This window comes from Oncorhynchus masou, chromosome 15, assembly GCF_036934945.1.
Source record: "Oncorhynchus masou masou isolate Uvic2021 chromosome 15, UVic_Omas_1.1, whole genome shotgun sequence".
Taxonomy (NCBI): Eukaryota; Metazoa; Chordata; class Actinopteri; order Salmoniformes; family Salmonidae; genus Oncorhynchus; species Oncorhynchus masou.
Genome location: NC_088226.1, coordinates 38,020,653 through 38,092,741, shown reverse-complemented (window position 1 = coordinate 38,092,741; position 72,089 = coordinate 38,020,653). Strand labels below are relative to the sequence as shown.

Sequence of the window (72,089 nt, the reverse complement as noted above, 5' to 3'; positions counted from 1 at the left end):
TTTATTCCTGTGGCTGTGGTGTTTGACCCTGTCTGTTACTGTAACCCTGCAGTGCCCGTGTGTGAGTGTGTGTGTGTGTGTGTGTGCGTTTGTGTGTGTGCAGTCAGTGGGGTTAGGCGGTAGGATATTGATGTGCCATCCTGTAGGTCTGTGCCAACACCACAATCAATAGTGGCACCACTGGGCAGCTCCTGTAGCAAACCAGTCTACAGAGTGAGCTTTTTCATTGAACAGGAGTAAACTGTATTCCTCTTTCCACTATTGTGTCTGTGTTGTGCATGCCAGTCTGCACTGGGTTTAAGAACTACACAACGCACCTGTATTGAACTTTGACCAATAAAAGGCGTTTTCTGGTCGGAAGCATCAGTACTTCACGTTTCCAGAAAGATGACATCACTGTGCGATGTTAAGCTCTGAGCTGCCATCCACTGCCATCTTCCCCCAGGGCTGTGTAAAACAGACCAAGTACTTCCTTTCATCTCCTCCATGCCATAAATCAGGCCAAAGAGATTAATCTTCTTACCGTCTAACTTGGTGTGGCTAATTTAGGCTTTAAGATGAGAACATGAGTCTAGCTGAGGGTGGTAGGCAGAGGTTAAGATTGTAAAGCTTGTTCTGCATCAGAGAGAGAGAGAGAGAGAGGGAGAGAGTGTGTGAGTGAGTGAGTGAGTGAGTGAGTGAGTGAGTGAGTGAGTGAGTGAGTGAGAGGGAGAGAGAACTGTTTGAGGTTTACCCTCTACTTTTTAGGGATGGGCACAGTTAATTGAAAATCCGGATACCAACTGAAAATTAACCACCTCATTGACACAACTCTGGTATAAAGGACTCTGAAGTGTAATGCCCAGGTCCAGCTTTCATTTGAAATGCATGGAAGCGTTTGAGTGCTATGGTAAGAATGGGAGGTTGAAATAAAATAAAAATGTTTACACAGGTAAATAATTTCACGTGCATTTGACCTGGAAAGCAACAGTAACTAAGGAGGGCAGGTCTTGACAATGTATACTTAATTAGTCATTCAGTGCATGCCAAATTGTGAGCCTATAAGCTTGGTTGAATAGTAGTTCTTAAATGCACTAAAATGGTCATAAGACAATCTCTTATTTCATCATGTAACCTTGCAAGGGTTTCACGGTTGAAGAACATTCTCACTTTTAGGATGTATTGGTGCACTTATTTATTCATCCCAGGAATTAAGGCATCACTTCAAGATATGCCCATCTGCGCAACAAGCTTGAAATAACAACGACCTCGAATGTGCCCACAATTTGTGTTGACACTGACTCATAGTGACAGTACGCAAAGAACCGGGATCAAGAAGGTGGTTGTGTGGAACATCCAGACATAAGAGATTGCTGAAAAATAAGTGTTGTAGAGGAGACACTTTGTTTTGCTTTTTGGATGCAGTAATTGTGCTGGTCTATTTAGCATAGGTAGTTATCTAGCTAGCTAGAGTTTGCCAGCTAACGTAAACTCACTCAATTTTGTACATCGCCTTGATCTGTACAATTGACCTTATTTTAGCTCCCCAAAAAACGTAATACTTCCAGATCAACTGTAATGTCAATACCATTGTAAAGCACAATTTCTCCCATTTCTAACAGAATCAATTACATGACCCCCATGCTGCCCGTTTGTGCATAATTCAAGAAGGCAATGAGCCCCGTCTGGTCTTTTTAAAAAGGGCTGGTGGGGAAGCGAAATCTCGATCTGTCCAACTTATCACCTTACCGCCTCTAAAATGTAAATAAAACACTATAAAGAGTTTATATAATGTGTCATTACATACCTATTTGAAGGTTTGTGTCGAATTTGAATCAGGTTTTTAGGGCGGTGCTAAAGTGATCTTAGAAGTAAACAGTGGCTTTGAGAATGACGATCGCATGCAGTGATGACGCAAAAATGACTAGGTATCCCCCCTGACCCCAGTCACTGTCCATTTCTTGTTTTTAAAGGATGAGAGAAGTGCTACACCTGGTGGAGAGAGATTGTAAGACAGAAATAGTTGCTTTTTGCGTGCTGTACATTACGGCATGACACGTCACAATGTAATGGAGGGTCAGTTTTTTCAACGTCTCTCCAATACTATAGAGCCATTACCATGTCAATCAACGCTTGAATATAAACGTTGTTCACACCCCAGATCTTGAAGTCAACACAGTCGCTACAGTCCCATTAGTTTTCTTTGTAGCCTCGTTTAAATGTTGCAGTTACGCACATTTGTACGGAATGGGGTGAGTTTACGTTAGCTATCTTAGTGTTGGCTAACTAGCAAACGATAGCTTGCTAGCTGGAAAACATGAGCTAGCCAACTCCCTATTCTAAATCATAGCTAGCAAAGGTTAGCTGCCATTTATGGTAGCTAGCTAACTAATTAACATCTACAGAATAAACTTTCCTTGCCTTAAAAGCTAATGTTAACTAGCTAGCTACCTAAATATGGAAAATAGTTAGCTAGCCGGGCTCGATGGTCTTATCTTATATGAACCTCAGGATATCCAAGGGTATTAAGCGAGACACACCCAGTATGTTAACATTAGCTATCTATCTATCTATGTCACGGCTGTTGAAGGATGAGGACCAAGGTGCAGCGTGATGAGAGTAGCGGGCCCGGACTGGGCGACCGTCGTCGCTGGAGGCTCCAGAATGGCGACCGTCGTCGCTGGAGGCCCCGGACTGGCGGTCGTCAACTCTGGAGGGACCGGGCTGGGGGCCGTCTCTGGAGGCTCCGTGCTGGAGGCCGTCTCTGAAGGCTCCGGCCTGGAGGCCGTCTCTGGAGGCCGTCTCTGGAGGCTCCGGGCTGGACGCCGTCTCTGGAGGCTCCGAGCTGGGCGCAGGCACAGGACTCACCAGGCTGGGGAGACATATAGCAGGCCTCTTCCATGGCCGAGGCACCGGATACACTGGGCGTGGAGGCGCACTGGCGGGCTCGAGCGCAGAGCTGGCACCACCTGTTCTGGCTGGATGCCCGCTTCCACCCGGCAAATGCGGGAAGCTGACACCGAACACATCAGCCTGTGAATGGTCAGCCCATAGCACATGCTCGCCACGGTAAGCACGGGGAGTCTCCAACCTGATTCAGCCACATTCCCCGTGTGCCTCCTCCCAAACAATTTTTGGGGCTGCCTCTCGGGCTTCCTTGCACCCGTGTTCCCTCATAATGTTGCCGCTCCGCCTTAGCTGCCTCCAGTTCCTCCCGTGGACGGCGATACTCCCTAGCCTGCCTCCAGGGTCCCTTACCATCCAGGATCTCCTCCCATGTCCAGGAGTCCTCTTTACCACACTGCTTGGTCCTTTGGTTGTGGGAAGTTCTGTCATGGCTGTTGAAGGATGAGAACCAAGGTGCAGCTTACACATTACTTAATTAAAGAATGACGCCTACAAAAAACAATAAACCATACAAAACAAACCGTGAAGCTTAAGGCAATAGGGCCCGCAAACAAAGACAACTTCCCACAAACACATGTGGGAAAAAGAGTACCTAAGTATGGTTCCCAATCAGAGACAACGATAGACAGCTGTCCCTGATTGAGAACCATACCTGGTCAAAACATAGAAATAGAAAATCATAGAAACACAAAACATAGAATGCCCACCCCAACTCACGCCCTGACCAAACCAAAATAGAGATATAAAAAGGATCTCTAAGGTCAGGGCGTGACCTTAGACCTTCTATTTGTGTCAACACATCTATGAGTAGTTCCTTTTCAATGTTAACAGATAGTTTATTAGTATTAGCAAGCACCATTATTATATAGAATGAATGCTGGATAACACAACTAGGTAGCTAGGTCTAAATCCTAAATGATAGCTAGAAATCATGATAATGATGATAACAGACATATTGGAGGAAGGTTTCTATACCTTCTCTGATGATAGCTAGCTACTATAGTTGGCTAATTGTAGAGTGTCTATGCTACAATGTCATACATATTTTTTCTCTACCACAGATTCCCACAAGGTCTCAGACTCCAGGATGGGAAAGGCTTACAAGAAATAAACAGATGAATACACAGATGTTGTCAACTTCCAATGTTACTTGTAATGTTAAAAAAGGTAGAACAAGACACTCCCGTTTTCACTAGCTAGCTAATTAGGCTACTCCCCATATTATAGGCTGCAGATTTTAGTCACACCTATTAACTTCTTATGGCTGGGGGGCAGTATTGAGTAGCTTGGATGAATAAGTTACCCAAAGTAAATGGCCTGCTCCTCTCAGTTGCTAATATATGCATATTATTAATAGTATTGGATAGAAAACACTCTAAAGTGTCTAAAACGGTTTGAATGATGTCTGTGTGTATAACAGAACTCATATGGCAGGCAAAATCCTGAGGAGAAATCAAAACAGGAAGAGAGAAATCTGAGCTTGGTATGTATTCACCACAGTTCCCATTGAAGTCCCCTTGAGATATTAATGATGTTGCACTTCCTAGGGCTTCCACTAGATGTCAACCGTCTATAGAAATTTGAATGAGACTTCTACTGTGTTGTGGGACTGAATGAGAGCAGAATGTATTAGGTGTCTGGCAGTCAGCCATTTTCTGATCATGCGCATTCCTCATGGTATCCACTTGGGTTCCATTGCTCATCAAGACACAAAGGAATACTCCGGTTGGAACCTTTTTGAAGCTATATGTTAAGAATATCCTAATGATTGATTCTGTACTTAGTTTGAAATGTTTCATCGACCTGTAATATAACTTTTTGAAGTTTTTGTCCGACGTAACGCTGACCAGAATTAGCGTTTGGATATGTATGCCAAACGCGCTAACAAAAGGAGGTATTTGGACATAAATAACGGACATTATCGAACAAAACAAACATTTATTGTGGACCTGGGATTCCTGGGAGTGCTTTATGATGAAGATCATCAAGGGTAAGGGAATATATATCATGTATCATCTTGTTTATGTTGACGCCAACTTGGCGGCTATTTTGACTATTTTTCTGAGCGCCGTCTCAGATTATTGCATGGTTTGCTTATTACGTAAAGTTTTTTTTAAACTCAGACACAGTGGTTGTATTAAGGAGAGGTATATCTATAATTCAATGTGTATAACTTGTATTATCATCTACATTTATGATGAGTATTTCTGTTGAATGATGTGGCTATGCAAAATCACTGGATGTTTTTGGAACTAGTGAATGTAACGCGCCCATGTAAACTCATATATTGATATATATATGAACTTTATCAAACAAAACGTACATGTATTGTGTAACATTAACTTGATACTCCCCATCCCGGATCCGGGATCGTGAATAAAGCCTCAGGCTCATTAGCATAACGCAATGTTAACGATTTCTGAAAATCGCAATAAAATGAAAATAATGCGCCTGGTCTCAAGCTTAGCCTTTTCTTAACAACACTGTCATCTCAGATTTTCAAAATATGCTTTTGAACCATAGCAAATCAATCATTTGTGTAAGAGTATTGCAAGCTAGCTTAGCATTTTGAGTAGCATTTAGCACGCAACATTTTCACAAAAACCAGATAACCAAATAAATAAAATAATTTACCTTTGAAGAGCTTCGGATGTTTTCAATGAGGAGACTCTCAGTTACATAGCAAATGTTCAGTTTTTCCTGAAAGAATCTTTGTGTAGGAGAAATCGCTCCGTTTTGTACATCTACCGGCTACCGAAACGAACCGAAAATTCAGTCACCAAAACGTCAAACTTTTTCCGAATTAACTCCATAATATCGACCGAAACATGGCAAACATTGTTTAGAATCAATCCTCAAGGTGTTTTTTCACATATCTCTTCATTGATATGCAGTTCGTGGAAGCCTGCTTTCCCCTCAGAATCGCATGGAAAAATACCAGCAGCTGAAAAAGACGCACCAATTTCGACGGAGGACACCGGGCGGACACCTGGAAAATGTAGTCTCTTATGGTAAATCTTCCAATGATATGCCTACAAATATGTCACAATGCTGCAGACACCTTGGGGAAACGACAGAAAGGGCAGGCTCATTCCTCTCGCATTCACAGCCATATAAGGAGACAATGGAAAACGGAGCCTCAAAAATCCTGCTGATTTCCTGGTTGCCGTTTCATCTTGGTTTTGCCTGTAGCTCACGTTCTAGGGCACCCACAGACAATATCTTTGCAGTTCTGGAAAATGCAGAGTGTTTTCTTTCCAAAGCTATCAATTCTATGCATAGTCGAGCATCTTTTTGTGACAAAATATCTTGTTTAAAACGGGAACGTTTTTCATCCAAAAATGAAATTGCGCCCCCAGAGTTTCAAGAGGTTAAGTCCTATGAGTGTCATCTGATGAAGATCATCAAAGGTTAGTGAATCATTTATCTCTATTTGTGGTTTTTGTGACTGCTATCTTTGGCTGAAAAAAATGGCTGTGTTTATTGTCGTTTGGTGGTGACCTAACAATCATTTGTGGTGCTTTTGCTGTAAAGCATATTTGAAATCAGACACTGTGGTGGGATTAACAACAGGATTACCTTTAAAATGGTATGATATACATGTATGTTTGAGGAATTTTAATTATGAGATTTTTGATGTTTTGAATTTGCACTTTCACTGGCTGTTGTAATATCGGAATGTCAGCCCAAAGAGGTAATAGTTATTTTATGTTATTGTGTAAGCCTATATCTTTGTTTATTCTAATTAACCCAACAGCAAACATACTTATTCTTTGTAAGAAATGAAAGGTATTTTTACATGTTGCAATAAAGTTGACTGAACTATAAGCTCATCTTTTGTTTGTTTTCACTTGGTAATGAGTAGTAAGTAAGTATATGGTAATTGCTAATATGTAACGATATATCTAGGTAACGTACTATGTAGGTACACATAATAATTACACGTAAGTAACGCTCAAGATACACTTAATTTCAACTAACTAAATCCTGCATAACACCTAGTAATTACATTGCACAATACATTTATTGCATGTACTCTGTGGTGTACTAGTGTGTTTATCCTCCCACTCAGATAGCACTTTCCTTAAAATGAGGGCCAGGTTGTCAGGATGTGTAATGTACAATATAAGTAGACATTAAATACAAGTAAGTACCCCTCAAGATACACTTCATTTTAATTAGCTAAATCCTGTGTAACACATAGTAATTACATTGTACTTATGCAGATAGTACATGTACTTTGTGGTGTACTAGTGGGTTTATACTCCCACTTGGATGGCTAGTAGGTTCAGGTTGTCCTAATGGGTAACATACACATTAATTATAAGTAATTTGTTAAACTATAATCTGTGATGACACCCGTATAGTAGACCTCAGTCAGTGAGGTTGACCAATATTTGATTTGTTTTTGTAAAGTCAACCAAGTAAACCCAGATGATACACTTTTAGGGGGCAACTGCTAGAAACAACATTGAGTGGAGATGTTGAAGAGTGCACATCCACGGTAGGTAATTAGAGCCTATTGAACCTCCAATCTCTTTAATCTTTGTTTTCTCACATAATTAGCTCATAACATTTTTTGCATTATTACATACGGACGGAAATAAATTTTGGATATCAGAACAGTGGTAACTCACCAGCATTTCGACCAGAAATATGACTTTTTTGAATGGATCCTTTGTTCGTAACCCACAATGCGATTACACTTCCAGTATTCAGAGTGGACTTTTAGTCCGACTCAGGAGGCGTGTAAACCACCCACCGCTTCTGAGTATATTACCCGCTAATGTTCAGTCCCTCAATAAAGTAGATGAGCTCAGGGCGAGGATCCCCTTCCAGAGAGGCATCATGGACTGTAATGTACTCTGTTTCATGGAATCATGGCTCTCTCTGGATATACTGTCCCCGTCCATACAGCCAGCTGGGTTCTCAGTACACCACACAGACAGGAATAGACAGGAATAAAGAACTCTCCGGGAAAAATAAATATGGAGGTGTGTGTTTCATGGTGTGATTGTGGTAACGTACAGGAACTCAAGTCCTTTTGTTCACCCAACCTAGAATACCTCAAAATCAAATGTTGACCGCATTACTTCCCAAAATAATTAACTTTAGCCATCGTCACAGACGGATATATTCCCCCTCAAGCCGATACCAAGACGACTCTCAAGAAACTACACTGGACTTTGTGCAAACTGGAAACCGCATATCCTGAGGCCGCATTTTTTGTAGCTGGGGACTTCAATAAAGCGAATCCCCAAAACTCTTGACCATTGCTTCTTTCCCTTTTGGGATGGCTACAAGACCCACCCCCGCCCTCCTTTCGGCAAATCAGATCATGCCTCCATTCTGCGCCTCCCTTCCTATATTAAGAAACTCAAACAGGAAGTATCCGTGGTATGGACTGTTCAATGCTGGTCTGCCAAATCGTAATCTATGCTTCAAAATAGTTTTGATCACTCGGACTGGGATATGTTCCAGGTTGCCTCTGAGAATATCATTGGCGTATACATTGACACGGTGACTGAGTTCATCAGGAAGTGTATAGGGGATGTGGTTCCCACTGAGACAATTAATGCCTATCCAAACCAAAAACCGTGGCTAGATGGCAGCATTCGCACAAAATTGAAAGTGCGAACAACGCATTTAACCACGGCAAGGTGACTGGGAATATGGTCAAGTACAAACCGTCCAGTTATGCCCTCCGTAAGGCAATAAAACAGGCAAAACTTCAGTACAGAGACAAAGTGGAGTCGTAATTCAATGGCTCAGACACAATATGTATGTGGCAGGGACTCCAGACAGTCATGGATTTTAAAGGGAAAACCAGCCACGTCACAGACACAGACATCTTGCTACCTGACAAGCTAAACACCTTCTTCGCCTGCTCCGAGGAAAGCACAGTGCCACCAACGCGGACCAACGCCACTTCCGAGGATGGTGAGCTCTCGTTGTCCATGGTTGGCGTGAGTAAGACATTTAAGTGTGTTAACCCTCGCAAGGCTGCCAGCCCAGATGGCACCCCCAGCCACGTCCTCAGAGCATGTGCAGCTGGCTGGAGTGTTTATGTATTCAATCTCTCCCTATAACAGTCTGCTGTCCCTACTTGCTTCAAGATGTCCATTGTTCCTGTACCCAAGAAAGCGAAGGTAACTGAACTAAATGACTATCACCCCATAGCACTCACTTCTGTCCTCATGAAGTGCTTTGAGAGGCTAGTTAAGGATCATATCACCTCCACCTTACCCGACACCGAGATCCATGGATGACGCAATCGCCATCGCACTGCACACTTCCCTATCCCACCTGGACAAAAGGAATACCTATGTAAGAATGCTGTTCATTGACTACAGCTCAGCCTTCAACACCATAGTACCCTCCAAGCTCATCATTAAGCTCACCCACAAGCATTTCACTGCACCCGCAATAACATCTGCTAAAAATGTGTGACCAACATTATTATTTCTTTTGATGGTACAGCCGTAGGGTACTCCCGTCACTCCCATGTAACTTTGGCATCATCCTACCGACACTTTTTTTTGTCATTTCAATAAACATTCTCAGCAGTCTCACTTGTCATTATTAAACATACTTGCTTGTCACAACAACAAATCATTTTCATGATACTTATTCTGCCAATCTAATGTGTTACCCGACCTGCTAACACTGACAGTTAAGCTAGTAAAGCTGTCACATTATACTTACATCACTGTTTATTTAAAACCTAGCCTTTTTCGCCGGATAGCTGAGGTTAGCTGGCTGGCTAGCGAGAGAAGTTCATCACAATCTAATTCACTAGTCTGAGAAATGTTGCGTAACTACTTCCAGGTTTTGCCTACTCTTGAACGGTCTAGTAATTTAGAAAAGTTTAATCTTGTTGGCTTGCTTTTATGTCCTTTCAACTTGCTGGAGACCATCTGGGAATACAACCCTACCAAATGGACCAAACCAAAGTAGCCTATTGCAGTATCTACACCTACTTGGTGGAATCTCCAGGTTTGTATAAATATCAAAATGCAGAATAATTTTATAGCTGTTATTTGGATGGATGCAGCTCACTAGCCCTTACTACAAGCTAACTAGCAAGTTTTATGCAAAGCGAATTACCGATGATGAAGTGCTTGAACACACATAAATGTGTAACCGGAGCCCACAGCTTTCGATCATCATCACCGCATAATAGCCTGAAACCATGAGGTTTGTTTAACCTGGTCCTTGATTTTCTGGTCTTTTCCCCTACTATTGTTCAAACAAAACGGTACGCAACAGCTTGTTGGCATCTTTAAAGCAGGGTTAGTTAGCTTATTGAAGAAAGTGAGCACCACTCTTGACAGGTTGATCAGAATCAATTTCTGCCTCAGCTTGATCAGATCGCTAGCAGCCTCAGAGGCTGATGAGTCAGGATCTGCCTTGTAAGCTGTTTCATAGGTAAAGCTCCTTGTAGGCAGATTATCAGTCAATGCATTATGTATATGATCAAGAGTGGGTGCGCGCTGTTCCTGACAGGCTGATCAAATCACATTTTGCTGTAGACCTTACAGTGAAACGCTTACTTACAAGCCCTTAAACAACAATGCAGTTAAGAAACATACTACAAAAAGTAAGAAATAAAAGTAAGAATGAATTAAAAAGCAGCAGTAAAATAACAACAGCGAGGCTATATACAGGGGGTACAGGTACAGAGTCAATGTGCGGAGGCACTGGTTAGTCGATGTAATTGAGGTAATATGTACATGTAGGTAGAGTTATTGAAGTGACTATGCATAGATAATAACAGAGTGTAGCAGCAGTGTAAAAGAGGGGGGGGCAATGCAAATATTCTGGGGTAGCCATTTGACTAGATGTTCAGGAGTCTTATGGCTTTGGGGTAGAACCTGTTTAGAAGCCTTTTGGACCTAGACTTGGCGCTCCGGTATCGCTTGCCGTTAGGGTAGCGGGAGTCTTTGACAATTTTTAGGGCCTTCCTCTGACACCGTCTGGTATAGAGGTCCTGGATGGCAGGAAGCTTGGACCTGGTGATGTACTTGGCCGTATGCACTACCCTCTGTAGTACCTTACGGTCGGAGGCAGAAAAGTGGCGGATGCGTTGTTACCTACCCTTACCACAAGAGGGCATCCCGTCAGGAAATCCAGGATCCAGTTGCAGAGGAAGGTGTTTAGTCCCAGGGTCCTGAGCTTAGTGATGAGCTTTAAGGGAACTTTGGTGTTGAACGCTGAGCTGTAGTCAATGAATAGCATTCTCACATAGGTGTTGCTTTTGTCCAGGTGTGAAAGGACTGTGTGGAGTGCAATAGAGTGGCTCTGTTGGGGCGGTATGCAAATTGGATTGGGTCTAGAGTTTCTGGGGTAATGGTGTTGATGTGAGCCATGACCAGCCTTTCAAAGCACTTCATGGCTACAGACGTGAGTGCTACTGGTCGGAAGTCATTTAGGCAGGTAGCCTTAGTGTTCTTGGGCACAGGGATTATGGTGGTCTGCTTGAAACATGTTGGTATTACAGACTAAACACAGGGAGAGGTGGAAAATGTCAGTGAAGACACTTGCCAGTTGGTCAGCGCATGCTCGGTGTACACGTCCTGGTAATCCGTCTGGCCCTGCGGCCTTGTGAATGTTGACCTGTTTAAAGGTCTCACATCGGCTGCGGAGAGCGTGATCACACAGTCAGCTGATGCTCATATGCATGTTTCAGCGTTACTTGCCTCGAAGCGGGCATAGAAGTAATTTAGCACGTCTGGTAGGCTCGTGTCACTGGCCAGCTCTCGGCTGTGCTTCCCTTTGTAGTCTGTAATGGTTTGCAAGCCCTTCCACATCCGACGAGCGTTGGAACCGGTGTAGTACAATTTGACCTTGGTCCTGTATTGACGCTGCCTGTTTGATGGTTTGTCAGAGGGCATAGCGGGATTTCTTATAAGCTTCCGGGTTAGAGTCCTGCTCCTTGAAAGTGGCAACTCTACCCTTTAGCTTGGTGCGGATGTTGCCTGTAATCCATGGCTTCTGGTTGGGGTATGTACGTACGGTTACTGTGGGGATGACATCATCGATGCACTTATTGATGAAGCCAGTGACTGATGTGGTGTACTCCTCAATGCCATCGGAAGAATCTCGACACATATTCCAGTCTGCTAGCAAAACAGTCCTGTAGCTTAGAATCTGCTCCATCTGACCACTTGTTTTATTGATTGAGTCATTGGTGCTTATTGCTTTAATTTTTTGCTGTTAAGCAGGAATCAGGGGAAAAGAATTATGGTCAGATTTGCCAAATGGAGGGCGAGGGAGAGCTTTGTACGTGTCTCTGTGTGTGGAGTAAAGGTGGTCTTGAGTTTTTGTCCTTCTTGTTGCACATTTAAGATGCTGATAGAAATTAGGTGAAATGGATTTAAGTTTCCCTGCATTAAAGCCCCTGGCCACAAGGAGCGCCGCCTCTGGATGAGCGTTTTCCTGTTTGCTTATGGCGCTATACAGCTCATTGAGTGCGGTCTTAGTGCATCAGTCTATGGTGATGTAGACAACTACAAAAAATACAGATGAAAACTCTTTAGGTAGATAGTGTGCTCTACAACTTATCATGAGATACTCTATCTCAGGCAAGCAAAACCTTGAGACTTCCTTAGATATCGTGCACCAGCTGTTGTTTACAAATATACATAGACGGTCACCCCTTGTCTTACCAGAGGCTGCTGTTCTATCCTGCCGATACAGTGTATAACCTGCCAGCTGTATGTTATTCATGTCGTCGTTCAGCCACAACTCGTTGAAACATAAGATATTACAGTTTTTAATGTCCCATTGGTAGGATATACGTCCTTTTAGTTAATACAATATATTATTCAGCGATTGTACGTTGGCCAATAGGATGGCAAAGGCAGATTAGCCACTCGTCACCTGATCCCGAGAAGGCACCCGATCTACTTCCGCAAAATCTCTGTCTCTTTCTCCTGTGAATGAGAGGGATGGGGGCCTGTTCGGGTGTTTGGAGTAAATCCCTCTCGTCCGACTCATTCAAGAAAAATGATTTGTCTAATTCAAGGTGAGTAATCGCTGTTCTGATGTCCAGAAGCTCTTTTCAGTCATAAGAGATGGTAACAGCAACATTATGTACAAAATAAGTTAGAACAAACAAATAACAAACAAAATAGCACTGCCAATAAAACGGCAGCCATCCTCTCAAGCACCATTGAAAATAATAATAATAAAGGATAGTGAAGGAAAATATATATATATGGGGGATTGGAAGAAGGGGGATACAGTGGGGCAAAAAAGTATTTAGTCAGCCACCAATTGCGCAAGTTCTCCCACTTAAAAAGATGAGAGAGGCCGTAATTTTCATCATAGGTACACTTCAACTATGACAGACAAAATGAGAAGAAAATAAATCCAGAAAATCACATTGTAGGATTTTTTATGAATTTATTTGCAAATTATGGTGGAAAATAAGTATTTGGTCAATAACAAAAGTTTATCTCAATACTTTGTTATATACCCTTTGTTGGCAATGACAGAGTTCAAACGTTTTCTGTAAGTCTTCACAACGTTTTCACACACTGTTGCTGGTATTTTTGCCCATTCCTAAATGCAGATCTCCTCTAGAGCAGTGATGCTTTGGGGCTGTTGCTGGGCAACACAGACTTTCAACTCCCTCCAAAGATGTTCTATGGGGTTGAGATCTGAAGACTGGATAGGCCACTCCAGACCTTGAAATGCTTCTTACGAAGCCACTCCTTGCTCCTCGTTGCCTGGGTGGTGGGTTTGGGATCATTGTCATGCTGAAAGACCCAGCCATGTTTCATCTTCAATGCCCTTGCTGATGGAAGGAGGTTTTCACTCAAAATCTCACAATACATGGCCGATTTCATTCTTTCCTTTACACGGATCAGTCGTCCTGGTCCCTTTGCAGAAAAACAGCCCCAAAGCATGATGTTTCCACCCCCATGCTTCACAGTAGGTATGGTGTTCTTTGGATGCAACTCAGCATTCTTTGTCCTCCAAACACGACGAGTTGAGTTTTTACCAACGGGCCTGGACATGTACTGGCTTAAGCAGGGGGACACGTCTGGCACCGCAGGATTTGAGTCCATGGTGTGTTACTGATGGTAGGCTTTGTTACTCTGGTCCCGGTTCTCTGCAGGTCATTCACTAGGTCCCCCCGTGTGGTTCTGGGATTTCCGCTCACCGTTCTTGTGATCATTTTGACCCCACGGGGTGAGATCTTGCGTGGAGCCCCAGATCGAGGGAGATTATCAGTGGTCTTGTATGTCTTCCATTTCCTAATAATTGCTCCCACAGTTGATTTCTTCAAACCAAGCTGCTTACCTATTGCAGATTCAGTCTTCCCAGCCTGGTGCAGGTCTACAATTTTGTTTCTGGTGTCCTTTGACAGCTCTTTGGTCTTGGCCATAGTAGTGTTTGGAGTGTGACTGTTTGAGTTTGTGGACATGTGTCTTTTATACTGATAACAAGTTCAAACAGGTGACATTAATACAGATAACGAGTGGAGGACAGAGGAGCCTCTTAAAGAAGAAGTTACAGGTCTGTGAGATCCAGAAATCTTGCTTGTTTGTAGGTGACCAAATACTTATTTTCCACCATAATTTGCAAATAAATTCATTAAAAATCCTTCAATGTGATTTTCTGGATTTTCTTTCTCATTTTTTCTGTCATAGTTAAAGTGTACCTATGATGAAAATTACAGGCCTCTCTCATCTTTTTAAGTGGGAGAACTTGCACAATTGGTGGCTGACTAAATACTTTTTTGCCCCACTGTATATGGGGGATTGATCAGATTCAATAGCAGCCTCAGAGGCCTTACATATGAAACAGCCTACAAGGCAGCATCCTGACATGAGCCTATGAGGCTGCTAATTGAATCTGATCAGCCTGCTAGGAATAGAGCTCACCCACTTTGGATTATATGCATCAACCTATAAAGCGCTGACAGATAATTTGCCTGCAAGGAGCCTTACATATGAAACAGCCTACAAAGCAGCATCCTGACATCAGGCCTCCGAGGGCTTAGCTCCCCCACAAGCTCTTAGCTCACAGTAAGGGACATTTAGCTTGCTAACATTCTAACTTATATACTGACAATGAGCTCCAAACACAAATGAAAGCATGATGTTAGGATGAAATGTACCATCCCTAACTGTAGCAATCAATTAAAACGTATGCACGGATCCACCGGGGGCTTAGCCATTACTGTCAATCTATCATCAATACGTCCACTCCTATTTATAGAGTTTATCTCATGATCTCGACAAAACCCCTTTTGTTATCTCCTGATCATCAGATAAATAAGTTGTGATCTCGAAATAAGGAGGGAATCATTTTTTTATTCATATATCATCTATGGATTTTTTTTTTAGGTATGATGTAGTTTTAATGTATTTATTTATTTAGGGGTAGATAAGCTTTAATATTGCAGATAGATTGTGGGTTCTATCAATGTAATTGTTTGCATAATTTCCAATCCCCTGTATATATATTTTTCCTTTATTATTTTCCCCTAACCCTACCTCTCCCCCTCCCCCTAATTGGAGTAAACTAATGGACAACAATACTTAGGCTTCTACTTCCAGCTCATACATAGACAAGGTACACAGACACAATACAGTTTACATTAGTTATCCCTTTATAATTTTTCAAAAATCCTACTCTTCAGTTTGTTGATTAGGACGACATGGAAGTATGTTATATTTGACCAACCAAGCGTGTCCAAAATGTTTATAGAATGATACAAAAAAAGAATACAGCCGCTGTCCGGTTGTCCGTAAAGTAGGCAATTTTACATGGGAGTAACGGGACTACCTTATGGCTGTACCCTACTCGGGGCGTGGTCAGGTTAATCCATAACACACCGTGTGTATCTACGGCATGGCATGATGACACACCAGGAAATGATCACTAAGTCATGTAGAGAACACACACACACACAGTGTAGCTGAGTAAAATATGCAAATGTTCTCCCATGCCACCTTATTTACTGCAGACTATAAATTGGTTTAGAAGTGTCTAATTGGGTCAGTATCAGGGACATGGTCCTCTACTCTCCAAACCTCTCCTCTACTACACTGCTCTCCTCCTGATTTGTTGACAGTGTTAACACTCCTCTTCTATAGGAGACAGCCAGCAGTAGCTAAGGGAAGGAAATAATTCAAAACATCAAGATCTGAGAACTAGCCGAGTTGCTCTGTGGCCTCAATACTATCCCAACCGGGTAATGCATTGTGTATTAGGCATGTCTACCAGTATTCAAAGACAAAAACACATGCACCAACACAAATGTACACACACTAAACTCGTCATTAAGCTCGAGACCCTGGGTCTCGACACCGCCCTGTGCAACTGGGTCCTGGACTTTCTGACAGGCCGCCCCCATGTGGTGAAAGTAGGAAACAATAACTACACCCTGCTGATCCTCAACACTGGGGCCCCACAAGGGTGTGTTCTCAGCCCTCTCCTGTACTCCCTGTTCACCCATGACTTCGTGGCCATGAATGCTTCCAATTCAATCATTACCAACAATGACGAGACGGCCTACAGGGAGGAGGTGAGGGCACTCAAAGTGTGATGTCAGGAAAAATAACCTCTCACTCAACGTCAACAAAACAAAGAAGATGATCGTGGACCTCCGGAAACAGCAGAGGAAGCACCCCCCCCCCATCCACATCGATGGGACAGTACAGGAGAAGGTGGAAAGTTTTAAGTTCCTTGGTGTACACATCACCGACATACTGAAATGGTCCACCCACACAGACAGCGTGGTGAAGAAGGAGCAACAGCGCCTCTTCAACCTCAGGAGGCTGAAGAAATTTGGCTTGTCACCGAAAACACTCAAACTTTTACAAATGCACAATCGAGAGCATCCTTTCAGGCTGTATCACCACCTGGTACGGCGACTGCACCGCCCTCAACCGCAAGGCTTTCCAGAGGATAGTGTGGTCTGCACAACGCATCACCGGGGGCAAACTACCTGACCTCAAGGACACCTACAGCCCCCGATGTCACAGGAAGGCCAAAAAGATCATCAAGGACAACAACCACACGAGCCACTGCCTGTTCACCATGCCATCAGCCAGAAGGCGCGGTCAGTACAGGTGCATCAAAGCTGGGACCGAGAGACTGAAAAACAGCTTCTATCTCAAGGCCACTTTAATAATGTTTACATATCTTACATTACTCCTCTCATATGTATATACTGTATTCTATACCATCTACTGCATCTTGCCTATGCCGTTCAGCCATTGCTCATCCATATATTTATATGTACATATTCTTATTCATCCATTTACATCTGTGTGTATAAGGTAGTCATTGTGAATTTGTTAGATAATACTGCATTGTCGGAACTAGAAGCACAAGCATTTCACTACACTCGCAAAAGCTAACCATGTGTATGTGACCAATAACATTTGATTCTCTCTCTCTCTCTCTCTCTCTCTCTCTGAGCTGTACGTGTGATGCTGCTAGAAGTGAAAATGCAAATGAATGGAAGAGGGAGAGAATGTAAAATCATCATCAAAATCCCCTCTCACTTCACTGGCCTCAGTTCTCAATCTCTCTTCTTCCTAGTCCCTCTATCTCTCTCGTTGTGCTGAAGTAAATACAAAGTGGCAGGACAACACAGCGCTGGGATGTGTGTGTTTGCGTGTGTCAATGTGATTGGCCATGTCACTATTCCATGGCGATGAGCAACACCATCTCTTTCTTGTCGCCTTTACAGACAGACTTTACGGTAAATTAGATCTGGGTATATGCGGGTGGACGTATATTTTAATAAATCCATTGAATATACACCATTATTAATTTGTTTTAGGAAGGTCTTAAGAAACATAAGTCTAATAAAATGCATTTTCAAAAAAACAGAATGTCATATTTGGAGTTTAATTATGTTACTGTCTGTGCAGCCAATAGGCTACATGGCTGCGCCATGCACATGAAATCAATAAACAGGCAAGACACACTTAGGCCCTGATCAAAGTCCACACACATATTTTATAGTAAGCTAAGAATTTAATTGAAGTAACAGAATAAAATACAAATAATATTTTACCCACACAACTTGGGTCACGGTAATGTGTGAAATCGCTGTCATCATTTTTTAAAACATTTTGAAACAGAGCCCAAGGCAAGCCCATGCTTACATTTATGTTGTCCCACTACACCAAACACGATCACGACACGCAGGTTAAAATATCAAAACAAACTCTGAACCAGTGACATTAATTTGGGGATAGGTTGAAAAGTGTTAACCATTTATGGCAATTTAGCTAGCTAGCTTGCACTTTCTAGCTAATTTGTCTATTTAGCTAGCTTGCTGTTGCTAGCTAATTTGTCCTGGGATATAAACAGTGAGTTGTTATTTTACCTGAAATGCACAAGGTCTTCTACTCCGACAATTAATCCACACATAAACGACCAACCAAATCATTTCTAGTCATCTCTCCTCCTTCCAGGCTTTTTCATCTTTGAACTTATATGGTGATCGCATCTAATCTTTCATAGTATTACCACGACGACTGGCAAAACAGTTCATCTTTCAATCACACACGTGGGTATAACCAATGAGGAGATGGCATGTGGGTACCTGCTTCTATAAACCAATGACGAGATGGGAGAGGCAGGACTTTCAGCGCGATCTGGGTCAGAAATAGAAAGGAGTTCTATTTTAGCTCTTGGCATCGCAGATGCTCGTTGGCGTGTGCGAGCAGTGTGGGTGCAATAATTGAATAACATGGATTTCAAAATGTATATTCCGACGCACGCGCACGCGACTTGTCCAGTCTGGTCAGCATGTTAGGCTTCATTATTGCATGCTAAATGTTTCTGATCAGTGATAGATGAGAAAATTAGCTATACCACTTCCACTTATTTGGCTTCCAGATACTTTATCAAACGAATAGACAGAGATTCAGTGAAACAAAATGTCTTTGATTGATTAAGTCACAGGCTTTTGATCGAGAATAGGCTTAGGCTACTAAGCGACTATGAGGGAAGAGCAAAATAATCCCCTTGTTAAGCTAACATGCTGGCAAAAATGTTCTGATCAGTGCTAATAAATAACCTAACTAAACAAGATGATCATGAGCATCACTCACCTGAATGTACAGTCCATTCTGAAAGTATTCAGATCCCTTGAATTTTTCCACATTTTGTTACGTTACAGCCTTATTCTAAAATGGATAACATTTTTGCAAATGTATTAAAAAAACTAAAAAAATATCATAAGTATTCAGACCCTTTACTTTGTCGGCGATTACAGCCTCAAGTCTTCTTGGGTATGACGCTACAACCTTGGCACCCCTCTATTTGGGGAGTTTCTCCCATTCTTCTCTGCAGATCCTCTCAAGCTCTGTCAGGTTGGATGCGGAGCATCGCTGCACAGCTATTTTCAGGTCTCTCCAGAGATGTTAGAACAGGTCAAGTCCGGTCTCTGGCAGGGCCACTCAAGGATATTCAGAGAGTTGTCCCGAAGTCACCCCTGCGTTCTCTTGGCTGTGTGCTTAGGGTTGTTGTCCTGTTGGAAGGTGAACCTTCACCCCAGTCTGAGGTCCTGAGGGCTCTGGAGCAGGTTTTCCTCAATGATCTCCCTGTACTTTGCTGCGTTCATCTTTCCCTCGATCCTGACTAGTCTCCCAGTCCCTGCCGCTGAAAAACATCCCCACAGCATAATGCTGCCACCACCATGCTTCATCATAGGGATGGTGCAAGGTTTCCTCCAGATGTGACGTTTGACATTCAGGCCAAAGAGTTCAATCTTGGTTTCATCAGACCAGAGAATCTTGTTTCTCATGGTCTGAGAGTCCTTTAGGTGCCTTTTGGCAAACTCCAAGCGGGCTGTTATGTGCCTTTTACTGAGGACTGGCTTCCATCTGGCCACTCTACCAGAAAAGCCTGATTGGTGGAGTGCTGCAGAGATGGTTGTCCTTCTGGAAGGTTCTCCCAACTCCACGTATGAACTCTGGAGCTCTGTCAGAGTGACCATTGGGTTCATGGTCACCTCCCTGACCAAGGCCCTCTCAGTTTGGCCAGGCGGCATGCTCTAGGAAGAGTCTTGGTGGTTCCAAATTCCTTATATTTAAGAATGATGGAGGCCACTGTGTTCTTGGGGACCGTCAATGCTGCAGAATTGTTTTGGTACCCTTCCCCAGATCTGTGCCTCAATACAATCGTGTCTTCGTGTCATCTGTATGGACAATTCCTTTAACCTCATGGATTGGTTTTTGCTCTGACATGCACTGTCAACTGTGGGACCTTATGTACCTTTCCAAATCATGTCCAATCAATTGAATTTATCACAGGTGGACTCCAATCAAGTTGTAGAAACATCTCAAGGATGATCAATGGAAACAGGATGCACCAGAGCTCAATTTCGAGTCTCATAGCAAAGGGTCTGAATACTTATGTAAATAAGGTATTTCCATTTTTTTCTATATTTGCTAAAATTTCTAAAAACCTGTTTTCACCTTGTCATTTTGGGGTATTGTGTGTAGATTGAGGATGAAAACAATTAATTTAATCAATTTTAGAATAAGGCTGTAACAAAACAAAATGTGGAAAAAGTCAAGGGGTCTGAATACATTTACATTTACATTTAAGTCATTTAGTAGACGCTCTTATCCAGACTTACAAATTGAATACTTTCCGAATGCACTGTAGATAACATTTATTTGTGAAGAGATGGATAAAGTGAAATGCTCTTGATGGTGCTACCTAGTAACCATCAAGAGATTAGGAGCGTAGCGCGTGCCAATGCAGCCTCAGCATTACGGCTACATTTCATACTAAGCTGTAAGCAAAACTTTACCGCAATCATGACTAGGTCGGTTTGCGGAAATAGAAGAACACTCTAAAAAATACTGTGTTAAAAACAACCCAATTTGGGTAGATATTGGACAGAACACACATTGCGTTATTTTGACCCAGCAAGTTGGGTCACAAACAACCAATTGTTTTCTTTAAGTTGGGTTGTTGATGCTGGGTTATTGAGCTATAATGCACCGGGTCAGCTAGCATGGATGAACACTTCTCCCTCTCTGTCACGGACGCCATGGTTGCCCTTCGTTTGAAGATGTAAACCAGAGACAGGTGTATTATACAACAGCATTCTGTGTGTTATTTTTTCGCATATTTGCAATCAAACGCCAGAATTTTCTCCATCTCCTATCGTACTTTAATTCCACTGATTTCAAATTTCGGTCCTCCAGAAAGTGGAGAGCAACACTTATGCAGTTCGACCAAGTGATATCTTTAAAAAAAAACGCATTAGAAAGGATTACCTACACATACTGACTAGCTCATGTTATTGACAGAAGCGGTCTACATGGCAGACCAATCCGAATTCATCTCTCGGCATGTCCAGTCCACTCATTATCTCAGCCAATCATGGCTAGTAGGAAGGTTTGCTTTCTTTTTCTGTGGCTAAACCAACTGGGCTAGTAATTTAACCATTTTATTCGTATTTACAGATGGCATACAAGATGTTCCAGAAGGCATTTCTGCCAAAAAATGCATTTTGATAAAAAAGGTTTACGTTCAAATGGCTCTCCTGTGAAGTAGACGCACGACATGCACCTAGTTTCCTGAAACGAGTCACATTTTTCCTCCTGAACTTATTTAGGCTTGCCATAACAACAGGGTTGAATACTTATTGACTGAAGACAATTCAGGTTTTTAGTTTTGATTAATTTGTAAACATTTCTAAAAACATAATTCCACATTATGGCGTGGTGTCTGTAGATCAGTGACACAAAACTACGCTTATGAAAAAAACATGATTTCACGTGAAATTTCACATATTTTGTTCATAGAACATCAGTTTGCAAATAACCATTGATTTATGCTTTTGTGTCAAAAATAACTGTAAAATTTAGTCATGGTGTGATGCTCAATATCTGGATGTGCAAACTACAAGCACAGGCTGCTGGGGTAACATTTAATTGGTTACCTTACTAAGAAGTCGAGCAGAGGTAACATAGCTCACTAAGTTAGCTAATGTAACTAGCTAGCGAACAACATTTGTTTCCCTAAACCAAAATCTAGCTAGCTAGGTTTCATAATACGCTTGGCTAGACATTCCTAAGCAAATCAATGCAATAAAGCTAGCTGCTATCTTGTGATGTGATTTGTAACTTTGCAAACTGACGTTAGCTAACGGTTAGATACGGTCTATCTAAATCAAATCAAATTGTTTTGGTCACATACACATGGTTAGCAGATGTTCATGTAAGTGTAGCAAAATGCTTGTGCTTCTAGTTCCGACCATGCAGTAATATCAAACAAGTAATCTAACAATTTCACAACAACTACCTTATACACAAAAGAGTAAAGGAATGAATAAGAACATCTACATATAAATGAGTGATGGCTGAACGGCATAGGCAAGATGCAGTAGATAGTATAGAGTACAGTATATACATATGAGATGAGTAATGTAGGGTATGTAAACATTATATAAAGTTGCATTGTTTAAAGTGACTAGTGATACATTTATTACATCCAATTTTTTATTATTAAGTGGCTAGAGATTTGAGTCAGTATGTTGGCAGCAGCCACTCAATGTTAGTGATGGCTGTTTAACAGTCTGATGGCCTTGAGATAGAAGCTGCACCTGTACTGACCTCGCCATCTGTATGATAGCAGGGTGAACAGGCAAAGGCTGGGGGGTTGTTGTCCTTGATGATCTTTTTGGCCTTCTTGTGACATCAGGTGGTGCAGGTGTCCTGGAGGGCAGGTATTTTGCCCCCGGTGATGCGTTGTGCAGACCACACTACCCTCTGGAGAGCCTTACGGTTGTGGGCGGAGCATTTGCCGTACCAGGCGGTGATGCAGCCTGACTGGATGCTCTCGATTGTGCATCTGTAAAAGTGTTTTTGGTGACAAGCCAAATTTCTTCAGCCTCCTGAGGTTTCCGTTTTTATAATAAAAATGGTCCACCCACGCTGCATCCAGGAATTATGTACAGATCCTTGCGACATGGGGACGTGCATTACTATGCTGAAACATGAGGCAATGGCGGCAGATGAATGGCACGACAATAGGCCTCAGGTTCTCATCATTCAAATTGCCATCGATAAAAGGCAATTGTGTTCATTGTCCGCCGAGGAACTTAAAACTTTCCACCTTCTCCACTACTGTCCCATCGATGTGGATAGGGGGGTGCTACCTCTGCTGTTTCCTGAAGTCCACGATCATCTCCTTTGTTTTGTTGACGTTGAGTGTGAGGTTGTTTTCCTTACACCACACTCCAAGGGCCCTCACCTCCCTGTAGGCTGTCTCGTCGTTGTTGGTAATCAAGCCTACCACTGTAGTGTCATCTGCAAACTTGATGATTGAGTTGGAGGCGTGCATGGACACGAAGTCATAGGGCAACAGGGAGCACAGGAGAGGGCTGAGAACACACCCTTGTGGGGACCCAGTGTTGAGGATCAGTGGGGTGGAGATGTTGTTTCTTACCCTCACCACCTCAAGGTGTCCTGTCAGAAAGTCCAGGACCCAGGTGCACAGGGCGGGATCGAGACCCAGGGTTTCGAGATTAATGACGAGTTTGAAGGGTACTATGGTTTTAAATGCTGAGCTATAGTCGATGAACAGCACTCTTACATAGTTATTCCTCTTATCCAGATGGGTTAGAGCAGTGTGCAGTGTGATTACGATTGCGTCGTCTGTGGACCTATTGGGGCGGTAAGCAAATTGGAGTGGGCCTAGGGTGTCAGGTTGGATGGAAATTATATGATCCTTGACTAGTCTCTCAAAGCACTTCATGATGACGGAAGTGAGTGCTACGGGGCGATAGTCGTTTAGCTTAGCTTTCTTGGGAACAGGAACAATGGTGGCCCTCTTGAAGCATGTGGGAACAGCAGACAGGGATAGGGATTGATTGAATATGTCTCTAAACACACCAGCCAGCTGGTCTGCTAATGCTCTGAGGATGCGGCTTGGGATGCCATCTGGGCTGGCAGCCTTGCGAGGGTTAACACGTTTAAATGTTTTACTCGCGTTGGCTGCGGTAAAGGAGAGCCCGCATGTTTTGGTAACGAACGGGGAGAAAATGGCAGTGAAATAGCACAGCAAATGCGATGTCCATGGTCTGTCCACTGGGCACTCCAAAATGTCGGACACAGGAAAACTAGACTATGTCACCAGAGAGAGGAAAATGAAGCCAGACTGTGTGTTGAAGTACTTCAAGAAGATGGGAGCATTTGACAAAGTGGACATGCAGAACCGTTTTGTTGGGTGTGCCAGAAAACCCCTCAAATGGTACAAGAAGCTATTTTCCCACCTAATAGACATAGCTCTCCTCAATGGCCACATTTTCCACAGGCAGGTGGCAGGACAGGTGATCTCAGCAGTACAGGATAATCCTGATGCGGCAGCTCCTTGAGGACCACCACACTCCTCATAGTCCGTCTACTGGGGCCGGCCTGCCTCTGACAATCCTCTATGCCTCACTGGACATCACTTCCCAAGCGAGGAGCCTTGTAATAACACAGGCTTGGGTGTAGTTCCTTGCTTTGGCGAGTACCTCACCCACAAGCACTGAGTGGAAAGTAGGCCTATAGTGGCTCTATTTCTGAAATTAAGCAGGACAAGAAAATAATGTCATTAACAATTGTTGGTTCATGCTGATAATATATATATATAATTGTAAAATGTATTGAAATGCATGACTTGAGGTGTTTGATGCGTAGAGGGTGAGGTGGGACTGGAGAAACATATGTTTGTTGCCTGAAATGAAATGCTTTGTTTGACTCCTGGGCTCCATTTCTGAATTAAAACAGTAAAAGATCTTTATGTAATTAACTTTTCTTATTCCTTGATTTGTAATGCATTCTCACAATTGTTATATTAAATATCTTCCTTGCTCGGTGACGAGGCAGGCACCTGTAGGCTACATGTCCAGTGATGATAATACGTTGACATGACGAAACGTAGCCACCACTCTAGCCTAGTTTTTCCAAGGGAGAAGAAATTATACTTCAAAAATTAAATGAACAAAATAATTTAGGATGCCAGCATTTCTCAGCATTAGCCATGGTTGGCATATGTATACTGAACAGAAATATAAATGCAACACACAACAATTTCAAAGAACTGCATTACAGTTCAAAAAAGAAATGAGTCAATTTTAGGCCCTAATCTATGGATTTCACATGACTGTGAATACAGATTCGCATCTGTTGGTCACAGATCTCTTTAAAAAAAGGTAGGGGCATGGATCAGAACACCGGTCAGTATCTGGTGTGACCACCATTTGCCTCATGTAGCACGACACATCTCCTTCACATAGAGTTGATCAGGATGTTGATTGTGTCCTGTGGAATGTTGTCCCACTCCTCTTCAATGGCTGTGCAAAGTTGGATATTGGCGAGAACTGGAACACGTTGTCATACAAGTCGACCCACAGCATCCCAAACATGCTCATTCTATGAAATGCTTGGAGAGAATGCAGGCCATGGAAGAACTGGGACATTTTCAGCATCCAGGAATTGTGTAGAGATCCTTGCGACATGGGGCCGTGCATTACTATGCTGAAACATGAGGCAATGGCGGCAGATGAATGGCACGACAATAGGCCTCAGGTTCTCATCATTCAAATTGCCATCGATAAAAAGCAATTGTGTTCATTGTCCGTAGCTTATACCTGCCCATACCATAACCACACCACCACCATGGGACACTCTGTTCACAAAGTTGACATCAGCAAACTGCTCGCCCACACAACGCAATACACGTGGTCTGTTGGCTGGTCAGTCACACTCTTGCCATTCTCTCAACCAGCTTCACCTGGAATGCTTTTCCAACAGTCTTGAAGGAGTTCCCACATATGCTGAGCACTTGTTGGATTATTTTCCTTCACTCTGCGGTCCGACTCATCCTAAACCATTTCAATTTGGTTGAGGTCGGGATTGTGGAGGCCAGGTCATCTGATGCAGCACTCCATCATTCTCCTCATTGGTAAAATAGCTCTTACACAGCCTGGAGGTGTGTTGGGTCATTGTCCCGTTGAAAAACAAACGATAGTCCCATTAAGCGCAAACCAGATGGGATGGCGTATCGCTGCAGAATGCTGTGACAGCCATGCTAGTTAAGTGTGCCTTGAATTCTAAATAAATCACAGACAGTGTCACCAGAAAGCACCCTCACACCATAACACCTCCTCCTCAATGCTTTACGGTGGGAAATACACATGCGGAGATCCTCCATTCACCTACTCTGCGATTCACAAAGACACGGCGGTTGGAAAAAAAAATCTCCAATTTGGACTCTAATGTCCATTGCTCATGTTTCTTGGATCAAGCAAGTCTCTTCTTATTATTGGTGTTCTTTAGTCGTGGTTTCTTTGCAGCAATTCAACCATGAAGGCCTGATTCATGAAGTCTCCTCTGAACAGTTGATGTTTTTGAGATGTGTCTGTTACTTGAACTCTGTTAAGCATTTATTTGGGCTGCAATTTCTGAGGCTGGTAACTCTCCTGGTAACTCTCCTCTCCAGCACAAGTAACTCTGGGCCTTCCATTCCTGTGTCGATCTTTATGAGGGGCAGTTTCATCATAGCGCTCGATGGTTTTTGCGACTGCACTTGAAGAAACTTTCAAAGTTCTTGAAATGTTCCGTATTGACTGACCCTCATGTCTGAAAGTAATGATGGACTGTTTCTCTTTGCTTATTTGAGCTGTTCTTGCCATAATATGGACTTGGTCTTTTACCAAATAGGGCTATCTTCTGTATACCCCCCTCCCCTACCTTGTAACAACACAACTGACTATTATTTATTTAAGGCTCCCTTTTTTATTTAGTTTTATAACTAAAAATGCTTCTTTTTTTAAAATTCAATAATATATTTCAGTCACTGTAGATGCTGTGCTACAGAGCACAGACAAACAAAATACAAATAAAAGGTTTCACATATTTTCAAGACCTGAGCAATTTAATGTAGGTGTTTTATTCAATGCATTTACTTGTGGAATGTTACCGAATAGATAACAACAATAGAAAGAATAATCTGGCAGAGAGTCAGGTGGAGAATAGAGTGAGTGCACTGAGTGAGTGAGTGCACTGTACTGTAAGTAACAACATTGTGGGCCAGGTGTAAATGGGTTAGCAGCATTTCCAATGAATTGGAATACAAAGAAGCCAACCACCCTTGACTTGATAGGCTATCAGCAGGACAATAGACTCTTGCTGTGGTTAGGGACTTTAAATGTATTAATGGATGTTTGCGAGGCTTGTCACTTCACCCATCTCTTTGCATAGCCCACCAAATGCACTGTTTTCTAACCACATCTGGATGGACCCATAACGAATTACTATGGGAATAAATATCACTGAATGACAGAAATATTGGAATAAACTAGGCTAATGCAATTGAAGGCAACACATTGTTGCTTACTGAAACACCCAGTCATACAATTGTTATAGTAGGATTTGAAGCAATGGCCTACCTGCGTGTGGTCAACAATTTCAGCATCATTTCGCACTGCTTTGAGACAAGCATTTTTTTATTATTATTTCACCTTTATTTAACCCTGTAGGCCAGTTGAGAACAAGTTCTCATTTACAACTGTGACCTGGCCAAGATAAAGCAAAGCAGTGCGACACAAACAACAACACAGAGTTACACATGGAATAAACAAACGTACAGTCTATAACACAATAGAAAAAAGTCTATATACAGTGTGTGCAAATGGCGTGAGGATGTAAGGCAATAAATAGGCCATGGTAGCGAAGTAATTACAATTGAGCAAATTAACACTGGAGTGACAGGTGTGCAGATTATGATGTGCAAGTACAAATACTGGTGTGCAAAAGAGCAAAAAAGTAAATAAAAACAATGTGGGGATGAGGTAGGTAGTTTGGATGGGATATTTACAGATGGGCTGTGTACTGCTGCAGCGATTGGTAAGCTGCCCAGATAGCTGATGTTTAAAGTTAGTGAGGGAGATATAAGTCTCCAACTTCAGTGATTTTTGCAATTCGTTCCAGTCATTGGCAGCAGAGAACTGGAAGGAAATGCGGCCAAAGGAGGTGTTGGCTTTGGGGATGACCAGTGAGATATACCTGCTGGGGCGCATGCTATGAGTGGGTGTTGTTATCGTGGCCAGTGAGCTGAGATATGGCGGAGCTTTACCTAGCATAGACTTATAGATGACTTGGAGCCAGAGGGTCTGGCGACGAATATGTAGCGAGGGCCAGCCGACAAGAGCAAACAAGTCGCAGTGGTGGGTGGTATATGCGTCTTGGGTGACAAAACGGATGGCATTGAAGCTCGTTTGGAGGTTTGTTAACACAGTGTCCAAAGAAGAGCTAGATGTATACAGAATGGTGTCGTCTGCATAGAGGTGGATCAGAGAATCACCCACAGGAAGAGCGATATGATTGATATATACAGAGAAAAGAGTCGGCCCGAGAATTGAACACTGTGGTATCCCCATAGAGACTGCCAGAGTTCTGAACAACAGGCCCTCCGATTTGACACACTGAAATCTATCTGAGAAGTAGTTGGTGAACCAGGCGAGGCAGTCATTTGAGAAACCAAGTCTGTTGAGTCTGCCGATAAGAATACGGTGATTGATAGAGTCGAAAGCCTTGGCCAGGTCGATATAGATGGCTGCACAGTACTGTCTTTTATCAATGGCAGTTATGATATCTTTTAGTACCTTGAGCGTGGCTAAGGTACACCCATGACCAGCTGGGAAACCAGATTGCACAGCGGAGAAGGTACGGTGGGATTCAAAATGGTCAGTGATCTATTTGTTAACTTGGCGTTCGAAGACTTTAGAAAGGCAGGGCAGGATGGATATAGGTCTGTAATAGTTTGGGCCTAGAGTGTCACCCCGTTTGAAGAGGGGGATGACCGTGGGGGCAGGCCGTGGGGGCAATTTTTAGGGACCTCGGACGATACGAAAGAGAGGTTGAACAGATTGGTCATAGGGGTTGCAACAATGATGGCAGATCATTTTAGAAAGAGAGGGTTCAGATTGTCTAGCCCAGCTGATTTGTATGGGTCCAGGTTTTGCAGCTCTTTCAGAACATCAGCTGTTTGGATTTGGGTGAAGGAGAAATTGGGGAGGCTTGGGCAAGTAGCTGCGGGGGTGCGGGGGTGTTGGCCAGGGTTGGGGTAGCCAGGAGGAAAGCATGGCCAGCCGTAGAGAAATGCTTGTTGAAATTTTCGATTACTGTGGATTTATCGGTGGTGACAGTGTTTCCTTGCCTCAGTGCAGTGGGAAGCTGGGAGGAGGTGCTCTTATTCTCCATGGACTTTACAATGTCCCAAAACCTTTTGGAGTTAGAGCTACAGGATGCAAATTTCTGTTTGAAAAAGCTAGCCTTTGCTTTCCTAACTGACTGCGTGTATTGGTTCCTGACTTCTCTGAAAAGTTGCATGTCACGGGGACTATTCAATGCTAATGCAGTCCACCACATTATGTTTTTGTGCTGGTCGAGGGCAGTCAGGTCTGGAGTGAACCAAGGGCTATATCTGTTCTTAGTTCTACATTTTTTGAAAGGGGCATGCATATTTAAGATGGTGAGGAAAGCACGTTTAAGTCACCTAACAGAGAACTCTGAAGATAGATGGGGGGGGGGGGGGCAATCAGGGGGGGTCATAACAGGTGGCAACAGTGAGAGACTTATTTCTGGAGAGATTCATTTTTAAAATTAGAAGCTCGAACTGTTTGGGCATATACCTAGATAGTATGACAGAACTCTGCAGGCTATCTCTGCAGTAGATTGCAACTCCTCCCACTTTGGCAGTTCTATCTTGACGGAAAATGTTGTAGTTGGGAATGGAAATCTCAGAATTTTTGGTGGCCTCCCCAAGCCAGGATTCAGACACGGCTAGGACATCAGGGTTGGTGGAGTGTGCTAAAGCAGTGAGTAAAACAAACTTAGGGAGGAGGCATCTGATGTTAACATGCATGAAACCAAGTCTTTTACGGTTACAGAAGTCAACAAATGAGAGCGCCAGGGGACACGCAGGTCCTGGGTTAACCTCCACATCACCCGAGGAACAGAGGAGGAGTAGGATGAGGGTATGGCTAAAGGCTATCAAAACTTGTGATCTTGTGCGTTGGGGACAGAGAATAAAAGGAGCAGATTTCTGGGTGTGGTAGAATAGAATCAGGGCATAATGTACAGACAGGGTTATGGTAGGGTGCGGGTACAGTGGAGGTAAATCTATGCATGGAGTGACGATAAGACAGGTTGCATCTCTGGACGCACTAGTTATGCTGGGTGAGGTCACCGCATGTGTGAGAGGTGGGACAAAAGAGGTATCTGAGGCTTGTTTTGTGGGACTAGGAGCTCCACAGTGAACTAAAACAATGATAACTATCCTAAACAACAGTATACAAGGCATATTGACATTAGAGAGAGACAAAGAGAGGCCTAAAGCAATCACAGGTGTTGATTGTGAGAGCTAGCTAAGACAACAGCGGGTAAGACAACAACAGCTAATCAGCTAAGACAACAACAACAGGTAAAATGTTGATGAATGAGCAGAGAGGGTCAGTTAACTACACACAGGGCCTGAGTTCGAGGCTGGTGCAGACAGATAAACAAAAATGAACAAAATGGAGTACCGTGATTAATGAACAGTCCAGCAGGCATCAGCTATGTAGCCAAGTGATCATAGGGTCCAATGAACAGCAATAGATGAAACAGGGAAGCCGCTAGGTAGTCGTTACTACACTAGCAAGCAGGAGACACGGCGTTCAACATTTTTTTTCATTTTTTTTTAGTTAGTAGGCCGGGGCTAGTAGAAACATCTGCTCTGGCATCTGGCAAAGGCCGGTTGAGGGCTCAACGGAACGTTTGGAATTACATCGGCAGACCAGTTGTGATGGGACAACGGGGCTCCGTGTCAACAGAGGGTCTAGGCCAGTTGACAAAAGATGTATTGTAGCTGGAGTAATTTCGTTTGCTAGCAGGGAGATGCGCCTGGCTCGCGGCTAACTGGTGCTAGCTTCGGGACAAGGGCGTTAGCCACTATAGCCACCCGGTAGCAGCTAGCTAGCAGCGATGATCCGATGCAAAGGTCCAGAGTTTACGGCAATAATCTGGTGGTGTATTTGATTCTAGTCGTGTTAGTGAAGAGTCCGGGAAGCATCAGCTGTGTAGCCGAGTGATCATAGGATCCACTGAGCAGGCCGGGAGGTGGGCCTGGCTCAAGGCTAGCATTGGGCTTGGGCCATTCGGTGGAAGCTAGCTAGCTGTGATGATCAGGAGTAATGGTCCAGGGCTTACGGCAGGAATCCGGTGTTGTAGTGGAGAAAAACTGTCCGATACTGGCAGGCTGGCAAGTATTATCCAGGCTAAAAGCGGCAGGTGTCTGTGCAAAAGGTAAAGGCTTCTATAGCAGTGGCTAACAATGACTAAATAGCTAGTAGCTAATTGCTGGTTAGCTTCTGAGGTTCTGTCTATAAGGTCTAAAAATAGCAGATCCGTATCACATTGGGTGAGGCGGGTTGCCGGAAGGTATATTTAATTTATAAATAGAAAAAGAGTTGGAAAATATATTGAAATATATGCCAACATTTTTTTAGAAAAAAATTGTACACAGGAGAATGACAAACAAACAAAAAAAGGGGACTGGTCTTGATAAATCAGATTTTTCTTTTCACTGAATCTCCATTTGGGTATTGGTTAGCCTACAATTAGGGTGTGGAAATGTTAGGATTATTTTTCCTGGAATAGAAACACAATAATATTAATCAATTTAACTAAGCAACATTTCTAACAGTATAAACAGCACAACAAATACAATAATATTTTACAAACAAATTATAATCAATCCCAGATAGTCTGTTCTAACAAAAAAAGTTTTTAACGTCTTTAGAACAGCCAATATTAAAAACAGTCAAATGCATTTGTGAATTCAATCACTTATGCCGACAAGTTGCGGTTTATTACTTGTTTCATTATTCAAGGCTCCCTCTGTTATTTTGTTTTATAAATAAAATGCTTGACTAAAGACAAGACTTGTATGCTGTGTGATGACATACACAAATTAATGAATGATTGATTGATATACTGTATATTGAAGTAGGCCTGTATGCCAATAAGTAAGTTACGCAAAAACAGCTATAGCAAGTAGGACTCTTAGGCCTACAGCTCCACGTAATTTAAATAATTTCGCTTCTCAAGTATGTCCTCTGGTGGTCAAACTAGCATTAATGGCAACAATGGCTGACAGTAAAATACTATGACGTCACACGGTACCATACCATTCTGCATCATGCCGCAAGCTGTGCTGCAGTATGACGCAACTTTTAAAGGAAGAACCACTGTATGTGTACCTGCAAAGTGTACCTTTGACTTTTTTGTACCCCAGGGAACAGCACTGTACCCCTAACCATGGCCTTAAATGAAATTAGAATACAGCAGCATACTGTCATTGTATAAAAATAAAACCTTCAAGCTGTTGTATATACATTTGGCAGTTTTAAAATATATTATTAGCAATATATGTATAGCCAATCTCTGTTCTGTCCACAGACCTGGTGGCGCAGCAGGAACATCAGGTAAGTAGCAACCCGAAAGGTTGCGAGTTCAAATTCTAAATGAGGTTGAGTCCCAAGTAATCATTACACATCAGCATACTGTTCTTTCAAATGAACACCTTTAACTGTAAACATACAGTAACTTGTTTTAGATTTACTATATTTTCACCACAACTAGACAAAACCTTCTAGGGGACCATGACAATATTCTAAGAAATGCTCTTAGGGATGTCCCTGGAACAAACCGGGAGCAAGGCAAAACCTGCAGGGGACCATGACTGTTTAAATTGAATTAATGTCAATTATGCCTTTTAAAGTCAAATATTCTGGGTAAAGACACCTGGGTTTTCACGTGTAGTTTCATGGTATGTTGCATCCCCATGTTGTCACATTTATTTAACATGAGATCATTATTCCACATGTGCTCAAATGCTGTCAAGTGTATTTTCATGTTATCACATTGCACATGTTATCATGTCAACTTCACATTGAAATTCATGTGGTTTTTCAGTAAGGGTAAACATTCATCCCTTGTTATATCTGAGTTAGTTGAGCTCTGAATTATCTCTAGAGTAAAAACACTGTCTTGTTCAAACTGACTCTGAGTTTGGACCCCCTGGACAGAGAGCCAGAGAGGAAGAGTGTGATTTCCTCTTCCTTTGTGTTGTTAAGAGGAGCAGCAGTGATAGAGAGCCTGGTGACTAGGCTGCTCTGAATAAGCAGCTCATCTCTTCTCCACTCCTCTCCTCTGCACTGCAGACCAGTCTGACAGTCCTTGTGGTTTTCCTCAAGGACTGGCTAATGTATTCACAGATAGTATGGATGTATGTGTGTGTGTGTGTGTGTGTGTGTGTGTGTGTGTGTGTGTGTGTGTGTGTGTGTGTGTGCGAGTGTGTACAAGAGACTCGAAAAAGGAGAGAGAGCGTGTGTATGTGCGTGCATGTGTGCATGTAGGTATATACAGTTGAAGTTTACATACACCTTAGCCAAATACATTTAAAACTTAGTTTTTCACAGTTCCTGACATTTAATCCTAGTAAAAATTCCCTCTTTGATGGCAGTTAGGATCACCAGATTATTTTAAGAATGTGAAATGTCAGAATAATAGTAGAGAGAGAATGATTTATTTCAGCTTTTATTTCTTTCATCACATTCCCAGTGGGTCAGAAGTTTACATACACTCAATTAGTATTTGGTAGCATTGCCTTTAAATTGTTTAACTTGGGTCAAACATTTTGGGTAGCCTTCCACAAGCTGGTGTAACTGAGTCAGGATGTAGGCCTCCTTGCTCAATTGTTCAGTTCTTTCAACAAATGTTCTATAGGATTGAGGTCAGGGCTTTGTGATGGCCACTCCAATACCGTGACTTGGTTGTCCTTAAGCCATTTTGCCACAACTTTGGAAGTATACTTGGGGTCATTGTACATTTGGAAGACCCATTTGCGACCAAGCTTTAACTTCCTGACTGATGTCTTGAGACGTTACTTCAAGCCTCCTCCTTTTTCCTCCAAACATAACGATGGTCATTATGGCCAAACAGTTCTATTTTAGTTTCATCTGACCAGAGGACATTTCTCCAAAAAGTACAATCTTTGTCCCCATGTGCAGTTGAAAACTGTAGTTGGGCTTTTTATGGCGGTTTTGGAGCAGTGGCTTCTTCCTTGCTGAGCGGCCTTTCAGTTTGTCGGTATATGACTCGTTTTACTATGGATATAGATACTTTTGTATCTGTTTCCTCCAGCACCTTCACAAGGTGCTTTGCTGTTGTACTGGGATTGATTTGCACTTTTTGCACCAAAGTGTGTTCATCTCTAGGAGACAGAACGCTTCTCCTTCCTGAGCGGTTTGACGGCTGCGTGGTCCCATTGTGTTTGTACTTGCGTACTATTGTTTGTACAGATGAACGTGGTACCTTCAGGCATTTGGAAATGGCTCCCAAGGATGGACCAGACTTGTGGAGGTATTTTTTTTGAGGTCTTGGCTGATTTTTTTTTCTTCCCATGATGTCAAGCAGAGAGGAACTGAGTTTGAAGGTAGGCCTTTAAATACATCCACAGGTACACCACCAATTGACTCAAATGATGTCAATTAGTCTATCAGAAGCTTCTAAAGCCATGCCATCATTTTCTGGAATTTACCTAGCTGTTTAAAGGCACAGTCAACTTAGTGTATGTAAACCTCTGACCCGCTGGAATTGTGATACAGTGACTTAAGTGAAATAATCTGTCTGTAAACAATTGTTGGAAAAATGACTTGTGTCATGCACAAAGTAGATGTCCTCACTGACTTGCCAAAACTATAGTTTGTTAACAACAAATGTGTGGAGAGGTTGAAAAACGAGTTTTAATGACTCTAACCTAAGAATGTAAACTTCCAACTTCAACTGTATGTACGTTTGTGCATGGGAGCGTATATAAAAGTATCTATACGCCCTCTTAAGAGTGTGTGTCTCATACCAAGCAAATACTCAGACAGAGCTGAGCAATTAAACATCCAGTCGTGCATGTTAACAGTAAATGGCTGACGGCCTTTCAGCCCATTGTGATGAAGAGTTCTTGTGCAGTGATGACGAACTCGGCCCTGGTCAACAGTCAACACAGTGGGAGAGAGCGAGAGAGCGAGAGAGCCTCTCAAAGACGCTTCCTTTTCATTATCATCATTACCCTCTCTCTATCTGCTGATGCAGTCTCGTTAAATGGCCTCTCTCTTTTATTATTGTTATTTACCATTTTGACAGGGAGGTCATTCTGAGACTACGGTCTCTTTTACAGATGAGCCATGCATAAATACATCAAACACATACAATATACAAAATTAGAAAACAGACACATTTATCAACACAGAGGTCTCCGATCATTACTCTGGAACTGGCCAAGGGGGACCAGAACATCTCATTTCAGAGAGCTCCGGAAGTTGTTCCACATAAAGGGCCCCAAAAAAACTAAAAACAGCTTTACCCAACTCTGTGGAGACCGACCGGGCCTTCAATGTTATCCAAGCCTGAGACCGGGGGGTTGGTAATTTGTAAGTCTAAATTGAATGAATGATGATAGATACATAGGAAGTTGGCCTCTCTCTCACTTTACATCTGTCTCTCTGCATCTCCATCTGTCTCTCTCCACCTCTCCTCGCCTGTTTCCCTCTCTGTCTATGACCATCTGTCTTCATCTGTCTCTCTTCCCCTCTCTTTCTCTGTCTGTCTGTCTGTCTCCCTCTCTGTCTGTCCATCAGTCTCTATTCCTCTATTTCTACCCCACTCTCTTTCTCTGTCTATCTCCCTCTGCTCTCTCTCTATATGACTGGCTATCACTCCATCGCCTCTCTCTCTTTCTTTCTCTCTCTCTCTCCATCTACCTCTCCTTATTCTTCCTTGCTCACCCCTCTCTCATTCACGGCTGTCTCAGTGGGATGGCTGTTTGGGCTGAGAGCAGAGCAGTGCAGGGTAATGAATGCATTGGGGGAAATAATGTTTTTTGTAAACAGAACAACACTAAACCCTCACCCAGCTGACCTGATTTACCATTGCTGGAGAGCTGCATATACACACACACCCGCACACACATGCACAAACACGCATGCACACAGCTGCATTCAGGATAGGTCTCAGTGGGGGGAGGCACACCGGAATGTTCAGCAGAGGAATGCCAATCCAGAAAAGAACATTTAGAATGGCAGCAAGTTGACAGAATGATCTACAGAAGAATCTTATCTTGGCAAAAGGTTGAGGGCTAGACTAATGTGCAACACAGCAGCACAAAACCAAACCTTCTGGAGTGGTTTATAATGCCAGCAAGCCTAACACACACATGTGCGGACGAACGCACGCACGCACACACACTCACGCTCACACACACACATATCATGTCACATCGGTATTCAGATGGTAAGAGACAGACATTCCGTAATTACTAGTAATAGATTGGATAACGCAAAGATGGTGGACAGACAGAAAAGAGAAATAGGCAAAATAACATTTTGATTTAGAGCAATAAAGAAATGGAATAAATTAACTGAGCAAACCAGAAACCTTTCAATATATAAATCTAAACATTATTTTAAAACTATTTAAATATAATACATAGAAATGTTGTGGGACTATAGTAGATGAAGAATCAATATTTTTTAGATTGAGTATTTATTGGGTCATTATGATAGTATATTATGTATGTTTGTAACAGTGTGTTATATGTGAAAATGTGTTTGTATTATAAATTGTATTTTAATGTTTAAGGACTCTTGGAAGATTAGTCCAAATGGGGACTAAAAGAGATCCTAATAAAATCATGTCATGTGAGGAGGAAGCAAGGGCTATATTAGTCACGGCTAAGCACTGTGCCACCCTCACTCACTTCAAAGGAAGGTGTGGGTTGATGCTACAACAACTGTGGATTTAAACATACAAACACACAAATAAGGAAGCAGAGAGTGGGAGGGCAGGCAGCTTGAGGGGAGACAGAACGATATAGTGCTACTACAACCAGACAGAAATGGGTCGAGAGAGAGACAGAAGATATAGAGGGGACAGGCTATAGAAAACAAAGCAGGGCGGAAGGAAAGGGAGGATGAGAAGAGAAAAGAAAAAGTGAGTGATATAGTTTGTAAGCCACATTGCCAAACTGAAGGATATAATATTGACGTGTACAGTCTGGTAGCAAGACGTGACAGAGGAGTGTAGAGGCACTGGTTTGACTGTGACAGCCTCCGAGCTGTGATGTCACACATCAGACACCAACGTGACTAGTGTGCACTGTACCCAACACGGCTATTTACATACCCAATTAACAACCACCAAAGCCCTAACAGGCAATATATTCAGACAGATCCTTTAAATTTAAATCTGTGCCAAGTTTGCCACCAAGCTGTGTAGGGACTCTGTTGGGATTCAGTATGTTGGTACTATTAATGGTACTGTCGGTGAGTGCAGTCTATGTGGAGGAGGGTTAAAGCACTGCGTGGGTGTCTCTCGGAAAACAGTGTCTATGAGAAGCTAGACTGTCTGAAAGGTGGGTTGTAGGGAGCACTTCCATGTGAGACTATGACATGGGTGAGAGAGAATGTGTGAGAGAGTACGGGAAAGAGCACTGTTTAAGACAAGCTAGCACTGTTGTTGAGTTCATGTACAGAATATCCTGGAGCACTCATGGAGCCATGCTTTACTGACTACATAGACTGCTGCACTGTTGCAGGCTATTTATTACCTCGTGTCAACTGAAAATAACTACATTCTCCAATCCCCAAAAGCAATTCATAACATGATCTAACCCAAACCACAAATCAAATTATAATCCACAATGGAATACCAATAATCTCAGCAAATAAACTGAACACTAGTAGTAGGACAGTACTAGCTATGACAAATGTGCCAGGCAGAGCAGAACAATAGCCAGCCGTGTGGGTTTCCTCCACCAAGAGTTGGCATCTGTCATGAATACCACGTGACTGGGATTTATAACATAGGACACAGGAAGTTGTTTGACACACATCCACAAACATTATAGTTCCACTTCCCTTATACTCTCAGATAAATAGGTGACACAAATGATGTGCTCTGTGATATATTCTGAAAATAACAAACGTTTTGCGCTAATATGTTGGGATCTGGCTGTCTGTTGCGTGACTTGGAATGCTGGTGGCTTTGGTTTCAGCACCGGGACAGAGTGGACAGCTCTTGCGTGTGAGGCAAGTAGCCTACTGGCTGTTGTATATGCAGAAGAAGCTATTATTGGTTGATCACACAAACCCCAAAACAGAAGCAACCTCTAAAATTGGATCTGTTCAGTTACAGACAAAACAGTTCATGTAAGATTTCAAGCCAAAAGCAGTTGGCTTCTCTATGGACTCCATGGGCTACCATCATGGTGGGCTAATTATGCCAAGTCACCATAGCAACAATGGATGCCTACAACTTCTCTTTAGGCAAACCAGTACAAGGTACTGAAACAACAGTTGGTTGGGACACCTTTATTGAATGCTTCAAATCATCTCCCTCACTTCGACAGGCAGAATGCAGCCTAGATTCTATAACAAGTCCAAATGCATTCATGCAAGTGAGTCAAGTCATTCTGTTCTGACATTTGAAAAGCTGCATGACAGCAAAAACCTTGCAGTCACATTATCTTGCTAAAAACAGCAATGGCTCCAACTGCAGAATATTGAGTTTAGCTATAAGATGCCTGGTCAGTTGGTTAGCCTAACCTTGCAAGACAGACTATCCATAGAAAATAATATCAAAGGTTTTGAATAGCCTGCTCTCTTCTTCATAATATGTTGTCTATGATATTGGGTTGAATATAGGCTTACACTGTAACACATTGCTGTACATTTACAGCAAGAAATGTACAGTTAGCTACTGTAATTCTATATTACAGTACTGTAAAGAGCAATGCATTAAGGGGGGTTCAATGGGATTCAGCTACACTGCTGTAAAAGTACAGCAATTTCTGTAATTTTACAATACAATTTTACAGTTAAGCGCTGCATTACCTGTTTTGCTTACTAGGAATTATGGTGCATCGTGGAAAAATGTTGTGTGCGGGGAAAGAATCTCTGGCTCAACATATTTTGAGACATGCCTTGTAAGAGGCTATATTTGTTGCACCCGTTAGTAAGAAATGCTGTACCCCACAGAATACATTACCATACCGTACTTTTGGAATCTAAAAACCTTTTCTTATAAATATACAGTGCCTCTACAAGTGTAAGTGATATAAAACAAATAATCATTGGTATGATGAAATACACAATTACATACACTGTTAGCAATTTCTGTAATTTTATTACACTACATTATAACAAAAAAAGTACTGTATTTCTGTTTTCTGTGTATTTTACTGAAGTGTTCTGTAAATGATGGTGCATTGTGGGAAAATGTTGTGGGTGGGGAAAGAATCGCTGACTCATGAACATATTTTGAGGCGTGCCATGTAAGGGGCAATATTTGTTGGACCCTTTAGAGAGAATGCTGTACCAATTGAAGTGATTTGTGGTAGTAGTACCACATAATTTAATATTTAAATGGGGACTAATCGTGGTGGCAGAAAGTCTTAAGCTTTTGCTGGTTGAGCAATTTGCCAAGTCCTACTGGTCTGTTTTACCTTGTAATCATGGCAAGTTTGGAAGTATTTGTTTAGGCCTCCAGAAGTGCCAGAAGACAGAACACAAAATATTCATAAATATGTCGTAATATACAAATTCCGTAGCAGCCATCTTGCTTGCACCAATGCCATTTAATTACAGTAAAACACTTTAAAATACCAATATTGCAATTACAGTAGCATTTACGTTCTTACAGTATAGTAGGCTAATTTTACAGTATTGTACTCTGTTGTTGCTCTGATATCACAATCATTTACAGGAAGCTGGTGGCAAGTTACTTTGAATAGTACAGTAACATACTTGGTACTAGCCAGAGATGGTTAAAGACATATCAAAAGGTATACTTACTATAAAATATAAAATACCTTGAAGACCGATGCCTCCTTAACTAAAACAACATCCCAGTAACCATTACAGAAACATTTTACTCTATCAGCTGCCTGATACACAATGCATGAATGAGTCACTGTGCAGCCTAGTCACCACATCCCCATCACCAGCAAGACGCAGCATGGCTCTTTAACCCAGGCTATAACGTAACAGCGCTACACAGTCAGTCTGCCATAAATTAATCCTCTCGATTTGATACAATTGTCAAAATGGGAGAAATACATCGAATCGTGTTCCATGACACGCATCTCCGTGGGTTAATGTCTGTAACACAGTGAGTCGAGCCGCGAGCCCCACATCTAGCCGACTGCTGGGTCCACGCAGTCAGACAGTGTGTGTGCGTGTCTGTGAACGCGTGTTACCTACCTGTCTCCAGGTGGAGAGAGAGACGCGACTCAGTGATGTAGGGCGTATCGCTCTTAGATCGGACTCTCCGGATCGGCCGACGGTCTATCTCATTCTCCGGTGACGCCGCCATTTAGGTATCCTTGTCCGGGCAACGTCCGTCCACTGGCGACCAACTGAACTGCGCGAGACGAGACTCATGCACGGGCAGACCGTGTGGGTAGGTGATGCGGGCGATGAGAAATGGAGATGACGGGGAAGAGAGAGAAAGAGAGAGAGAAAGAGAGAGAGAGAGCGAGAGATGTTCCACTGTAATAGTGAAGGTGTAAACTTGGCAGTAGAAAATCTTAACAGTATATTTGACCTCAGCTTGATCTCAGCTTCCCTATCAAATCTAAAATATCTCAAATAGAAAACCGAAGAAAATGAACAGCAATGACAAATGGTTTGATGAAGAATGCAAAAATCTAAGAAAGAAATTAAGAAACCTGTCCAACCAAAAACATAGAGACCCGGAAAACCGGAGTCTACGCCTTCACTATGGTGAATCACTAAAACAATACAGAAATAGAGTACGGAAAAAGGAACAGCACGTTAGAAATCAGCTCAATGTAGTTGAAGAATCCATAGACTCTAACCACTTCTTGGAAAATTGGAAAACACTAAACCACAACATGAAGAATTATCTATCCAAAATGGAGATGTATGGGTAAACCACTTCTCCAATCTTTTTGGCTCTATAACAAAGAACAAACTGCAAAACATATACATGTTCAAATAAAAATCTTAGAATCAACTATTAAAGACTACCAGAACCCACTGGATTCTCCAATTACCTTGAATGAGCTACAGGACAAAATAAAAACCCTCCAACCCAAAAAGGCATGTGGTGTTGATGGTATCCTCAATGAAATGACAAATATACAGACAACAAATTCCAATTGGCTATACTAAAACACATTAACATCATCCTTAGCTCTGGCATCTTCCCCAATATTTGGAACCAAGGACTGATCACCCCAATCCACAAAAGTGGAGACAAATTTGACCCCAATAACTACCATGGGATATGTGTCAACAGCAACCTGTATCTCTCGTCATGGGTGGAAGAAGAGGAAGACCAATGCGCAGCGTGGTAAGTGCCCATATTGTTTTAATAAGAATACTGAACACTGAACAAAAACAATAAAACGACAAAACGAACAGTCCTGAACGGTGAAGCAAAACACAGAACAGAAAATAATCACCCACTCCACACAGGTGGGAAAAGGCTACCTAAGAATGATTCTCAATCAGAGACAACGAACGACACCTGCCTCTGATTGAGAACCATACCAGGCCAAACACAAAACCACAACATAGAAAAACGAACATAGACTACCCACCCAACTCACGCCTTGACCATACTAAAACAAAGACATAACAAAAGAACTAAGGTCAGAACGTGACAGTACCCCCCCTCCCCCTCCCAAAAGGTGCGGACTCGGCCGCAAGACCTGAACCTATAGGGGAGTGACTGGATGGGTGTCTGTCCGCGGTGGCGGCTCTGGCGCAGGACGTGGACCCCACTCACCATAGTCTTTGCCCGCTTCTTTCCCCGCCTCAGTGACACCTTTAGAGTGGCGACCCTCGCCGTCAAACCTCGGACTGGGGACCCTAGCAACGGACGTGGGGTCCCGAATGGACGTGAGATTCTGGCAGCACCGGCCGGCTGGGGGACTCCGGGAGCTCCGGAGTGAAGGGCGTTTCCGGCAGCTCCGGAGTGAAGGGAGATTCCGGCAGCACCGGTGTGAAGGGTGATTCCAGCAGCACCGGAGTAACGGACGGCTCCGGCAGCTCCTGACTGACGGGCGGCTCCGGCAGCTCCTGACTGACGGGCGGCTCCGGCAGCCCCGGACAGACGGGCTGCTCCGGCAGCCCAGGACAGACGGGCGGCTCCGGCAGCCCCAGACAGACGGGAGTCTCCGGCAGCCCCGGACAGACGGGAGTCTCCGGCAGCCCCGGACAGACGGGAGACTCCGGCAGCCCCGGACAGACGGGAGACTCCGGCAGCCCCGGACAGACGGGAGACTCCGGCAGCCCCGGACAGACGGGAGACTCCGGCAGCCCCGGACAGACGGGAGACTCCGGCAGCCCCGGACAGACGGGAGACTCCGGCAGCCTCGGACAGACGGGAGACTCCGGCAGCCCCGGACAGATGGGGACTCCGGCAGCCCCGGACAGACAGGAGACTCCGGCAGCGCTGAGTAGGCGGGACCACCTGTAGGGAGGAGACGGAGTGACAGCCTGGTGTTGGGGGCTGCCACCGGAGGTCTGGTGCGTGGAGGAGGCACCGGATAGACCGGACCGTGGAGGCGCACTGGAGGTCTCGAGCACAGAGCCTGCACAACCCTACCTGGCTGGATACTCCCCGTAGCCAGGCCAGTGCGGCGAGGTGGAGACGCACTGGAGACCAGATGTGCTGAGGCGGCTTCATGGCACCTAGCTCGATGCCCACTCTAGCCCGGCCGATATGAGGTGCTGCGATTTAACGCACCGGGTTATGCCTGCGCACCGGGGACACCGTGCGCCTCACGGCATAACACGGTGCCTGCCCGGTCCACCTCTCTCCACGATAAGCACGGGGAGTTGGCTCAGGTCTCCTACCTGACTTAGCCACACTCCCCGTGTGTCCCCCCCAAGAAATGTTTGGGGCTGCCTCTTGTCCCAGCCGCGCTGCTGTGCTGCCTCCTCATACCACCGCCGCTAAGCTTTCGCTGCCTCCAGCTCTGCCTTGGGGCGGCGATATTCCCCAGCCTGTGCCCAGGGTCCTTCTCCATCCAGAATCTCCTCCCATGTCCATGAGTCCAGAGATTTCTGCTGCTGCCCGATACCACGCTGCTTGATCCTTGGTTGGTGGGTGATTCTGTAACGCTCATCGTGGGTGGAAGAAGAGGAGGACCAAATGCGCAGCGTGGTAAGTGTCCATATTGTTTTAATAAGAATACTGAACACTGAACAAAAACATTAAAATGACAAAAAGAACAGTCCTGAACAGTGAAGCAAAACACAGAATAGAAAATATTCACCCACACCACACGGATGGGAAAAGGCTACCTAAGTATGATTCTCAATCAGAGACAACGAACGACACCTGCCTCTGATTGAGAACCATACCAGGCCAAACACAAAACCACAACATAGAAAAAAGAACATAGACTATCCACCCAACTCACGCCCTGACCATACTAAAACAAAGACATAACAAAAAACTAAGGTCAGAATGTGACACAACCTTGGGAAAATCCTCTGTATTATCATTTTTTATTTATTTTTTACCTTTATTTTACTAGGCAAGTCAGTGAAGAACAAATTCTTATTTTCAATGATGGCCTAGGAACAGTGGGTTAACTGCCTGTTCAGGGGCAGAACGTCAGATTTTGTACCTTGTCAGCTCGGGGATTGGAACTTGCAACCTTTCGGTTATTAGGCCAAAGCTCTAACCACTAGGCTACACTGCCGCCCCTCATTAACAGCAGACTCGTACATTTCCTCAGTGAAAACAGTGTACAAAGTCTTCTCATGCTTTGTTGATTTCATAAAAGCCTTCGACTCAATTTGGCATGAGGGTCTGCTATACAAATTGATGGAAGGTGGTGTTGGGGGGAAAAACATACGACATTATCAAATCCATGTACACAAACAACAAGTGTGCGGTTAAAATAGGCAAAAAACACACACATTTCTTCCCACAGGGCCATTGGGTGAGACAGGGATGCAGCTTAAGCCCCACCCTCATCAACATATATATCAACAAATTGGCGTGGACACTAGAAAAGTCTGCAGCACCCGGCCTCACCCTACTAGAATCTGAAGTCAAATGTCTACTGTTTGCTGATGATCTGGTGCTTCTGTCACCAACCAAGTAGGGCCTACAGCAGCACCTAGATATTCTGCACAGATTCTGCAAGACCTAGGCCCTGACAGTAAATCTTAGTAAGACCAAAATAATGGTGTCCCTTAAAAGGTCCAGTCGCCAGGACCACAAATACAAATTCCATCTAGACACCGTTGCCCTAGAGCACACAAACAACTATACATACCTTGGCCTAAACATCACGCCACAGGTCACCTGTGACCTGGCTCTCAAGAGAAGACAGACTATATGCACACCGCCCACAAAATGAGGTGGAAACTGAGCTGCACTTCCTAACCTCCTGCTAAATGTATGACCATATTAGAGACACATATTTCCCTCAGATTACACACACCCACAAATAATTTGAAAACCATATCTATTAGGTGAAACATCACAGTGTACCATCAAAGCAGCAAAATGTCTGACCTGTTGCCACAAGAAAAGTGCAGCAGCCAGTGAAGAACAAACACCATTGTAAATACAACCCATATTTATGTTTATTTATTTTCCCTTTTGTACTTGCATCTTACAACACTGTACATAGCCATAAAATTACATATGATATGTCTCTATTCCTTTGAAACTTATGTGAGTGTAATGTTTATAGTACATTTTTTATTGTTTATTTCACTTTTTGTATTATCTAATTTACTTGCTTTGGCAATGTAAACATGTGTTTCCCCAACCAATAAAGCCATTTAAATGGAACTGAATTGAATTGAATTGAATTGAGAGAGAGAGAGAGAGAGAGAGAGAGAGAGAGAGAGAGAGAGAGAGAGAGAGAGAGAATACACACACACACACATACACTGTTATGTACTTGAGTGAAGACCCAAAAGCGGTTTTAACAGAAAACAGAGTTCTTTAATGAAAAACAGGAATGGCATAAATCCTCTTCCAACGTAGTCAATGGAACAAAAAGAACGTTAGTATAATGCAGGATGCACCTGCCAGGCAGACTCCGACAGGATAGGACAAGGTGGAAGCAAACGAGACGACAGCTTGCTTCTGGCATCAAAAACACAAACAAGAATCAGACACTGAAAGTAGCAGGAACAGAGAGAGAAATAGAGACCTAATCAGAGGGGGAAGAGAGAACAGGTGGGAAAGAGTGAATGAGCTAGTTAGGGGAGATGTAGAACAGCTGAAGAATGAGAGACAGAGAAGGTAACCTAAAAAGACCAGCAGAGAGAGACAGAGTGAAGAGAAAGGACAGGAACAGACATAACAAGACATGACAGTACCCCCCCCACTCACCGAGCGCCTCCTGGCGCACTCGAGGAGGAAACCTGGCGGCAACGGAGGAAATCATCGATCAGCGAACGGTCCAGCATGTCCCGAGAGGGAACCCAACTCCTCTCCTCAGGACCGTACCCCTCCCAATCCACTAGGTACTGATGACCACGGCCCCGAGGGCGCATGTCCAAAATCTTACGAACCCTGTAGATGGGTGCGCCCTCGACAAGGATGGGGGGGGGACGAGCGGGGCGCGAAGAACGGGCTTAACACAGGAGACATGGAAGACCGGGTAAACGCGACGAAGATAGCGCGGGAGAAGAAGTCGCACTGCGACAGGATTAATGACCTGAGAAATACGGAACGGACCAATGAACCGCGGGGCCAACTTGTGAGAAGCTGTCTTAAGGGGAAGGTTCTGAGTGGAGAGCCATACTCTCTGACCGCAACAATATCTAGGACTCTTGGTCCTACGCTTATTAGCGGCCCTCACAGTCTGCGCCCTATTACGGCAAAGTGCCGACCTGACCCCCTTCCAGGTGCGCTCGCAACGCTGGACAAAAGCCTGAGCGGAGGGGACGCAGGACTCGGCGAGCTGAGATGAGAACAGCGGAGGCTGGTACCCGAGGCTACTCTGAAAAGGAGATAGACCGGTAGCAGACGAAGGAAGCGAGTTGTGGGCGTACTCTGCCCAGGGAGCTGTTCTGACCAAGACGCAGGGTTACGAAAAGAAAGACTGCGTAAAATGCGACCAACAGTCTGATTGGCCCGTTCGGCTTGACCGTTAGACTGGGGATGAAAGCCGGACGAGAGACTGACGGAAGCCCCAATCAAACGGCAAAACTCCCTCCAAAATTGAGACGTGAACTGCGGGCCTCTGTCGGAAACGACGTCAGACGGAAGGCCATGAATTCGGAAAACATTCTCGATAATGATCTGAGCCGTCTCCTTAGCAGAAGGGAGCTTAGCGAGAGGAATGAAATGAGCCGCCTTAGAGAATCTATCGACAACCGTAAGAATAACTGTCTTCCCCGCTGATGAAGGCAGTCCGGTGATAAAATCTAAAGCGATGTGAGACCACGGTCGAGAGGGAATGGGAAGCGGTCTGAGACGGCCGGCAGGAGGAGAGTTCCCAGATTTAGTCTGCGCGCAGACCGAACAAGCGGCGACAAATCGACGCGCGTCACGTTCCCGAGTGGGCCACCAGAAACGCTGGCGAATGGAAGCGAGCGTACCCCGAACGCCGGGGTGGCCGGCTAACTTGGCAGAGTGGGCCCACTGAAGAACGGCCGGACGAGTAGGAACGGGAACGAACAGAAGGTTCCTAGGACAAGCTCGCGGCGACGGAGTGTGAGCGAGTGCTTGCTTTACCTGCCTCTCAATTCCCCAGACAGTCAACCCGACAACACGCCCGTCAGGGAGAATCCCCTCGGGGTCGGTGGAGACCTCAGAAGAACTGAAGAGACGAGATAAAGCATCAGGCTTGGTGTTTTTGAGCCCGGACGATAAGAAATAACAAACTCGAAACGAGCGAAAAACAGAGCCCAACGAGCCTGACGCGCATTAAGTCATTTGGCTGAACGGATGTACTCAAGGTTCCTATGGTCAGTCCAAACGACAAAAGGAACGGTCGCCCCTCCAACCACTGTCGCCATTCGCCTAGGGCTAAGCGGATGGCGAGCAGTTCGCGATTACCAACATCATAGTTACGTTCTGACGGCGATAAGCGATGAGAGAAAAACGCGCAAGGATGGACCTTGCCGTCAGAGAGAGAGCGCTGAGAAAGAATGGCTCCCACGCCCCCTCTGACGCGTCAACCTCAACAACAAACTGACTAGAGATGTCAGGTGTAACAAGAATAGGTGCGGATGTAAAACGATTCTTAAGAAGATCAAAAGCTCCCTGGGCGGAAACGGACCACTTAAAGCACGTCTTAACAGAAGTAAGGGCTGTGAGGGGAGCTGCCACCTGACCGAAATTACGGATGAAACGACGATAGAAATTAGCGAAGCCCAGAAAGCGCTGCAGCTCGAGGCGTGACTTAGGAACGGGCCAATCAATGACAGCCTGGACCTTAGCGGGATCCATCTTAATGCCCTCAGCGGAAATAACGGAACCGAGAAAAGGGACAGAGGCGGCATGAAAAGTGCACTTCTCAGCCTTCACATAAAGACAGTTCTCCAAAAGGCGCTGGAGGACGCGTCGCACGTGCTGAACATGAATCGAGAGAGACGGAGAAAAAATCAGGATATCGTCCATGTAAACGAAAACAAAAATGTTCAGCATGTCTCTCAGGACGTCGTTAACTAGTGCCTGAAAGACAGCTGGAGCGTTAACGAGGCCGAAAGGAAGAACCCGGTATTCAAAGTGCCCTAACGGAGTGTTAAACGCCGTCTTCCACTCGTCCCCCTCCCTGATGCGCACGAGATGGTAGGCGTTACGAAGGTCCAATTTGGTGAAAAACCTGGCTCCCTGCAGGATCTCGAAGGCTGAAGACATAAGAGGAAGCGGATAACGATTCTTAACTGTTATGTCATTCAGCCCTCGATAATCCACGCATGGGCGCAGGGACCCGTCCTTCTTCTGAACAAAAAAAAAACCCCGCTCCGGCGGGAGAGGAGGAGGAGACTATGGTACCGGCGTCGAGCGAAACCGACAAATAATCCTCGAGAGCCTTACGTTCGGGAGCCGACAGAGAGTATAATCTACCCCGGGGGGGAGTAGTTCCCGGAAGGAGATCAATACTACAGTCATACGACCGGTGTGGAGGGAGAGAAGTGGCCTTGGAACGACTGAACACCGTGCGCAGATCGTGATACTCCTCCGGCACCCCTGTCAAATCGCCAGGCTCCTCCTGTGAAGAAGAGACAGAGGAAACAGGAGGGATAGCAGACATTAAACAGGTCACATGACAAGAAACATTCCAGGATAGGATAGTATTACTAGACCAATTAATAGACGGGTTATGGCGCACTAGCCAGGGATGACCCAAAACAACAGGTGTAAAAGGTGAACGAAAAATTAAAAAAGAAATGGTTTCGCTATGATTACCAGAGACAGTGAGGGTTAAAGGCAGCGTCTCACGCTGAATCTTGGGGAGAGAACTACCATCTAAAGCGAACAAGGCCGTGGGCTCCCTAACTGTCTGAGAGGAATGTCATGTTCCCGAGCCCAGGTCTCGTCCATAAAACAGCCCTCCGCCCCAGAGTCTATCAAGGCACTGCAGGAAGCAGATGAACCGGGCCAGCGGAGATGGACCGGAAAGGTAGTGCGTGATCCAGAAGGAGAGGCCTGAGTAGTTGCGCTCACCAGTAGCCCTCCTCTTACTGAAGAGCTCTGGCTTTTACTGGACATGAGGTGACAAAATGACCAGCGGAGCCGCAGTAGAGACAGAGGCGATTGGTGATTCTCCGTTCCTTCTCCTTGGCCGAGATGCGGATACCCCCCAGCTGCATAGGCTCAGCATCCGAGCCGGCGGAGGAGGGTGGCAGTGATGCGGCAGGTGGCAGTGATGTGGAGAGGGGAGCAACGGAGAACGCGAGCTTCTTTCCACGAGCTCAGCGACGAAGATCAAACCGTCGCTCTATGCGAATAGCGAGAGCTATTAAGGAGTCCAGACTGGAAGGAACCTCCCGGGAGAGGATCTCATCCTTAACCTCGACGAGGAGACCCTCCAGAAAACGAGCGAGCAAAGCCGGCTCGTTCCAGTCACTAGAGGCAGCGAGAGTGCAAAACTCAATGGAATAATCCGTTATGGATCGATTCCCCTGACATAGGGAAGACAGGGCCCTGGAAGCCTCCTCCCCAAAAACAGAACGGTCAAAAACCCGTATCATCTCCTCCTTAAAGTCCTGATACTGGTTAATACACTCAGCCCTCGCCTCCCAGATTGCCGTGCCCCACTCACGCGCCCGTCCGGTAAGGAGAGAAATGACGTAGGCGATGCGGGCTGCGCTCCTGGAGTAAGTGTTGGGCTGGAGAGAGAACACCACATCACACTGAGTGAGGAATGAGCGGCACTCAGTGGGCTCCCCAGAGTAACACGGCGGGTTGTTGATCCTGGGCTCCGGAGACTCGGAAACCCTGGAAGTGGGCGGTGGATCGAGGTGGAGTTGGTGAACCTGTCTTGTGAGGTCGGAGACTTGGACGGCCAGGGTCTCAACGGCATGTCGAGCAGCAGACAATTCCTCCTCGTGTCTGCCTAGCATCGCTCCCTGGATCTCGACGGCGGAGTGAAAAGGGTCCGGAGCCGCTGGGTCCATTCGTGGTCTGATTCTTCTGTTATGTACTTGAGTGAAGACCCAAAAGCGGTTTTAACAGAAAACAGAGTTCTTTAATGAAAAACAGGAATGGCATAAATCCTCTTCCAACGTAGTCAATGGAACAAAAAGAACGTTAGTATAATGCAGGATGCACCTGCCAGGCAGACTCCGACAGGATAGGACAAGGTGGAAGCAAACGAGACGACAGCTTGCTTCTGGCATCAAAAACACAAACAAGAATCAGACACTGAAAGTAGCAGGAACAGAGAGAGAAATAGAGACCTAATCAGAGGGGGAAGAGAGAACAGGTGGGAAAGAGTGAATGAGCTAGTTAGGGGAGATGTAGAACAGCTGAAGAATGAGAGACAGAGAAGGTAACCTAAAAAGACCAGCAGAGAGAGACAGAGTGAAGAGAAAGGACAGGAACAGACATAACAAGACATGACATACACACACACACACACCCCAAGAATATGAACACGTCATAAGCCATTCCTTTTTTGGGGGGGAATGACAGGAAATTTGCTTTAAAATTGCAACATTTTTTCTCAGCATCATGACAACATGTGTAAAATAGCATGAGATAGACTAGGCTATAAAACTACACTTTTTTGTTTTTTTGGTTGGGGCGGGGCTTGCTCGTACCTTGCAGCCCGAGGAAACTGCCTTACGCCACTGACACACACACAGACCTTCCCTGTCTGCAACAGCACAGAATAACACACAGTTGCTATTGTGAGAATACCTTCCCATTCCCCAGAGAGTAAATCAGGAGGCTATAATTGGAGATGATATCTGGAGACTGTCTGGCCCTTACTTTCAGTTAGGCTAGGGTTAGGTAGGCTATCTGTCTCCTTCATCATGGCTGACTCCATAGCCTACATGGCAGATATTTGTAATGGTTGTCAAGAGTTCGCTGCAGCTAGCGACTGGAACAAGCTGCAACAAACACTCAAACTGGACAGTTTAATCTCAATCTCTTCATTCAAAGGCTCAATCATGGACACTCTTACTGACAATTGTGGCTGCATTGTGTGATGTATTGTTGTCTCTCCCTTCTTGACTTTTGTGCTGTTGTCTGTGCCCAATAATGTTTGTACCATGTTTTGTGCTGCGACCATGTTGTGTTCCTACCATGTTGCTGTATGCTGTGTTGCTGCCTTGCTATGTTGTCATGTGTTACTGCCTTGCTATGTTGTTGTCTTAGGTCCCTCTTTATGTAGTGTTGTGTTCTCTCTCTTGTTGTGATGTGTTTTATCCTATATTTATATTGTTTTAGTTTTTTAAAATCCCGTGCCCGTCTCCGCAGGAGGCCTTTTGCCTTTTGGTAGGCCGTCATTGTAAATAGTTAAATTAATTTAAAAAACAGAGATCAGTAAGCTAATACCCATCTGCATGTACCATCACCATTTGAAAGCTGCTATTCTCCAACTCTTCTCTCTCTTTTGGGAAGCAAACTCACCCCATCTAGTGGATGATATCATCAGAATACACAGAATGGAACTGGAATGGGGCATTTATATGCAAGAACAAGCACATTGTCATTTTACAGCACATTTGTCCATTTGTCACTGATACTCTCTTATAAAAAAAGGTTTCAAAAGGGTTCTTCGGCTGTTGCCACAGGATAACCCTTTTCGGTTCAAGGTATATTCCTTTTGGGTTCTATGTAGAACCCTCTGTGGAAAGGGTTCTACATGGAAGCCAAATGGGTTTTTTCTACCTGGAACCAAAAACGGTTATTGTAAAGGTTCCCCTATGGGGACAGAACCCATTTTTTCTAAGAGTGTAGATTCATCCCATTTATACTATTAATGTATAGGCAGATAGATACGCTAGTCTAGATATGCTAACTCCCATAATGTAGGGTAGTTAGGGAGGCTAACTGAGAGTAAGGGCCAGACAGGCTAATATAATACACTAAGCTGAAGGAGGATCTCCAAAAAATTGCACAAATCTTCATTTTAGGCTCAATATTCTACTGTGTTTTGTATTATTATTATTTATTTTTTTACCCATAATGTTCATTACCTTGACATTCCAAATGACCATTCAATAAAGCGCTGATTGATTATTTCTACCAGGGTTCATTGGGTTGACCAAAGAAACAGAGCACTATTTACATTTGCTAAATAAAAATATCCAGCCCTATAAAAAGGGACCCCCGGCCCGTCTAAAAGTAAATCATACCATATCTATCAATCACAATGCCCAGAGGATGTCACAGCATTGCAGGAGAGGAGACAGTAGGAGGCATTAGACAGGCCGGGTAACCTACATGACCTAACCGCCTCCCTCCCGGATCTTCCTCCCGACCAACCCCTGGTAGTGTAGAGATGTTAAAGTCTGCTTAGATTAAAGATGGGCTTTTAACCAAAACTGTTACGACTTTGACTTTTAATTAGGCTATTAGATGGTTGATAAGAATTTTAGGCAGTAGAGTTTATAATCGATAAGTAGGTCTATATATAATAATAGCCTAATCTGTTAGGGATAGATAAACATTGAATCATTGTCACTGTCCCTAACAAATAAATACATACATTAAAACAATGTATTTATTTCAAACATTGACATTAAATCATCAACAGTCAAGTCAGATGCATTGCATCATTGTGGTTACGTTTGCGCTCATTGCAGCATAAGCTTACAATAATTTCAATGGGTTCCAACCATTGTAAACGGCAAATCATTCATTCGTAAACGTTTACTGTAGCTATCACATTGCACAACATTGACAGACAACTAGAAAAGAGAATATACACAGTAATATAAATATGTAGCATATTAGTTTAAAAGCAGGATATTAGCAGGATATTATTTTAGTATCAAAAGAAGCGCTTCATCCTTTTACATGCCCCTGACCAGTTTATATTCCGCTGTGTTTTGTATTATTGTTTTTCTTTGCATTTGGAATGGCACGGTTACTTTGGGAGATTTAGCTGTCATATTGCAAATTATATAAAGCATTTGTAGGCCAATTTTGTATCTGTATAATTAAGCAATAAGGCAAGAGGTGGTGTGTTATATGACCAATATACCACAGCTAAGAGCTGTTCTTAGGCACAATGCATTACAGAGTGCATGGACACAGGCCTTAGCATTGTTATATTGTCCATATATCGCAACCCCCTCGAGGTGCCTGATTGTTATTTTAAACTGATTACCAACGTAATTAGAACAGTAAAAATAAATGTTTTGTTATACCTGTGGTAAACATATGGTGACAGTGAGCAATTGACAGTGATCCATTTCAAACCCAGTCCGCAGGATAGCCACTCCGGACCATGAGGCACAAGGGACGCGTCAGGGGTGGACCCACCTGTCTTAATCAATGAGAGAAGATTTGAAATAGACAAGATGGCGGCATACACATTGTTGGATTACTTCATTAATTAAACGGAGCACTTTCTACATCCAGGCACGCCACCTGCAACTGGACACGGACATTTTAGAAGAAACATGTTTGGCCAAATCGAGAGTGACGATAGTATCGTCCATATCAGGCATTTGAAAAATCTCTGGCAACTATTTGTATAGATAAACCTGTAACTCCCAGTAAAGAATAACAGAAATCTTTTCTCACATGATCTGTTTTAACAATCTTTAGCTAAGGGAGGCCGTGTCCTCACTCACACTCCAGTACAGTAGGTGGCGGCGTTGTATGCACCTATTTGATGCGATCCACCAATACAACTTTAAAACGTTTAGCACTTCAGAGGATTGTATAGTGTCTGTGGATAAAGTTGTGTGTGTCAACTGTAGGGATGCTCATGTTGCTGGGGATCGGAAGTGTCCAGTGCGAGATAGGCAGGTTGAAGAGCCCTCCCATGCCGTTGGCATGGTGCAGGAGCAGATAGGGGCAAAGTAGTGAGTGTAGGTGGCAGCTGCAGAGAAGTACCTGGGAGTACAGCAAAATAGTTAATGGGGGGGGGGGGGGGGGGGGGGGGTAATTCTTATGAAATAGTGGTATATTTATGGTGCATTTTTTTCCGTTTAGAAACAGGAATAATGAAGATCATTCAACGTAGGTAGTCCATGACTGGCCTCACACTTCAATACAGTAGGTGGCGGTGTATGCACCTGGAAGTTGGATGCGATCTGCCAACCCAATCCCAAAGGAGAAGAAGAGGAAGACATTTAAAATTACACACACCTCTTAACTAAACAGCTGAAACAGGGTAAGGAAGGACTTGGAGAAATTCAACATGCAAAATGTGTCAGATTAAATATATATGAAAGTGAATGGTATTTAATCAGGGCATATTAATGTTGTATGGCAATGCTTCTTTGGATATGCGAAACATACATGCTGATAGTCGCTTGAAGAATATCAACAAGTTTAACGTTAGCTAACGTTAGCTAACACTAACAGCTAAACTTGAGTTGCATTCCATAGATAGATAGCTATCTGTCGTATTTAGAGCTCACCTCAAGAGTACCATCTTTGCTTGCAAGTTGCATGAACAACAAATAGTCTCGAAAACCCGACCCTGTTGCCTAGGGTCGATTTTCGAGTCTAAAAGACTAACGACCCCCTTTACGCCCTTAAATGCACATGGGTCAAAGAACCAGATAGCGAGCTACAGTAGCTTGCTATGAATATTTGCCCTTTGACGAGCCAGAGAGGTCTGCGCATGTCAGCAACGTTTCCCAGTTGTTACAGCAAGCAAGATCTCCAGGTACAATAGCTAGTTGGTTAGGTGACATCTCAGTGTGGTGTTTTGTTACAATAACCCCCCTCTTTCTTGATCTATGAGGTAGTAACGTGCCCAAAGTAGTTGTCCCTCTGTGGTAATTGAGTTCACTGTCATTTGCTGTGTCAACATCAATATGAGTTCTGTTGGCTGTAGGTTTCTGCTGAGACATTACTTGAATTTGTTTTGTATATCCTTCATATTCTTCAAGTTTAAAGTTGTATTAGTCATACGTACACGTGGTATACGCTGTCCAATGAAGAGCTGACTTGCAAGTTCCTTCTCCACTTTGCAACAACAATAAGAAATAATAGAAGATAAGAATATGAACATGAAGTAAAAGGTTCAGTAGAATATTTTAGCATAAGTATAGTACAGGAGGGCACAATTTACACTCAAATATTTACATGTGTTTTGAGGAAGGGGGAATTGGGGGACAAGTGTTTTAAATGGTGCATTATTTAGCAATCGTAAGAGTCTGGTAGCAGCAGTTGTGATGTGAGAGTGCGTGCATGCATGTGTGTCAAGGTTCGGAGAATCAGAGCTGGTGGTCCAGTCAAGTTCAAGTGTTCAGCAGTCTTTATGGCTTGTAGAGAGAAACCCTCTCTGAGCCTGTTGGTGTCAGACCTCATGCTCTGATACGGTCTGCCTGACGGTAAGGGAGTGAGCAGCTGGGGTTTATGAGGCCCTTGATGATGCTGCGGGTCTTCCTCGGGCACCATTACGAGTAGATGTCCTGGATGGGTGGGAGCATGCTCTTTGTGATGTTCTGGGCCATCTTCGCCACCCTATGGAGGGCATTGTGGTCGTGGACGGAGCAATTTCTGTACCAGGCCGTGAAGCAACCGGTCAGGATGCTCTCTGGTGCAGTGGTAGTATTTGGAGAGGACCCGGGGTGGCATGCCAAATTTCTTCAGCGGCGTTATGAAGTAGATACGCTGTTGTGCCCTCTTGACGAGTGGTGGTGGTGTTTGTCAATGTCAAGTCCTCGGTGATGTGGATGGCGAGGAACTTTAAACTACTGACTCTCTACTGCAGCTCTGTTGATGTGGATTGGGGCATGTTCCCTCCTTGGCTTCCTGAAGTCAACAATCAACTCCTTTTGTTTTTCTGACGTTGAGGAAGAGGTGGTTGTCCTGGCACCACATGCCAGTTCACTTACCTCCTCCCATTGGCAGATTTTGTTTGTTGGTTATCAGGCATACAACCGTGGTGTCGTCAGCAAGCTTGGAGTTGGAGTTGTGCCACGGAGTTGTGCCACGCAGTCATGGGTTAACAGGGAGTACAGCAGAGGGCTGATGACACACCCCTGTGGGGCCCTGTGTTAAGAGTCAGTGTGGAGGAGGTGTTATTGCCAATCCAGCCTGTGGTCTACACGTCAGGAAGTCCAGAATCCAGTTGCAGGTGCAAAAGGTGGTGACCAGAGTCAGGGCTTTGAACTTGGTGTTGAGCTTGGAGGGAACAATAGTGTTGAATGCTGAATGGTAGTCAATGAATAGGATTCTCACATAGGTGTTCTTCTTGTCCAGATGTGATACGGTCGTGTGAATAGCGATGGAAATGGCATCTTCATTGGATCTGTTGGAGCGGTAGGCAAATTGGAGTGGGTCCTGTGTACCTGGCGTGCTGACCTTAATGTGGGTCAAGACCAGCCTCTCCAAGCACTTAATGATGACAGTGGTAAGTGCGATGGGGCGATTAGTCATTTGGGCATGTCACCCTTGTTTTGCTTAGGCACTGGGAAAATGGTTGTGTCCTTGAAGAAGGTGGGGACTACAGTCTGGGACAGGGACATGTTGTAGATGTCCGAGAAGATGCCATCTGGTTCGGCGGTTTTGAGAGTTTTCCTCATGTCAGCATCGGCGAGTGAACACACCTGGTCATCTGGAGCAATGAGAGTAGCAAGCATAGAATGAGTTAATCGTGTCTGGGAGGGAGGCTTCTGTAGGAACCACTCAGCTGGATTTGCCTTTGTAGTTTGATAGTCTGTAGTCCTTTCCACATACGTCGTGAGTTTGAGTTATCAAACATCAAAGATTTTAGAGTTACAGTTCATATAAGGAAATCAGTCAATTGAAATATATACATTAGGCCCTCATCTATAGGTTTCACATAATTGAGCAGGGGCACATCCATGGGTGGGCCTGAGAGGGCATAGGCCCACTTGGGAGCAGGGCCCAGCCGATTTATTTATTTTCTTCCCACAAAGTGGCTGTATTAGACAGAAATACTGTCCGGGTGTCTGGTCTCAGACGAGTCCGCAGGTGAAGAAGCCGGATGTGGGGGTCCTGGGCTGGCGTGGTTACAGGTGGTCTGTTCTTGTGAGGCCGGTTGGACATTGTGCAAATTCTCTTAAACGACATTGGAGGCAAATACAGCTCAAAGTTAATCAAGCATAGCTAGTAGCTACCGAATGTCATTTTCAATGAGTGTGGACATTTACAAGTGAAAGGGAACGAGAGAAATTGTGCAAGTGAACAAAGTTGTGATGCATGCTTTTCTAAAGGAAGAGCAGAGGGGAGAAGAACGGATGAGAAAATAAAACGCTAGTTGGAAGCACAGGGAAGGAATGGAAGCTGTACAGAACTCATCAGAGCTCTTTGACTTCTGGCAGAATTCTAAGATATGAGGGCAAACATTTAGTAGTGATTTGCATATAAGTGCAACTTCATCGCCTCATTTGCGCCACAAAACAGAGACTATGGACTCCGGCTCAACTTGTCCGGGGAACTACGTACTGTAAGCGTCATAATGTAAAATATTGTGACCGATGAAATGAAGAACGCAGTCTGCTTTATCTCAAAACGAATTACTTAAGTTAATACCTGCAGTCAACTTGTGCATCTCCAAATTTTCTTGAAAAACTTAAAAAAAAATTTTTTGACGTTATTGAAAAACCATCCTGTGGCTTTTTCAAAGTTAACATTGAATACGGTATATAAGGTATACCACCCACTGGCTCCATGTCATCTACAAGACCCTGCTAGGTAAAGTCCCCCCTTATCTCAGCTCGCTGGTCACCATAGCATCTCCCACCTGTAGCACACGCTCCAGCAGGTATATCTCTCTAGTCACCCCCAAAACCAATTCTTTCTTTGGCCGCCTCCTTCCAGTTCTCTGCTGCCAATGACTGGAACGAACTACAAAAAGCACTGAAACTGGAAACACTTAACTGTCAGAGCAGCTCACAGATTACTGCACCTGTACATAGCCCACCTATATTTTAGCCCAAACAACTACCTCTTTCCCTACTGTATTTAATTTATTTATTTTGCTCCTTTGCACCCCATTATTTTTATTTCTACTTTGCACATTCTTCCATTGCAAATCTACCATTCCAGTGTTTTACTTGCTATATTGTATTTACTTTGCCACCATGGTCTTTTTCTTTGCCTTTTCCTCCCTTATCTCACCTCATTTGCTCACATCGTATATAAACTTTTATAGGTTTATACTGTATTATTGATTGCATGTTTGTTTTGCTCCATGTGTAACTCTGTGTCGTTGTATGTGTCTAACTGCTTTGCTTTATCTTGGCCAGGTCGCAATTGTAAATGAGAACTTGTTCTCAACTTGCCTACCTGGTTAAATAAAGGTGAAATAAATAAATAAAATAAATCCACACCTATTAGCCATCAGGATACTAGGAAGAGGAGGAGGACATGTAGGCAGTCTTTTGAGCCTAGCTTAGAGTCCCCCTTTCCTTCCTCGTCACTGGCGTAGTATTCCCAATCTGGGATGCTGAGAGAAGTGTGTAGCTTCTGATTCATGATCCAGAAGTGTTTGTCGGTTTGAAGGAAATTATTTACCCAACATGGAGTAAACAAAGTAATAACAGAAAAACAGCCATTAATAAAAAGCGAAGTCGAACAGGAACCGGTATGACGCTCGCCCTCCTCAGGGCCGCCATCTTATCTTTTTCTTCTTGTTCTTTTTCTTAGTTAACCCTGATGATTGTACGTCAGTTCACCAGCAGAGGCGTCACCTCTCATCTGTGTGCCCGATTTAAAGAGACCCAGAACAGACCGGTCATGGCCAGACCCAGCTCAGGTAGGACTGTGTTGGTCTAGTACACACACTTGTTTTTCTATCCTCGTGGTAACCTAAACTTGATTTCTATAAAAAAAATCAAAATTTCTCTAACCACTACACTTAAACCCTAAAGCTAACCCTAATTCTGAACCATAAACCTAACCCCTTAGCTTAAAATAGCCGTTGTCCTCGTGGAGATGTGGGAAATGTCCAGTGGTGTTAAGTACTTAAGTAAAATACTGTACTACTTAAGTAGTCTTTTGCGGTATAAATAGTAAAGTAAAGATATTTTTTACAACTTTTACTTTTACTCTACTACGTTCCTAAAGAAAATATACTTTTTACTCCATACATTTTCCCTGATATCCAAAAGTACTCGTTACTTTTCAAATACTTGGCAAAACAGAAAAATTGTCCTATTCACACGCTTATCAAGAGAACATGCCTGGTCCTCCCTACTGCCTCTGATCTGGAGACTCACTAAACACACATGCTGAGTTTGTAAGTTGTTTGAGTGTGCCCCTGGCTATTCTTCATTGAACAAAAACAAGAAAATTGCGCCGTCTGGTTTGTTTTAATATAAGGAATTTGAATTTATTAATACTTAGTTGAAGATGGAAGTTTACATACACCTTAGCCAAATACATTCAAACTCAGTTTCACAATTCCTGACGTTTAATCCTAGTAAATATTTTCCTGGTCAGTTAGGATCACCACTTATTTTAAGAATGTGAAATGTCAGAATATTAGGAGAGAATTATTTAAGCTTTTTTGTCTTTCATCACATTCCCAGAAGTTTACCTTTTTGAGTTTGTATTTGGTAGCGTTGCCTTTAAATAGTTTAACTTGGGTCAAACGTTTTGGTAGCCTTCCACAAGCTTCCCACATTAAGTTGGGTGAATTTTGTCCCATTCCTCCTGACAGAGCTGGTGTAACTGGGTCAGGTTTGTAGGCCTCCTTGCTCGCACACACTTCAGTTCTCCCCACAAATGTTCTATAGGGTTGAGGGCAGGGCTTTGTGATGGCCTCTCCAACTCCTTGACTTTGTTGTCCTTAAGCCAATTTGCCACAACTTTGGAAGTATGCTTGGGGTCATTGTCCATTTGGAAGACCCATTTGCGACCAAGCTTTAACTTCCTGACTGATGTCTTGAGATGTTGCTTCAATATATCCACATAATTTCCCCTCTCATGATGCCATATATTTTGGTTTCTGCACCAGTCCCTCCTGCAGCAAAGCACCCCGACAATATGATGCTGCCACCCCCGTGCTTCACGGTTGGAAAGGTGTTCTTCGGCTTGCACGCCTCCCCCTTTTCCCTCCAAACATAACGATGGTCATTATGGCCAAATAGTTATAGTTTTGTTTTTCATCAGACCAGAGGACATTTCTCCAAAAACTACAATCTTTGTCCCCATGTGCAGTTACAAACCGTAGTCTGGCTTTTTTTATGGCGGTTTTGGAGCAGTGGCTTCCTTGCTGAATGGCCTTTCAGGTTATGTCAATATAGGACTCGTTTTACTGTGGATATAGATACTTTTGTACCTGTTTCCTCCAGTGTCTTCACAAGGTCCTTTGCTGTTGTTCTGGGATTGATTTGCACTTTTCACACCAAAATACATTCATCTCTAGGAGACAGAACGCATCTCCTTTCTGAGAGGTATGACGGCTGTGTGGTCCCATGGTGTTTGTACTTGCGTACTATTGTTTGTACAGATGAACGTGGTACCTTCAGGCGTTTGGAAATTGCTCCCAAGGCTGAACCACACCTGTGGAGGTCTACAATTGTTTTTCTGAGGCCTTGACTGATTTCTTTTGATTTTCCCATGATGTCAAGCAAAGAGGCATAGAGCTTGAAGGTAGGCCTTGAAATACATCCACAGGTACACCTCCAATTGACTCAAATGATGTCAATTAGCCTATCAGAAGCTTCTAAAGCCATGACATAATTTTCTGGAATTTTCCAAGCTGTTTAAAGGCACAGTCAACTTAGTGTATGTAAACTTCTGACCCACTGGAATTGTGATATAGTGTAATAATCTGTCTGTAAACAATTGTTGGAAAAGTTACTTGTCATGCGCGAAGTAGATTTCTTAACCGACTTGCCAAAACTATAGTTTAACAAGAAATTTGTGGAGTGGTTGAAAAACAAGTTTTAATGACTCCAACCTGTAAACTTCCAAATTCAACTTGAAGTATATTTGAGCATTTACATTTACTTTTGATGCTTAAGTAGATTTGATACCAAATACTTTTACTCAAGTAGTATTTTACTGGGTAACTTTCACTGCTACTTGAGTCATTTTTTATTAAGGCATCTTTACTTTTACTCAAGTATGACAATTGGGTACTTTTTCCATTACTGAATTTGTCTCCACGAGGGAGAATTATCCTTATTTGATTAACATTGTGGGGACTTTTAGGAATTTCAGGGCCCCACAAGGATGGAAGAACAAGTCCACACACACATGGTCTTCTGTGTTTGTTGCTGTATTTGTATGTGTGTTACTTTTTAGTCTTAAGATTTTTGTCTGTGTTTTCAGACCTAGCAGCGTTCCGAGAGGTGTTCTCGAAAGCCAAACACGTGGCCATCTTGACGGGAGCAGGGGTTAGTGCTGAGAGTGGGGTCCCAACCTTCAGAGGAGAAGGAGGCTTCTGGAGGAAATGGCAAGCCCAGGTAAACACCCCAAGAATGCATCCGAAATGGCACCCTATTCCCTTTATAGTGCACTGCTCTTCCCCTTTGTCTCCCTCCACCCTCTCCTCCTCCTGTCCCGCCCCTCTCGCCTTGTTTCTCACTCCCTCCTTTTCTCTATCACTCTGTTTTTCATCCTCACTTTGTTCCCCCCCCCCCCAAATCAGGACCTGGCCACCCCTGGTGCGTTCAGTCAGAACCCATCCAGGGTATGGGAGTTCTACCACCACCGCAGGGAGGTGATGCTGACGAAGAGCCCCAACTCGGCTCATGTGGCCATAGCAGAGTGTGAGGCCAGGCTGCAGAAACAGGGGCGCCGCGTCACCGTCATCACACAGAACATCGATGAGCTACATCGCCGAGCCGGATCCACCAACATTTTGGAGATACACGGTACTGTATCCATGGCGATGTCACCCAGACTGACTTTCACTGTCCTGACTAGTTAGCTAGTAGATCCACGGTAATAATGCAATGGCACTTTCACTGTGTCTGTGTCCCAAATGGCACCCTATCCCCTGTGTAGTGCACTACTTTTGACCAAAGCCCTACATATGGTGTCATCTTCTAGTGCACTATAGGGAATAGGGATGCCATTTGGGCCGGAACATGTGTCTGACTAGCGATTAGTGGTATTGGGGGACTAATGTTGTTGTTAAAGTGTAGATTTAAAGAAGATTGTTGAAGGCCAGTTTCACTCCAGCGTGTAATAGTTGGTCCATCTTGGGTACTCAGGCTGGGCTGTAGATATACCATACAAGCTTTCAGACTACGGATGTCCCCGAAAATGTTTTTTTTTTCAATCTTGGTCGACCGAGAGTCGCCCTCTGTTCTTTCGACCAGTCACTTGGTCTAAATGTTTACCATATGTAGAGCCACACTCTGTGTTTGAATAGAAGCAACTACATATGCACTGAGATTGTGTGACGCATTAAGCACACCTGTTTGATTAAATAATTAAGACACACAAATACCTCAAAGCACAATGGTCACACTGTTAAAAGAAAAATGACAGCGAGTGCCTGTGTGACTGGCTCACGTTGTCTCGCTCTCTTCACTACTGCAGTAAAAATGCACCACAGCACAGCAAGTGTTTATTGCGCTCTCCATGCTGAAGCTGTAACATCATTTCAGCCATTTAGTTGTTTCTGACTGGAAAAAGTTATTTGTTTAGGAAAAACAAAACCCTATTCCCTCAACCCTTGCTCTCTTTATGTAAAACATAAACATCGCATGCATCTGACCAATAGAGCCTGACCTATAGCCTATCATAAACACATCAATGAATTGGTAATAACAAACTCCAAACACAGTGATGTCTACAGCAAAATGGATACGGAGGACATGAAAAATTATCTTGAGATCGGGCAAATGTTTACTGGTTGCTCAGGAGGTAAAGTTGTAGTCAGATTCGTGGAAGACATTTGACTTAAAGTAGTTGAGGAAACTATTGGAGATCAAGAAAAAGGAGGGTATAGGAGCAAGCACTGCTTGAGTATTGTGTGCCAAACAGTTGCTGTTAGATCACAATATTATTTTCTAACCATTTGGAACAGTGTAAACAACACTAAATAAGTGAAAGTATAGTGCTAAAGTCTGTTCTAACTGAATTTTTTTAAATCTAGAAAGCCTTTAATACAGCAGACTAAAAACAGTTGCATCCATTTGTGAATTGCGGTTTATTTATTGTTTAGGCTAATTATTCAAAGCTCCCGTTTTATTTTATTTAAAAACTGAAATGCTTGATTTGCATTTCAAAACATGAATGTCTCGTGTGCTGTGCGATGGCATGAATGAATGATTGATACAGTAGCCTATATATGGAAATATAGGCCTAAGTAAGTTATGGTATTAAGACTAAACAGGACATAAGACCTACAGTTCGATGGTGGTTAAACAAGGCTACTATAACAAAGAGCACTTATTAAGGGCTGTCTCCTCATCTCTGCTGCCGGCGCCGCATTGTTCTCAATCCCATTATGCTGGTCAATTTTGCTATTATGCACATAGTAGCATAGGGAAAGGCTCCAATTCTATGGCGCACTGAAGATTTTTTTCAGAACCGCGGACAGCGACCATATCCAGCGCGGGAGAAAGTGCATTTGTTATAAAATAATATTTGATTTATTAGTGTTTTACCATTATTTTTTCCTAATATATAGAATTCCAATATCACATTCTGTAGTGATGGACTGTGCCATCCCCGTGGCCTCTGCAATGGATTAGTCCACTGAGGCAGGCGCGAATCAGACAGGTGTCTTGTGTGCCATGAAGAAGAAATAAATTGTAACTAAAGAAATCTCGGTTGGCCAACAGCCTATCGAACAAATAATCGACCAGTCAACTAAACTAAATGGGGTCAGCCATATTTCAGACTTGAGTACGTGTTCTATAACGTTTGACTGTGTGTGTGTGTTAATTAATTACACAACCCCACACATTACCAGTCAAAAGTTTGGACACACCTATTCATTCAAGGGTTTTTCTTTTTTTACTATTGTCTACATTGTAGAATAATAGTGAAGACATCAACAATGAAATAACACATGGAATCATGTAGTAACCAAAAAAGTGTTAAACAAACCAAAATATGTTTTATATTTCAGATTCTTCAAAGTAGCCACCTTTTGCCTTGATGATAGCTCATAAAGCTGATAATTGTGCATGTGACTTGATGTGAATAATGATGAGAGTCCAGTAATTGTTACTTTGCGTTTCTAAAATCTCAATTGTTTCCATTTCTATAGTAGTGATCAAATGTCTGCCTTTTTACTATATCTGAATATTTTTGCATATACTGTAGCCAATGTTTCCATAACTGATCACATTTCTGTAGGATATAATTTAATGCCCATATGAACAAATATTTTAGCCTAAAAAAACATCCATATGTGGTTTAATGAAAAGCAGCGAACAGGTGCAGCATTGTTTCACATTCTTTAATAAGCTCCATCTCGACGTATTGTACAAACCGCGTTCCTCGTTTTGCTTGACAAAGTGCCATGTAAACTCTCCTCTGTCTTTGTGACCAGGCTATACGAGTTGTGGTCATTTTTTATTTCCTACTCCCGCTCTGTGACCACAGGCAGTTTGTTTAAAACCCGCTGTATGAGCTGTGGTCATGTTGGGGTTAACCACAAGAGCCCCATCTGTGCTGCCCTGGAGGGCAAAGGGTAAGTCAGTCAAACTCAGGTCAGCATTTCCTTGGTGTTGTTACATGTAACTATACAGTAACAGTATATATTGCCATCTTGCTCTCTCTCTAGTGCTCCAGACCCCAACACCAGTGATGCTCAGATCCCTCCTCATGACTTACCCAGGTGGGACCATGGCTTTTTGAATTAGAATGCTTAGTAATAATAACTTAATAGGAGATCTATGGGTGGGACAAACTCGCTTACATCTTGTTTATACAACGGGTGGGTTGAATTCTGATTGGTTAAAACTGCATTCCAGCCGGTGTCTATTCCACCAGTTGCCAACGGCTAAAGTTATGACATTAAAATACCTATTTACTCTGTTCCATCTGACTGCGCAATCCACTCACTGTCTCATCAGCCCAGCCAGGCAATTTATAAACTTGGATCTCCACTATAAAAAGTATCTAGACTTTCTCACATTTCTTTTAGACTAACATTTCGTTTTCAACAGGAGATATTAGTATAAACCTTGCTGTCTGTCCGACATTTGCAACATTCTTTCAATATTCAAATTCAATCTTCTGCTGTCCCATAGTAATGAACGTGTCGAGACAGACAGGCAAGCAGCATTTGTTGGCCAGTCGAAATCATGAATCAGCTGGTATCATTTGTATGGATATATACAAACTAATTTCAATTAAACAAAGGTCAAACGAAACGCAGCTAATATGCAGTCTTTCCAGCTTCAGATTGAAGTGATTGTGTTACTGTAGCTGTGTTGTTGGCTAGCTACGGTGTCCTGACAAGTGAGCACATTTAGAACGAACGACTGGGTCGCGTCCATAGATACTGAACAAAAAGACTGAACGACAGGGTCGCATCTCTAGCAACCCTTGCTTTGTGTTGTGGATTAGATCTTGTAGAAGAATGAAGAAGTATGAATAAATTAATCAAAATAACATTTTTAATGAAAATATGTTAATCATTATTTGAGTATGTTGGTAGCCCGTTGTATAAAAGTGATAATGCCCTCAAGCCGGTGTTTGGAGGATATATTTGCACAGTTTGCCACACCTGTGCCGATATATCCTCCAAACAGGCTTCTCTGGCATTATCACTTAATTAGAAATGTTATGATTTCGTGAGTTTGTTCTTATCTTCACTTTTTAGATGGCAGTTGGTCACAATCATATGAATTGTTTTAGATCGTCATGTAGGAAACACGTTTAAGTGGTCTAACTGTGTCTGCGCCTCACCAGATGTGAGCAGGGTGGCTGTAGTGGTCTGCTCAGGCCTAATGTGGTCTGGTTCGGGGAGACTCTGGACTCAGACATCCTGACTCGCGTTGAAGAGGAACTAGACCTCTGTGACCTCTGCCTAGTGGTGAGTGCGGGTGTGTGTGTGTGTGTCTATCCATTCTGTCTTTGTGTCATTTTAATGCATGATTTAAAAAAACGAGACCCTGAAGAGATTTCTCTACAATGTAAAATAGATCATAATAATCACAAGATGATATGTGCGTCTTCCTCGTGTGTTTTTAGGTAGGTACGTCCTCCATAGTGTACCCAGCAGCCATGTTTGCTCCCCAGGTGGCGGCTAGAGGAATACCTGTAGCTGAATTTAACATGGAGGAAACACCCGCCACCATGCGCTTCAGGTTATACACATACTGTAGTCCAGTTTCTCCTCGTCCCGGGGACCCAAAGCGATGCTTTGTTTGCCTAGCAATAAACACACTTGAATCAACGAATCAATTCATCATCAATCCTTGGATAACTTGAATCAGGTGTGTTAGGGGGATAAAATGTGCACCACTTTTGGACCCCAGGACCACGATTGGGAAACATTGCTGTCGCTTCATACTAATGATTCCCTATGGCATCCTTTAACACCTGTGTCTCTGTGTGTTGCAGGTTCCACTTCCAGGGCCCCTGTGGGACCACCCTGCCCCCTGCACTGGCACGCCACAACAATGAGCCCTGACTTCCCCTGGCTGAGCCATAGCGCAGTATACATAGACCAGACTCGAGTGTTGGATGGGTGTGCACAGGGGTGTATTCATTAGGGCAAAACATTTAGCAACAGTTAACGTTTTGCAACACAAACAAGCCCTTATTGGACCATTTCAGGTTAGTCGCTCTTCGTTTCAGCCATCTGCTTCTGTTTGGTTCCTAAAGAATACACCCCAGTTTTGTGAATGTAATGTATGCTATAGAAAACAGACTGTGCTGACAATACCCCACACTCCATAGGCTACCACTCTGGATTTGTGTTATTGCATGAAATGACAACCATGTTAAAAAAAATAAATCACAATTATGATATGTCGTCTGGTATCTCAAGCACAATGATTCCTTTTCCATTTGCATTGGCATCTTCATCCAATATCAATGCATTATATCATGGTGGTCGTTGCATGTCAGATGGTACTTTTATCATATGTATAGATTATATATAAAATGTGGAAGGTTCATATCCGACCATAGATGCATTGTACATGCTTTTTAAATCAGGTGTGTGCTGGCAGTAGAGGGCAGTGTTTAGCTATATTTGTGATTGTCTTTGTCTACAGATTCACTCCTACCTGCTGCATCTTATTGCCTGTTCATTGTAAAAGAGAATGTGTTCTCAGTAACCTACCTGATAATACATTAACTCTTATGGGAGGTTTGAGTGGTTCTGAAGCCTGGTTGTACTTTACTTCTGACTATTATATTTGTTCATTGGTGTGTCCGTGCCTTCAGGATGACTGGATTAGGGATGGAGTAGGGGTTATGATAGCAACTACTCCATTTCTAGTGATGCTGTGTGTCAGTCTGTGTGTTATTGCAGAGGGCCATGTTTATGTTATCACATTTTATTAGACTGTTTTAAGGACAAAGGGAAATTCATTGAACAGAAATAACGGGTGCTGTTGCTTTTTTAAATGTGTCTTTCTGTGTTTTTTGCCTGCATGACATGTATGAGATTGTGTGTCAAGCAGTCACCATGTGGGTGGGTGTGTGTTCATGGAACTGTCAGAGGAAATGTACACTACCGTTTAAAAGTTTGGGGTCACTTAGAAATAACATTGTTTTTGAAAGACGAGCACATGTTTTTATGTCCATTTTAAAATAACATCAAATTGATCAGAAATACAGTGTGGACATTGTTAATGTTGTAAATGACTATTGTAGCTGGAAACGGCAGATTTTTTTTAATGACATATCTACATGGGCGTACAGAGGCCCATTATCAGCAACCATATACTCCTGTGTTCCAGTGGCACATTGTGTTAGCTAATCCAAGTTCATAATTTTAAAAGGCTAATTGATCATTAGAAAACCTTTTGCAATTATGTTAGCACAGCTGAACTGTTGTTCTGATTTAAAGACGCAATACAACTGGACTTTTTTAGACTTGTTGAGTATCTGGAGCATCAGCATTTGTGTGTTCGATTACAGGCTCAAAATGGCCAGAAACATTTCTTCTGAAACTGTCTTTTTCTGAGAAATGAAGGCTATTCCATGTGAGAAATTGCCAAGAAACTGAAGATCTCATACAATGCTGTGTCCTGCTCCCTTCACAGAACAGCGCAAACTGGCTCTAACCAGAATAGAAAGAGGAGTGGAGGCCCCGGTGCACAATTGAGCAAGAGGACAAGTACATTAGTGTCTAGTTTGAGAAACAGACGCCTCACAAGTCCTCAACCGGCAGCTTCATTAAATAGTACCCCCAAAACACGAGGCCAACAGAAGATCTCTAGAAGGCCAGCATCCCAGAGTCTCAAATTTGTTGAAAAAAGTTTTTTTTATATAGGGCAAGGCAGCTCTAACAAACATTTTTAATCTCATTTATTGGACTCCAGGTTAGCTGACTCCTGACTCCAATTAGCTTTTGGAGATGTCATTAGCCGAGGGGTTCATATACTTTTCCCATGTCCACTTTACTTTATTTTTTGTTATTCCTATCTCCTTTATCTCCCTTTTTGCTACGGGCTATGAGCCGTAAATTGGTTCTGTGCTGCGTTTGAGAGGGCAACAATGGCTCGTTTTCAGGCCCCTGCCCAGGCTAGATACTCTTGCTCTACTTGCTGTAGGAACATCGGTCCGAGGAGGTGAGTACAATCGGTTGTGTACCTCAGTGGGAGATTTTTGAAGGGTAGTGCTATGTGCTACCCAGAGCTATAGCCTTTCTTTTCTCCTGTTAGGCTGAGTGACGTGTTCCACTTTGGAGTACGTTGGGCATGGTTATTTTATTTGTTGTTTTTGTGTGGTGTCCGTGGACTGAGCCGTTGTCTCAGGGTCTGTTTCATGGCTTGGGAATGCTGTGGGATTTTTCCATGCCAGCGGGCTGCAGTGTGTAATTACCCACTGCGAATCCGCACAAAGAATAGGGTAGAGTTATTGTATGTTTTGGGGAAGCTCCTTATGTATCATCTCCTGTGGTGCCCAGTGAGATTGGCGTTTCTCTTGTGGTCCGGTGTGCTCAGCAGAGGGGAAGAGCAAGATTATTTTTAGCAGTTACTTGTGACTATTGTGTGTAATGGAACACAAATTAACTTGTCTACATCAGAGGAACTGTTAGAATGATGTACTAAAGACCAGCTGTTGAAGATGTCTGAACACTAGAAGTTCGAAATAGTGCTAAACATCTAAAAACATTTTTAGGTTGATATTGAAGGCCAATCTGATGGAGAGTGGTATACACAACGTTACCACTAGGGCAGCCTCTGTTGAGGACTCGCAGTCTCCCTATGGAATACTGAAGTATAATTACAAGCATTTCATATGTGTCAAAGGCTTTTATTGACAATTACATGAAGTTGATGCAGAGAGTCAATATTTGCAGTGTTGATCCTTCTTTTTCAAGACCTCTGCAATCCACCCTGGAATGCTATCAGTTAACACCCTGACTGATGGCAGCCCAGCTTTACATAATCAATACTTGGAGTTTTTCAGAATTTGTGGGATTTTGTTTGCCCAACCACCTCTTGAGGATTGACCACAAGTTCTCAATGGGATTAAGGTCTGGAGAGACATACCCAAGGAGACTCGAGGCTGTAATCACTGCCAAAGGTGATTCAACAAAGTACTGAGTAAAGGGTCTGAAATCTTTAAATCAAACAATTTGTAAAAAATTCTAAAAACCTGTTTGTGCTTTGTTATTATGGGTATTGTGTGTAAATTGATGAGCTAAAAAAACAATTGAATCCATTTTAGAACAAGGCTGTAATGTAACAAAATGTGGAGAAAGTCAAGGGATCTGAATACTACATATCTGTATATCGAAATATCAAAATCCAAACTGGTTTTGCAGCAGGCTTCTAGGAGAAGCACATCCAATGTTGAAAAGGGGGCTTTAAGCTGTTATACAGATTAATAAACAGTGGTGTGGTTGTCAGCTTTAGGGCCCTAACACTATTCTCAAGCCACACTTTTGTTTGTGTGTGTGTCAGCTATTAGGTTTGCAAATGGAGGAGTGTGCATTTAGGGCAGCAGCTAACACAACACTAATTGCACTAACACTGTTTTGATATCAGTGGAGGGAAATTATACGCAAATTCCGCTAATAGTGCTTGGATACCGGTGGAGGAGGGAGATTAAATATACACTATATATAGAAAAGCATGTGTAAACCCCTTCATTTTGGTGGATTTGGCTACTTCAGCCACACCCATTGCTGACAGGTGTATAAAATCGAGCACACAAGCATGAAATCTCCATAGAAAAACATTGACAGTAGAATAGCCTTACTGAAAGCTCAGTGACTTTCAACATGGCACCATCATAGGATGCCATCTTTCCAACAACTCAGTTAGACAAATGTCTGTTCTGCTATAGCTGCCCGGTAAACTGTGCTGTTATTGTGAAGTGGAAACATGTAGGATTCGGCTCAGCTGCGAAGTGATAGGTCACATAAGCTCACGTGTCAAACCCAGAGGAACACTCCCTCCTCCATGCTTCACGGTGGGAACCACACATGTGGAGATCATCTGGTCACCTACTCTGCGTCTCAGAAAGACACGGCGGATGGAACCAAAATTAAAACATTTGGACTCATCAGACCAAAGGACATATTTCCACCGGTCTAATGTCCATTGCTCATGTTTCTTGGCAAAAGCATTTCACTTCTTATTGGTGTCCTTTAATAGTGGTTTCTTTGCAGCAATTCGACCATGACATCCTGATTCATGCGGTCTCCTCTGAACAGTTGATGTTGAGATGTGTCTATTACTTGAACTCTGTGAAGCATTTATTTGGGCTGCAATTTCTGAGGCTGGTAACTAATGAACTTATCCTGTGCAGCAGAGGTAACTATGGGTCTTCCTTCCTGTGGCGGTCCTCGTGAGACACAGTTCCATCATAGCGCTTGATGGTTTTTGCGACTGCACTTGAAGAAACTTTCTTAATAAAGTAAAGATGGACAGTCGTTTTTCTTTGCTTATTTTAGCTGTTCTCGCCATAATATGGACTTTCACCAAATAGGGCTATCTTCTGTATACCACCCCTAACTTGTCACAAAACAACTGATTGGCTCAAACGCATTAGGAAGGAAAGAAATTCCACAAATGAACTTTTAACAAGGCACACCTGTTAATTTAAATGCATTACAGGTGACTACCTCATGAAGCTGTTTGAGAGAATGCCAAAAGTCTGCAAAGCTGTCATCAAGGCAAAATGTGACTACTTTGAAAAAGTATAAAATATATTTTGATTTTTGTTTAACACTTTTTTTGGTTACTACGTGATTCCATATGTTATTTCATAGTGTTGATGTCTTCATTACTATTCTACAATGTAGAAAATATTTAAAATAAAGAAAAACCCTTGAATGAGTAAGTGAGTCCAAACTTTTGAGTGGCACTGTACTACATTCACTGTGGGGACGACGTCATCGATGCATTTATTAATGAAGCCGGTGACTGATATTGTAAACTCAATGTTATCGGATGTATCCTGGAACGTATTCCAGTCTGTGCTAGGGAACGTCCTGTAGCTTAGCATCCGCTTCATCGGACCACTTCTGTATTGAGCGCGTTACTGATACCTCCTGTTTGAGTTCTTGCTTATAATCAGGAAGCAGAAGGATAGAGTTATGGTCTGATTTGTCAAAGGGAGAGCAAGGGAAGGTCTTGTATGCATTTCTGTGTGTGGAGTAAAGGTAGAGTAGAGTTTTGTCGCCTTTAGTTGCACAGGTAACATGCTGGTAAAAATGAGGGGAAACGGATTTCAGTTTCTCTGCATTAAAATCACCTGCCATGAGAAACGAGTCTTGGTCTATGCCACACAGTTCCAGTGAGTGACAGACAGTGAGGGATGGCTTTCATCCCTAAGTGCACTCTAATCCCTATATTGTGCACTACTTTTGACCAGAACCCTATAAGTAGTGCACTGTGGGAAATAGGATACCATTTGGGACACAGGCATGGTTATTGGGAATCAGGTAAGGGAGCACCTGACCACTTCTGTTGCCATGGAAATGGGGGGATTGTCAAAGGTTCTGTCTGTGAGGAAAAATTGGTTTTTGGACTGAGGTGTGTGTGTAACGTAAAGTAAGAAATAGACAGCACGTAAAGCAATACATAGACAGACCGAGGTGGATGGAGAGAGAGGGCGTGTAGAAGAGCTGCTGCTGTAGCTGTGTTGGTATATGTCATCTCCCCTTGTCTGGCCGTGACTGAGGTGTAAACCTGTCTCGCGGGTCCTCTCAGCCCCCCCCCCCCCCCACACACACACACACTAAGATTATATGATTATCCCCCTCCTCTTCCAGCTAGGGCTGGGCGATATATCAAACTATTTAGGATCATTCAAATGTGTGTTTTAGCGTGATATTCCAAATGCCTTTATCGCACATATCGAGTTTATTTATATTTTTCGGTTTTATGAGTGTTTGTCCGCTTGTTCTCATGTTGTCTTTTCGGTCTCGTCTCCTTC

General features: G+C 43.4%; 1 protein-coding gene across 2 annotated transcripts; it reads left to right on the top strand.

The window, feature by feature from the left end:
• Nucleotides 1-53,722: 53,722 nt before the first annotated feature.
• LOC135556218 (NAD-dependent protein deacylase sirtuin-5, mitochondrial-like) lies at nt 53,723-66,498 on the top strand. 2 transcript variants are annotated; one of them, XM_064989228.1, is made up of 9 exons: nt 53,723-53,787; nt 58,245-58,353; nt 60,879-61,012; nt 61,198-61,423; nt 64,116-64,203; nt 64,297-64,350; nt 65,430-65,553; nt 65,712-65,827; nt 66,084-66,498. In XM_064989228.1, exons 2-9 carry the CDS (start codon nt 58,254-58,256, stop codon nt 66,151-66,153), a joined length of 912 nt encoding a protein of 303 aa, XP_064845300.1. In that variant the 5' UTR covers nt 53,723-53,787; nt 58,245-58,253; the 3' UTR covers nt 66,154-66,498. The 2 variants fall into 2 exon arrangements, with proteins under 2 accessions (XP_064845300.1, XP_064845299.1); XM_064989227.1 differs by lacking the exon at nt 53,723-53,787 and adding an exon at nt 55,838-55,983.
• The last annotated feature ends 5,591 nt before the right edge of the window (nt 66,499-72,089 follow it).

Bases quoted from the DNA above. Each gene is read 5' to 3' on its own strand.
- LOC135556218 (XM_064989227.1), top strand. From the start codon at position 55,939: ATGTGGGTCAAGACCAGCCTCTCCAAGCACTTAATGATGACAGTG. The intron at 64,204-64,296 runs GTAAGTCAGTCA...CTCTCTCTCTAG, and splicing joins GCTGCCCTGGAGGGCAAAGG to TGCTCCAGACCCCAACACCA. The intron at 64,351-65,429 runs GTGGGACCATGG...GCGCCTCACCAG, and splicing joins CCTCCTCATGACTTACCCAG to ATGTGAGCAGGGTGGCTGTA.